The following is a 72089-nucleotide window of genomic DNA, read 5'->3' as shown; positions in this document are numbered from 1 at the left end:
GATTGCGTTGAGTTTTAAAGTCTAAGAGTGTTCAAAGATCCTAAATCCATCTCCAAGGTGCTTAAAAGAAAGAAATAGAGGATTTGATAAATATTGAAAGCAGTGATTAGAGAAACACAAAAAATTTCATGTTTATATTCCACACAGTTGAGATCCACTTATTTAAAGACACAGCTTATTTGGATTTACCCAAAACAGAAACTCAAACAAAACTTGCTTCTTTTCTTCTCTCCTCCCAGTTCCCTGTCAGTGCTCCCTCAGGGAAGTCTAATGTGACATGGCTCCCTATGGGTTGATGCTGGCTTATGCTGCTCTTCTAGCTAATCCTGACAGTCTGTTGATGGTGACATCTCCTGTGAAAGGCACTGCAAGAGGTAATCTCTGTGCCAAGGGTACCTGTGAGTGCTTCACCCTAGCCTGGGGCTCAGCTCTCTGGCATGGCAGATCAAGCCAGTACTTCCAGATCCTTTCATTGGCATGTCTTTGTATAATGGTCATTGCGGTATCTTAGTTCATGTGTGCTGCTGTAACAAAATACCTGAGACTGGGTAATTTATAAAAAGATAGAAATGTGCTTCTCAGAGTTTTGGAGGATGTAAGTTCAAGATCAAAGCACTGACATTTGGAATCTGGGGAAGTCCTCCTTGTTGGTCCTCACATGGCCAAAAGCAAAAGGGTAAAAAGTGCCAAACTCACCCCCTTTTATAAGAGCACCTAATCACATTCACTAGGGCAGAGACCTTATGACTTAATCACCAACCCACAGGTTCCACCTCTTAATACTACCATGGGAATTAAGTTTTAACATGAATTTGGGGAAGGACGCCATCATTCAAACCGTAGCATATGATAAGTGGTTTGGTGCCTTAGGCTAGCTTTCATCTGTCACTTATGCAATCATTCCTTGATGATAAATCCAATGTTAGTTGATTTACTTCCAAGTCTGTGCAAAAGATATTATATACTGCTACAGTAATGCAAAGAACCAAACATTTGTTTTCTACAGTAAACACAAGTTGGTACTAACTGGTTTATCTTTTTTGTTCATTTTCCATGTACTTACAGTCCTGTAGGGTTTTTTTTTGTTGTTGTTGTTATTATTTTAACTCAAAAATTGTTTCCCTCAAATTGCAGGCTACTTATTTTTAAAATATTATTTAAACTTAAATACATATTATTGCAAACTTTACTTTTCATCATTTTACTTCTCAACAAAGACAAGGTCTCTAATCTCTCCCTTCACTCAAATTGCCACTCTCAAACCTCACTATGTATTTGCACAGCACTAGCTCTCTACAAGTCCAAAGTTTGGATAAGATGTTTTGATAAGAAATGCCCCAACACTTTGAGTTGAACATAGAATAACTGATAGAAACTTTGAAAGTTCAGCCTTTCTTCTCTCCTCCTACACCAATCTCTTTTCCCAATAAAATGAATAACATCATTCTTGCCCTCTCTCAGAAAACTAAAGGAGTTACAATTGTTTTATTTTGTTTTAAATAACCACCTCCCCTCCAATATAAGTAGGCATATTGGAGGATCCAAATGAAGAAGTAATAGGCCAAATTCACTCAGTAAACACAGCTAAGGTTGAGGAGGTATATACCTATATATCTTTTTTTTTTTTTTTTTTTGTTTTTTTGAAGAAGGATGTCTCATTCTGTTTGTTGCCTCAGGCTGAGTGCAGTGGTGGCGATCTCTGCCACTGCATCCTCCGCTCCTGGTATCAAGGTAATTCCCTGCTCCAGTGCCTCCTAAGTACACCGGGATTACAGACACCCACAACCACATCCCCTACTTTTTGTATTTGTTAGTAAGAGACGGGGTTTCACCCATCTGTTGGTCAGACGCTGGTCTCAACTCCTGACTCGTGGGATCGCCCACCTAAGCCTCCAAAGTGCTTGAATTACAAGAATGAGCCACCATGACCAAGCTCGTATAATAATGTTTAAAAAATTTTTGAATTTGTGTTACTTAGGCAAATATTGCTCTTCGCTCTTACTTCATTGACACCTCTCTTTATGAATATATCTGGCTGTTGAGCATTTTCATGTATGTCCTGACTTCTTGAAAGTCGTTGGTTGACCTGAAACAAATATTGAATGATAGATGCAAAATATATGTGGTGTATGCATCAACAAGGATATCCTTCTTTCAAACACCCCATAAAATGTTTTAAATATTGTTTAAGAATGGCAACAAATAAAGAACAACAAGGACAAAAATGTAATGAAACCATTATATATAAGTATCTATATTATAATGAAATCATTACAAACTAATGTCATGCAGATAATTATCCAAATGTTTCCTGAGAATTATACTTTTGAGGAACAGATTAAGTTGGACTTGGCAATTTTAAAATGCCATTCACGAAAATAAATTTAATTAAAAATAAAAGCAGAAAACAATGTAAAATTGACAACCTTAACTGATCCAGAATAGAAAAAGCTCTAAACTGGAGAAAAAATGATATTCCTCATTAGTAAACTCCTAATACCTATGTTACAATTGGAAAATCCTGAAGAGCAAAAGCCATCAGCCTAAGATTTAAGACATTCAAGACTGAGAATATCCATTTATATCCACACTCGACAGATATTATATCATATTTTCTATATTAACCAAACTCACTCAAAATCATAATGGAGACACTAAAACCATTACGATGAAAAATAAAATGAAGTAGAAAATTCACAGAAGAATGGCATATAATTATTAATAGAGATAGGAGATTAAATATTCAGTAAGTAATAAATAGAAATGCCAATAAAACAAAAAGACAATACTATGTTTTCTAATTGTCCCTTTTTAAAGATAATATTTAATGCTTGCCGTGAGTGTATATGAGAAAATCGCTCAACACAGCCTGCGGGAATGATAACTGGGTATAAACTCTTTGGGAAATAATTAATCAACATAACAAAAATTAAACAAATATATTGCTATTTAACCCAAAGGAAATAGGCAGAAAATAAGGAATGAAAGTATATTGAGAAGAATTCATACTAGTTATACAGAAAAACAAATCTTGGTACAACCTAAATTTGAATAATAAAAAAAAAATAATTAAACAAATTAATTTGAAGAATTTGCATGTGATTAAATTAACATGCAGTGTTAATGTACATTAGGTTGGAAAAGTAAATGTACTCCTACTGTTTTCAACTCAGAAAATGATAAATCACACTTAAAAACCAAAGCATAAATGATCATAGGCCGGCCGGTGCTCAGGCCTTGTATCCCAGCATCTTTAGAGGCTGAGGCGGGTGATCAGGAGGTCCAGTAAGATCGAGACCATCCTGGCTAACACGTGAAACCCCGTCTCTACTAAAATACAAAACAAAAATAAAGCCGGGCGTGGGGCGGGCGCCTGGTAGTCCAGCTACTCGGAGGCTAAGCAGGAGGAATGGCATGAACCGGGAGCGACAGCCTTGCATTGAGCACAAGATCGTGCCATTGCACCCAGCCCTGGGTGACAGAGCGAGCTCTGTCTTCAAAAAGAAAGAAAGAAAGAAAGAAATGAAACAATATATTTAAAACCATACCTTAATTATATTTAGGTAGTACTGTACAAAAGTGTGAACTTTCTCCTAAAATGGCTCCAATATTTTCTAATTTTTGTATGCACAATGTATATAAAAAGGTTTAAAGTGCTCTTTGACGCTGGACTATATTTTAAATAGTTTGGAAATATCTCATGAAAACACTTAAAATATATCCACAATGAGCCCTGGACAGCTGTCACATGCACAGAGGTTCAGATCTGAAGTACTATTTGCAAGATAGAGACAGGCAGAAAGGGCATGAATTTTCCTGCACCTGGCGAAGCATACAGTCTAGCAGAGACACAGACAAAAGTACACTACTAAATAACAACTGCTAAATGACATACTGAGACATTCAGGGTGAAGTACAGTCAAACAACGTAATTCAACAGCAAAAGACATGGAATCAAACCTAAATGCACCATCAGTGGGAAGACGATGTGTACAACATACACACCATGGAATACTATGCAGCCATAAGAAAGCGTGAGATCATGTCCTTTGCAGGGACATGGATGGAGCCGGAGGCTATTATTCTCAGCAAACTAATACAGAAATAAAATCCCCAAATACCACATGTTCTTCTTATAAGTGGGACCTAAATGATGAGAACACATGGACACATAGAAGAGGGGACAACACTCACTGGGGCCTGTCAGAGAGTGGAGGGTGGGAGGAAGGAGAGGATCAGGAAAAATAACTAATGGGTACTAGGCTGAATACCTAGGTGATGAAATAATCTGAACAACAAACCCCCATGACACAAGTTTACCTATGTAACAAACTTGCACATGTACCCCTGAACTTAATAAAAGTTTTTTTTTTTTTAAGTGAATTCACCCCAGAGGAAAGAGGGTGCATGATTGGAAAAAATTTCCAAGGAGAAAGTCACCTTTGATCTGATTCATTCTTCTCTTCTCCCTCACTCTTTCTTTTCTTCTCAAAGTAGGTTAGAGACGGAGGAGTCACAGTAAAGGGATAGAGCCTTTAAAATAGGGAAACAAAGTCATGTTATGAGGGGTTGTTAAAATCAGCTGGAGAAGGGATTATTTATTTTTATTATCTCAACTCTGAGAACTCTGAAAATCTAAGGCCCCTTCCTGATACCTAGAGGGGGGAAATACCACCCTGATCCACCCTGATAGAACTAGAAATGGAAAGTGTTGAGGATTCTGCTGTGTCTCAGGCATGGAATTTGGATCCTGGTGGGGGATGTGGCAGAGAGAGATTCTTCAAGAAAAGAGAAGCTGCACAGCTGCAAGGAGTGAAATGCGAGACTGACATCCTCCAGAAGTCACTCTTTTCCAGAAGCAGGAGCCAGCCAATGACTGAACAGTGATACACAGGGCCAGCTATTTCCACCCAATGTATGCTCCTCCAGAGAGCAGTCATGGCTCCTGACCTCCCCATTGGGCTCCATCAGATGGCATCGCAATCTGATGATTTCCCCACCCATTTCTGCATTCTTCCCTCTTGCACTCCTACTCAGTCTCTATATTTGCTTCTCAGAGAACCCAATGATCACAGGCAAGGTAAGTCCAAAAAGTCCAGAGAAGTGCAGGCAAAGAAGAGAAGAGAAAAGAAAAGAAACAGAACCAGAGATAAAAAGAGAAATGTTGGCCTCTCATGGGATGAACTTGGCCAATAGTAATACAATTTTCTTTCTGAAAATGTTATGTTAGCTGTTGCAGGCTTTAATAAGAAGCACACAAGAGACATGCAGTGAGGTGCAGCATGTATAGCAATCAGGAGGAATGAGACCATTAGAGAACTGGCACCAACTGGTTGGTTTGGATGAATTTAAAAAAAAAAGTGTATATTGGGACACAAAAAAATTCAGACTGGAGACTTAGGAGCTAGACCATAGGGAATGCTGTATCCTTTGTCAAGTAAATGAGTACGTTTCCTTACAACTTTTTTAAATACCTTCTTTTGACCTCCATTATTACTATAATCCTATGCAAGGACAATGAGATTACATAAAAATCCTGAGTGAAATTTATTAATACAATACTTTCAGTGAATATTGGAAACAAAATCAAATATCAGAGAGGAAGCATGCATTTTCCTGCTAGAACATCCACTTATCCTTGTGTCTGGCAGACTATTACCTCCAGTGATCACAAAACAGGTGGCAATTTGAGCACATATAAGATTTAGTTAAGATAAGTATTTAAGGGTTTTTATCGCCAGTGTGCTCTCAGACGATAACAATTTCTCTGTGATGTGGTGTCTCCCAGATCAAAGTTTCCAGATGTCTTTACAAAACTGTAGGGAACCATTTATCCAGAGAGCTCTTCTTTCCTGTGACATAAGTTCGCCTTTCAGACATGTCACAATCACTTAACCATGACTCACAACCACTTTGTGTGGACACCTACATGAAATTGATTGTTGTTTACAAGGCTTTGGAACTAGGCTAGTTCCTCACGGCCTTTACTTCGCTGTTATCTATCACACAATGACAAGACGGTAAGTACATAAATTCATTTTGTTTCAAGTGTTACAAAGAACAAAAAAGGCCAATAGCCCATAAGGTAGTCTCCTAAATGGATATTTTCCGGTGATATCCCATGGCCCTCACTGGTTGACACTGCCCTATAAAACATTCCTACAACAGATGTCTGTGTCTATAGCAATGACCCAGATGGGCTTAGGCTGAGAATTGCTTGAAAGCAAGGGTTTTGTCTTATTCTTCTTTGTGTCTGTAGTGCCTACAGTGACCAGTAGATGGAAATTGTTTTTTCTCATTTCAGCTTTCAAATCAGGAATATGTTCTCTAAAAGCTGTGACATGGGTCCAGTGATTGAGCTAGAAATGGAACTAAAATGGGGGGGAAAATCAAGCGCTTAGTAAATTTTTTTATTAAACTTTTTTTATTAAAGTCCTTTATGAAGTAAACGGCCCATGAGAATCCATCCTCAGTGACTTTCTCTCATCCAGTTGTACATGGCTGACTTCTGCAAAGCCTGATGTGCCATTGCCTAGCAAGAACTCCACGAAGTATGGGGAGCTATCAGCTGTAAATATACTGCACTTCCCTGGAATTAATTTCTATGACACTAATGAAAGTTTTGCAATTGTGCATATTGACTACCAAACAGACTTAAAATGTCAACTTTTAATTTATGTTCTATCAAAGCAATTTTATAGCATGCTTTTTTGCCTCCATCAGGATTATCGTAAGTTCAACCAGTATGAATGATGAAAAATAAATTTTAAAAAGAAAACTGATATGAATAAGCTTAAACAAAAGTGCCAATAACAAAACAATGAAGAATGTAAATGCCAGTTGATTTGCCTTTCCTTTGTGTCCCTGCCCTCTCCTTTTCTTTTCCCCAAAGATTTCTATAAACTGTACTGAACTGACTAATGCTCTAAGGCCCTGACACTTGCTCCTCAGGAGTGTGATCATAAATTACAGTTGTACAAATTTGTAAAAGGCTTCATCTGTAAGCTTAGCTAAAACATACATGTAAAAAAGTTTTAAATAACAATAATTTCCTAGAAGGAGATATAAACAAAGGAAGAACTTAACCATCTAAGGAAATCACAAAATGAATATATTGTTCAATATTTTTCTTCATGTTTCTTAACAACATCACAGTTGACCAGAAACATGTATGTTGTCATTCACCAAAATCCAGAATGGAAATCTAGTTTAATTTGAAGCAGACAGCTTAAAAGGCAAAGTTTTATATGACAAATTTTCATGTTAAAATTAATAAGAATTGGATAAAATTGTGAAATAAACTAGCTTGCCTTTGACATCTTTCCCAATTCAAGGAAGAACCTTTTCCTCCCATTTGTATTTCCTCTTGCCCCTCTTACCTCCAGATTTATTTTTTGTTCCCTTTAAAATGAATTATTATGTTTTTATTACTAAAATAATATCTATTTTTAGGCAGCATTTAACCTCAGAAAGTGCTGTGTATCTCTATATGATATCACCTACCAAATATATTGGCATATTTATATAACTCTTTCTCCAAAATATAAATTCTTCCAGACAGACAGTTTGAGCCCTCAGCGCCTTAGTAAATGTCATAAATTAGGGACTCAATATTTATTTCTTATTAAAATAAACAAAACATACCCACAAGTTCACCACTCAGAGTTATTTTCTTTTATATTTTTCTATATTTATTCCAATGTTTTTATTCTACTGTTTCTGGATCATTTTTTAGGTTGGACAATAATACAAAAAATTTTTTTTCCTTAAGAAAACTCTAACATTCAAAAAGCCCTTCAGGATTAAACAAATAAATCTTAAGAGGTAGAAATGTAAAAAAAAAGTTCCAGAAAGCTAGAGAATGTACCATCACTGCCCACATTATGATATCTGCTACTCCACTTCCTTGTAATGTTAACCCTCTGCTGTTAAGGAACCAACATTTTTACTGTAACAGATAAAAGATATGCCACTAAAACAAATTCAGGAAGAACCATGCAATATTAAACATAAATTGGAAATTTCAGTGTGAGTTCACAATTTTGTTATATGTGTTTTCTAGCTCTAATTTCTAATGAATATAGAAATAATGGCATCTCTGTAGCAATGAGCACATTTTGTGCCCAGATCTTGTATTCTAAACACCATTTTTCACTGAAAGGAACCACAGGAACTTAAAAAAATATTTATTTCATGTTTGATTCTGGGAAAATACAAAGTGAATTTGAGAAATCTTGTTGCACTAGAAAAAAGTAGAAGTGCTCAAAGACTATTGAGGTTGTATTAATGATTTACTGCTACATAACAAATTACTCCCAAACTTAGGAGCTTAAAACAATAAACATACATTATCTCACAGTTCTGTGGATCAGAAATACGAGAGTGGCTTAACTGGGTGGGTCCTCTGACTCAGTCTCTAACAAGACTACAATGAAGTTGTCAGGCAGGCTGCAGCTCTCTGCAGGCTCAACTGAAAGAGGATCTGCTTATAAGCTCACTCATGGCTTGGACAATATTTGCTTCCTCATGGTTGTTGGACTGAAAATTTAAGCTACTTACCAGTAGCTTAAAGGCCTCTTTTGTCTTCCAGCCACATGGACTTCCTCACAGGGAAGCTTACAATATGGCATCTCACTTTCAGTATGGAGAGCAAGCAAAAGAGTAAGAGAAGGTAAGCAAGACAGAAGCCACAGACTTTTTATGACCTAACCTCAGACATTACATACTATTCACTTTTGCCCTGTCTTTTTTTGATAGAAGTGAGTCACTAGGTCCAGCCCACTCTCAAGGGAAAGAATTATATAAGATCATGAATACCAAGAAGCAGAGATTATCCAAAACCATTCTAGAGGCTGCCTATCACATGGATCATGTCAAAGGTCAAAGGAACACCTTGAATGGGCTCCAACTGAGTTGACCATTTAGGGAAATTTGACCACCCATAAGAGTAAATATAATAATTTATTATGATATAATGGATTTTAAAAATCCATGAGTCCATAGTGATTTTTTAAAAGTGGGAAGCAGAGAATTACAGTCTTATTTATAAAAGAATTCCAGCTAATAAATGTAGAAGAAATGATAGAATTAGAGAATCATCATTTTATAACCCCCAAAAGTAATAAAGGATTCAATCATTACTACAAGGAGTTAAAACCATTGGGTCAAATGTAGTTGTGTACTGCGATAGTCATATAGTGCCAAAATATCATCTAACGTTGAATATTAATTAACAATAGCAAAATGTTTGCCTTTTCAGTAGCAATTCTGACAATTAGCACTCAGCCAATAACTAATAGTTGGATAACTTTGTATTATATGCTCCCTGATATAATGCAATACAAAGTATACATCACCCACAAAATCTTTTTGTCATAAATGTTTAAATTTAATCTCATCAGGTTTCTCAACATTCAATTTGCAGGAAATTTAGGAGATGGAAGAATAAGTTAAATAATGTCATGAGGAAGTAATCAGAAAAATCTAGAATATATGAAATTCTAAGAGAAAATTGTCATAGACTCTTCAAAATGCTCTGTCATGGAAAAAAATTTTTTTTAAATGAACGACTGTTCTAAATAAGACTAAAGAGCAATAAAAAACAAATGTAATATGTGAGTCCTGGTTGGATTGTGCACAAGGAAAAAAATTGTTTAAGTTTCTGGAGGATGCAATTAAAAGGATCACAGACACACAGTACTAAGATATAAAATAAGGTTTATCGAGTGAAAGACTTGAAGCAGAGTGCATGCATTTCCAGTAACTCTTATAATCTCACAGTTTAGACTAGGCGTACAGGACCTCTGAGTGCCTGTTCCAGTAGAAAGAGTTTCTTATTGATAAAGCTCTATATATTTATAGGATGTAGTCCAGGCAGGGATAATCTATGCAACCACTCAACACCAGAAGCTCGCAGGTTGAGAAATGGTCTCACTAAAAATATGAAATCTCCAGAGTCCAGTGGCTGGTATTAGCCTCTTATTCCATGGAGCTAACTTAGACTTGCTGAGAAGTGCTCTGCAAAGCTATTGAAAAGAACCCCCAAGACCATCATGGAATTCTTATCAGGGAAAAACTGGAGAAATTTTAAAATGAACTCGATAGTAAATAAATTGCTGAATGACTGTACATTTCCTTAAGTCTAATAATGATTTTGTGGTTATGTATGAAAAAGCCCTTTGTTCTTAGAAGGTACATGATAAAGGATCCAGAAGTCAAGTGTCATGATGTCTGCAACTTATTTTCAAATAGTCGTTTTGTTTTGTTTTTTTTTTTAAGTAAATGTATGCCAAGAGAAAAAAAGGAAATTTTGAGTTTTCTTTTAAATAAAATGTTAGGAAGAAATGAGGACTGTCTTGACTCGAGTAAGGTAGAAGTAAATTTACAAACATTATGAAAATATGTTTTCTAATTCTTCTCTTATAAAAAAAAACTATAATGTAGACTGTTGGCTGCAAATAACTGACCTTTGGAAGCCAGATTAAATTATTCAAGACTATTTTGTTCCTAGAACAGTGAAACGAGGACATGGAAAATAATATGCTCATGGGAAAAATTTATCCAGGTCCTTTTGAACCTCTTCTTGTGTCTAATTTAAAATTTATCTTTATACATGGTTGGCATATTGGCTATTTCATTGAGCAGACTGTGCAAACAAAATTTGTTGCAAACAAAATTTGTTGTCATTTACAATTATTTCTCAACTATAATAATGTGTATTCCTTAATAAAATATCTCTTACTTTCTACTTACTGCTAAGCTATCATTTGTTAAAACACAGCTTTTTGTTAAGTAGGAGTAAGATGCTGACCCAAGAAACACATTAAGGGAATAAAAGAAGAATATTTCATTTGCTATGGTATTCTGGCTTCTATAAATAGTTCTCCCATACCTGAAATGAAAACAGATTTTATTGTCCTATCTGCCTTCTCCACCATGACCTTCTTCTCCCTATTGTCTGGTAAATACCTGCTTCAATGGAATATTTGAGCTCTTTAAGAAATAGAAATTAAATTTTTCTCTAATTCTTTCTCTGATATTCATGTATGATTTCCATCACCTCTAAATCATAATAGTATCCAACACTGACACTGGAAGAAGAAGCTGATTATATATTCATGTGTATTAATTATACACATGAAGCTCAGTAAGGCAGTACCACACACCCGGAAAAGACACCTGTACTTATTTCTTCACAGTGAGAATTTTAATAAATTCTGAGCTCGGAGAAAAGGAAGATAGTTAAACAGTTAATCAGCACAGCCTTTGAAGAATAGCAGGGCAAGCTTCCCTATGTAAGTTGACACAAGTAAACAATATGGATTTGTTTTACACTTTAACATATCACTCTGAATTAGTAAGAAATCACATAAATTAACTATAAAACTTTAAATTAAAAGGTACAAATTAAAAATAATTTTTCTTAAAATAATAGATGTTGGTAGAACTGAGACCTATTTTAACTTATATCTCCAACACTGCACAAGCTTGTGTATGTTATTTAACATCTGCACTTGAGTTTTCTAATCTGTAAAATGTGTGTGATTTTCATTGTGTTATTGGGAAGAATAAATAAATGCATGCATATAAAGTGCTTGGGGTGCAACAAACTTTCAACAAATGCCAGTTTTCTCCCAAACTACTTCCCCAAAATGATTCACCACCCCGTTTCTTTCTTCACAAAATAATGTGATTTTTTTCCCTAGAACTCAGGGGATTTGCAGGAAAAAAAAAATCTCTTGATAATTATGATAAACAGTTTGCCAATCACTTCTTTAATTAAAATTGACTTGCAAAATTAAATCTTGTTGCAAACATTATGGATATGACTTTTTTTATTACCAAGATTCTATTTCTTTAAATATAATGTACACAGTTTACACAAATCTAGTACAGTACAGCATTAATCTGATTAAAATTCTAGCATTTTTTATTATTATTCCCCAAAGAGATACTTGATCATAACATGACTAAATGGAAACAGGAACAAGATTATGAAACTCAGTAAAGTACATTGTGGGAAAACGAAGAGACCACTACCAGTCTCATCAAACGAGGGTTCCTTCTCAAGGCAAATCACGCAAAAGGGTCTCAGAGGCCCTCACCTTCTGTTTGCATCACACTAATCAAAATATCAAGTCACTGAGTTTACAACCTCCTTAAATCCCACATCTAATATTTCTATATATAGATTTGACCCCATTCTTCAAAAGAAGACTCTTAAAATAAGTCCCAGTTCCTGAGGTGGTATGCCGTTCTTTATCTTATCTCATCACTCTCTCTCAGTTTTTTGATCACAGTGTTGAAATAGTACACAGAATAACCAGTGTTATAAACTGATGTGAGTAGCAGCGACTGGGATATTTCTCTCCACTACTCATCTTTCTGCTTCCCACGGTATTGATATTCCATTGACTCTATGACTTAAGATTGTTTTTAGATGATGGAGCTAAAAATAAATTCAATTTGGAGACAGCCAAGAGGTGCAAAACAAAGACAATGAAATCTAAAATATGCCTTTTAATGAATGCTGTTTGTCTAATCTTGCCAGAGAATACGGGCGTTCTAATGTCTACAACATGTACTTATGACTTAAACAAAACAAATATGTTTGGAGTGTTAACTGCCTCACAGCTACTACCCTCAGAGATACACGCAAAAAAGAAAGAAATTAGAACACTGTTTTGAAAGTATGCGTTTCTCCCTAAAGACAGATGCAGTCTTATTGCATGAGTTTCCACATCCTCTGAAGAAAGAAGCAAGAAAAGTTGAATAAAAGTATTGCTTAAATTTTAAACCCATGAATTTGTCAATTTAAATTGCTGCTTTATTTCCAAGGGCATTTGGCAATTTACATTTTGTATTGGCCGCAAGCTGAATATGGTCTCACCTTTCTCATAAAAGGAAGCTGTTAAGGCTGAGAGAATATGGTTATGTGGCTCCCCTTAGTGGCCACCGAGAATATCAACATAGTTCAGAAGTAAAAGTTGGGAAAAGTGATGCTTTGAATTATCTCCAGCAAAAGCTCATTTTCTGTCTTCTTCACCACCTGGCAACAGCTGGTATATATGTAAAAATGAGACAAAAAACAGATAGAGGTCGGATCCAGGAGGACTTTCCTTGTATAGAAAATCAATTTCAAGTAACGAATGTCCCAAGGTAAGTTTCCGAGAACTTCCGAAGCTTAAAAAACATGGCTTGACTTAAGGGAGAAGATAGAAGCAAAGCTTCACTCCATATACCATTTCATAAATAGCTTCAGGTTTAGAAAAGTAGAATAAATACTACAACACCAGGGGATAGGCTAATAACAGAATATTCCCAACCTGACAAGTAATTTGATGGAAACAGACACAATGAAAAATGTTTATGTGCAGAATATATTCCAGCTGAGAGTCTTCAATACCAGCAACTCCCAAAGGTTCTAGGCAGGCACTGAGAGATTCACAGTATCAGAATTTCTGGGCCTTGGCCCAGATTTCAACCATGTCCCACATACAACATTGCCTTGGTTCCCTTAAGAGTTCAACCTTCATAGCAGCTACTAAATTCAAAGCATAACTTCTGAGAAAGGAAAATGCTTTGGAACAAAGATGGGAAGATAGATCTGCCTTCCAAATTTATAAACCTCTATATTTATCGGAACTAGCCAGGCCATAAGCACTGTGCACAATAACTCACAGACACTGGTAACTACACAAGTAAGAGGTGGGAGGGAGGCTTGGCCAATCCCACTCCTACCAACAGAGCTGACTCATCAATTCTGATACCTCATCCCACCTCTTAAATATCCCTCCCTAACTAATTCATGCATAACCCTCTTCTTACCTTTGCTCCCTTTCTGATTTTTTCCTTCCTCCATTCTTTACTTTAACCTGGACTCTCTCCCTAATACAACCACCTTGTCCAAGTCACATCAACCCCACCTCCAAATACTGTTTTTTCTAGGTTAAGAGCTTGATTCCTCTCCCTTGTCTTTTATTTCCCTTAATCATCCTCTAATGAACTCTCTTCAGCCATCTGTTACGACTAACATGTTAAGCAGGGTCTCTTAAAGGATGTTACCAAAGACACTCTGCTAAAAAGCATTCAAGTTGAAGAGCTTACAGCCCCACATGGTGTCACTATATAATGCGACATACCTCTCAGCTGGCAGACTGTTAAGATGTCTCTGAATTTTTCAGATACTGAAATTGAGGCTTAAAGCAAGTGTCTTGCCAACTGACGATTACATAGAACTTGCTGCTTCTTAAGACATAGTATTTCCTATTATTTAACAGTACCTCCAAAAGATAACAACCCAGAAAAAGTTTTGAGGAAAGGGTTAGGTTTTTGGTACACTTCAAGTATTGTCGCCCAAATAAAATCCACCTGACAACACATATTTGAATGTCAGTATTACAGCAATCTACTTTTTAATTATAACTACTTTGTCTTTTACATTCTACCTTTTTTTCTTCACTTCAATATAAATAATTACCCCTTTTTTGATGATGTCTTTTCCCTGGTTATTGTGTACGAATACAAAATACGTTCTCATTTTAAGGGTAATGTTTTCACCTGCCACCTGTCATTTAAAATTGCATCTGCAAAAACCAAGCCTTCCTTTTAGTTTTTTTATGTTTTGTTTTCCCAGTGAAGGTTAATTGCAGTCCTGCTTCCATAACTTCCTCACTGCTGCAGAGTTAACCATGGGTTTGCTTCACTGGGAAAGGTTTATCAAAGGTCTGGAATCCAAAACAATGACAGCAATAAATACCAATTAGATCTAGGCCCTTTGCTCCTATCGCCTTCACAGGTTACAGCAGCAAACCCAGCTTTTGACTTTAGTAAGACTGGACTCTCTTAAAGCCATGGAAGAGGCTGGGCCTTGTTTTCAAGATCACTTTTGGATCACAAGTTCTCCTTCCTGATTGAGATGATAACATGGAAACACTAATGAACAGTGTCCCTCCTCCCTACCTCCTCAAAACAGCTCTTAAATGTCTGCAATTATATTAGGTCTTCATCAGTGAATTAAGAGTATAAGTGACATGTGAATCTGTCACCTACAATTTATTTTGTCATAGACTAACACTTTGAGAAATTGAAATTAGAGCTTGATCTTAGGACAGAGAACATTCAAAGCAAAGTAAAAACTGTACATTCTCTCTATTAGGGAGAAATTACGTAATATGTGTTTCTTACATATCTTGTATGGTTCCCTTTTTTAAACCATTGACTTTTTAAAATAGAAAAACACAAATATAGCTATCAGAAAACATAAAGATATAGAGATATATAAACTAGTCTGTCACATCAGGAAGATCGGAGTTCCTTGAAAATATTTAGCTATTGAAGTAAACGGAAAATTGCTAGTAATTTTACTAAAGCATTGAAATAGCAACACAAATACAAGCTACAGAGACACAAATGCCAGCTACCATGACTTTAGTGTTCTATGGCCAAACAATCAGCAGTTATAAAACCAAATGCTTGTCTATTTATTGTGGTTAACAAGTATCAAATCAAATTGCAACTTCTGAAAATAAAAGGGCTGTCACTGCAAGTCTGGCTTTACAGGTTACTATCTCTATGGGAAAAATGATATAGCAATAAAATTTAAAGTTCTTTAATCATTACCATCTCACCATCTTAATGAAACATTTTTAATTTTTGCTTTAACTTTCCAGTCATTGTTCACATGAATACACATTAATGCAACCATCATTACATATTTTGCCCAAAATAGTATGCTCATAAACTTTTTGTAGTTTTATTTAAGATTTTATTTTTTGGCCAAGCATGGTGGCTCACGCCTATAATCCCAGCACTTTGGGAGGCCGAGGCGGGCAGACCACTTGAGATCAGGAGTTCCAGACTGGCCTGACCAACATGACGAAACCCTGTCTCTACTAAAAACACAAAAATTAGCAGGCGTGGTGGCAGGTGCCTGTAAACTCAGCTACTCGGGAGGCTGAGGCAGGAGAATCGCTTGAACTCGGGAGGTGGAGGTTTCAGTGAGCCGAGATCACGCCATTGCACTCCAAACTGGGGAACAAGAACGACTCAAAAATATATATATATTTTATTTTTTGACTCTCCATTTGGAAGTCACAAGCTATAAGCAGAGAAATCAACGGGTTTGTCACTATAGGACTGTTAGGTGCTGATACGTAACTGCTTTTTGTGGCATGGTTTTAGCTCTATCTCCCAAAATGTAGGTCCCATTGACCACAAAGGAGATCGTCAGACATCAAAACTAGTTAATTAGTCAGAATACAGGGGGGAAAAAAGCACCTAATGAGAAACTCTAAACTACAAGATGCCTGAAATTCTAGTGTTTGGATCCTGCCTGCTTACCTGCAGGAATGACTAATCAAGCACACTACCGCAGTTTGCTCCGAGCTGAACCTGATCAGAAAGACGAGAATTGCTTACCCATGAGATGCATTATTATTTTAGCTCTGATAAACCTGGCTAAAACAAACAAACAAGCAAAAACCTGTTGCAATCTATGTCTTTTCAGCACAGCAAATTCAATTCACTCAGGTGGTACAAATTGATAAGCAAGGAATCACACTATACAAATAAGAAATTCATGTGTCTCATCTAATGAGTCTTATCCTCCACAAAGAAACAGTAACTGGAAACAAACATCTCTAGAACGCCGTCTATGTCTTGTTTCCTCTGATTGAGAGGGCAGCTCTATCATCTCATCTACCCAGTAAAGCAGCTGGCACACTGATCTCTGGACACAACAGTTGAGTGGCAGTGATATATGGACTGGGCTCTTTCTTGGTAGTTATGGAACAGCCACACATAGCTCATCTTTTTAAGACAATGCCCAAATCATTAGCTCATATTTCATAAAATATTTCATTTTCATCGTATCCTTTCGCATTCTACTACCATTATGAATGGAGACTTATAGGCAAAAAAAAAAAAAAAAAAAAAAAAAAAAGCTAAAAAAAATAAACCTTAAACTAAAATGAGGACTGATTTTATGCATACCTATCTCAAACTATGTCTCTCATTTAGCTCTCAAGTCATTGGACCAAATTACACTTTTATTATTCAGATTACGGGAAGGTAAAAAATAAGAGAGGAAGAATCTGTATGTGGATAGGTGGGAGATCTTTTTAAGGGCACATAAACTGAAGGTGAGTTCAACACTTTCTAATAAAGAGAGAAATTGAGACTGTGAATTGTAAAGGAAATGCACATTAAAAGTTGTAGAAAGGTTAGCATTCTTCTGTCCCTGATTTGAGGTGATAAGTAAATAGCAGAGTAATGCAGGAGCTAAGCAAAAAACCAATAATTATTTTATCACGGTACAGTTTTGAGTGATTCCCCAAGGGCCTGACCGTGAGGTACATAGTCCAGAGAACACTGAACCCAAAGATTCCAAAGACTCCACATAGGAAATTGGATCAAAGACATTTCCCATATCAGCTGCCCTAAGAGTAAGGAATAGCATTCAAAATATTTCAATATTGGGGTTCTATGCAAATTTACCACCTCTGTATTACCTATTAACTTGATTCTTATTATATTAGACTTCTTTTTAAATAAACAATTCTTTGTAACAATAATTCAAGAAATAGAAAAGTTATTTTAAAAATCTGTTCAACAGTTACTGTCAAGAACACAGATAAATCGATGACGAGAAGATGACATTTCTGAGTTAAGAAATCTCAATCTTTCATGGGTCTGATAAAAAAAGTAACAATTTTATAGAATTTTACTTTTTGTCTAAGTGGTATGATATCCTTAAATTGTTTTCAATTAACTTTTGAATTACTACTGTAACCCTGAGGTTCCATTTATTGTATATTTATCCACTTTGGTTAAGATTATAAAATATAATGAATGTGCTAAATTCTCTGTAAAAAGTGTCAAACTATAATAACAGTGGTTTAAATATTTTCAATATTGTTACTCTTATAATCAGATATAAATGATATTGCTGAAGAATATAAATGGTCTGTTCCACCTGATTCGTCAATCTTTTTTTCTACTTATAGGAAAAATAAGGGAATGTACTGGTTAATATATGGACATATAATATCATATAATGGGCTGTCTATGTTCTGATTACATTCTACATTTAATAAGTCCCCCTCAAAATATCTGTTTACCTTTAAATGTACCATCTTTAAAATAAGGCTAATAATATCCACCTCACAGGAGTGTTTTGACATTAAATGAGACTATGCTCACAGAATGCCTTGAATAATTTCTAATACAAAATGACATATAATGCATCACATTGATTCCACTTTTCAAAGACAACATACTTTGGTCACAAAACAGTGGAATTGACTGCACATTTTATATGACATCTTTTGTAAGCAACCCCAAATCCCTACAAACCCTTAATTAAGGGTTTTTCTTTTCCCTTTGGCCACTGAGTTTATTTGTTTTTTTTTTTACGAGATATAAGATATTATATAACTTTATGAGACACAATTTACATGCCATAAAATATGCCCATTCAAAAATCTAAATTTGAATCAGTTTTGGTCAGCATGTGCATCCACGTAACCACCACCACAGTCAAAATATCAATATCGCCATTTCACCCCAAAAGTTTTCTGTTACCCTTGGAAGTCAATTCCCCTGCAACTGGTCCCCTCCCATCATTGCTCTACTTCCTATCACCATGGAGTAGTTTGTTCACAAATTTCATATAAATTGAATTATGCAGTATGTACATTTTTGTGTCTGGTTTATTTTGTTCAGGATAATATTTTTAAGATTCATCCATATTGTAAGTTTGTTCATTTTTTTTTCTGCCAAGTGATATTTTATTATATGGATAAACCACAGTGTATTTACTCATTCTCCTGTTAATAACGTCTGGGCTGCTTCTAGTTTTAAACTATGAATAAAGCTGAGTAAAGTTCAGCTTTTAATCTTATAATGAATAAAGTTTTAGGCTATTATAAAGATCTTTATGTGATCATATGTTTTCTTTTTGCTTTGGGTAAATAACTAGGAGCAGAATTATGGGTCTTGTAGTAATTATACATTAAACTTGATATGAAACTTTCAAACTGTTTTTCAAGTGATTGTATTGTTTTATCCTTTCACCAGCAATGTATGAAAGTTCTATTTGCTTTCATCCTCATCAACACTTGGTATTGTCTGCCCTTTTATCTGGCCATTCTATAATAGGTATAAAAGGGTTTCTCATTGTAGTTTTCATTTCATATTTTCCTATAACTAATGATTCTTTTTTGAGGTGTCTACTGACATTTGTTGTCAGCCCTTTAAACATTGAATTGAAATTTTAAAATTATCTGATTTCTTCTGAATATCTGGGACAATACCTGTGGATTATTTCCCTTGCTGGTGTTTTCACGGTCAAAAGAAGGTGCTGAGTCAAATTTAACTGGTGTTTAAATATCTTAGTTTTATTAAATGTAATGCTACCCAGTGGGACATGCACAGAAAAGCAAGAGAAATATTGAAAACTGGACCCAAAAAGAAGCTGAGGCAGAAAACAAGAAAAAAGCAACAGAATTAGTAGTCAGGAGGATCAGGAGAAAATCAGGCCTTAAAAGTTGCTAAAGGAGAGAATTTCAGAACAAAAACTATGAGCAGTAAATGTAAGGTAATGATCTTTTACGTGGTAGCAAGTGTTTTTGTAGAGTCAAGTATGGAAACTCAAAGAAGCCAAAGAAGATGAACAAATATGAAAATGTCACCTTCATAACCTTCCATCTTGTTTCGAGTTTGATACTTTAATAACACGACAAGGTCTTGCTGACTTCTCATCCTTACTGAGAAAGCAGCCTCTAGTTAATAGAACAAGAGGTGAGGTTCAGGAATTGTGGCCTTTACTCTTTGATACGTTTGTGATGAACACCTTTTAATCTTGCCAAATACTTCATCTTTCTGCATCTCAATTTCCCTAACAATTATATATAAACACCTTGAATAATAGAAGCCGTATACTTAATCTTTCACACAATTAAGAGCAAACAAACAACAAAACAATTAGTGCTAATACCATGAGCCCCAGAAATCCTCACAGACGCTCAAATGCTAAAGATTGTTCAGAGTTGTTCTGTGTAGATGTGTGGTCTAACCAGACAGACTTTATGCGAAATGCTGTCTCGACAAAAATGTAATAACATGTGTGAAGTGAAAGATTCAGTCTTGAAGAATCCCTCTGAACATGCTTCCCTTCAGCACTGCTACATCAGAAAAGCAGACATGGGATCATAGCGGGCTGGCTCCTGGTATCACTGATTTTCTTTCTTCTCCATCTTTCAATCCCATTTCTGTGAGCCTTGCTCAGTCATACATCACAATGACTTAGGAGAGGTGGAAGAGTTATCCTTAGAGCCTAATCACAGGTGCCTTTCAGCTCCCTTAGGGGAGAATATCAACTCTTCTTTCTGAACCTTTCTAGAGAAATAATTATTATACGGTCTCCGTTTCAATGAGCGCATATGGAATGCCCACTATGGACACTGCAAGAGCAGGCAAAACTTGCCTTGGTTTTCTATTACATTATTTTCCTTTTAGGACAAACATGTTAGTATTAATACCATTGATCGGCAGAGAGTAAAGAGAGCGTTAGATCTCTACAACATATCTCCACTGATATTTTCACTTATATTGCTGTGTCTACAGAGAATTTTTGTTGTACTACAGATATTTTCATTACGGACTAGGGAAAAAGGAAAGATCTGCGTTATTATCATTTATAGATAAAGAGACAATAAAAATAGGCATCTTAAAATTTAAGGCAAAAAAATTGATTTTGCAACAAAAAAATAAACTGACATAAAAATGGGCAAAATGCAGTGATAAGATCAACAATCTGAAAAAAATAAACAACATAAAGAAATTAATTTTTGCTACAGATAAGTCTTCAAATTTAATCAACTGCATCTCATAGAAAAGGGATAAAGAGCTATCAGTGCATGGGCAATTTAAAGAGGAAACCCAAAAGGCTAATAAGAAAATGAAGAGATGTTCAAGCTCATTATTAATCAGAAGTGCAAATTAAAACCACACTGAAATTTCAATCTATACTCTATAGACTAGCAAAAGTCATAAAACAATAAAAAGCCAAATGTTGATAGGAATGTGATGATATAGGGTATGCATGGTGGGCACTACTGGTGGGAGATCATCAGCCAGCCTGGAGTAGAGTGCACTGGCAGTATCCAATGGAGTTATGTATTTTCTTGGGTATGTGTCACACCAAAATTCCAACAGATATGTAGGTGGGAAAGCATGAGGATGTTTATTACAGTGTTGTTGATAATGATGGGGAGTGGATGTCTTTCTTTGGGGGAGTGAACACATACAATATGGTGACCATTATGAAGCTCTATGCAGCAGCTAAAAGAGACACACCAAATAGAGTGCTGAAAAATATCTGCAAAGAAGAATGACTATAGTACAATGCCACTTATGTAAATTTTTAAAAACATATGCATTAACCACAAAATACATTTAAAAGAATACATATGTTCAGAAGGATACACATTAAATATGGTAGAATGATTGCCCATAAAAAAGGGGGAATATAAAATGGAAATGGAAATAAGATTAAATAAGCAAACAAAACAAGAGAGTGGCTTTGGAGGAACAGTGATGGCAAGTAAGACCAAAAAGGAAGCCAGGCCAAAGACCAAAATGGAAAACCAAGGGGCAAGGGAAGAAAAACAGAAAGAGAGAAAGAATGCTCCCTTTAGACAATAACCAAAATAATTAAGTATTGCCTTCTTGTTATCTCTGGACTCTTTGTTGTGAAAGTAGCAGACTTTCAGATAAACTGGAAACATTTTTCTACAGGGAAAGAAACCAGTTTTCTTTGAAATATAAGGATAGTGACAGGGAAGGGTTTGGATCATACTCCTAGGATTCATCTTGCCACACTTGTGGCAATCAGCAGACAAGACATAGAAGCTGTTGGAATAGCTGACAAACGTAAAACAGACTTTAAAGTAAGGCCCCGTGTGCTGTTAGCAAACAAAGTTACAATGAGTAAGGCCGCAGAGCTCATAGTAAATCCAATAGTGGAAATACTAGGAAAGGATCGCACCCCCAAAATCTTAATAAAATGCCAATTCCCTAGATATAGTATTACAAATATATTTTGATCACTATAGTGCAATATTCTTACCTTTTTTAAGTATAAAAATTATCTGAAAATCTTTAAGAAAATCGTAATGATTGAACTTTACCTTAGAGAGTATACAAATAAACTTGGGCTTGGATGAGAAATTAAAATATTTCAAAAACTTCTGTTTTCTATAAAGAATAGAAAACATTTATCTTTTATTTGGGAACAGCCTGATGAATGTCAGTTGTCTAACAAACCAAGTTTGAAAGCAGCATGCCAGCTCCTCCATTTCAAGGAGGGTTAACAGCTGCTGTGGGGGGAAATGGGATTCCCTGTTCACATAGTTTTATAAACTATGGGTTAAGCAAAAGCTTGTGTTTCATAAACTACAGGACTTGTCAGAGCCTATGCTATGTTAGTATGCACTGTGAATATTCCAGATGTGTAGGAAACAACATTTCTTGATCTTGTCTCACTACAGACTCCATTCACTGCAAAGCTCTTGGGGAGACTAATGTTCTCTCATACACACTTCCAGAAATGCTCTTCTAGGTCAGGAGTTAGCATATCTGATTTATCATCAAAATCACACAGAGATATCTCCAAGTACAGATAGAGATAGAAATATACAGAGATAGACTGTAGGCTCCATCAAGACTGACTCAGAATTTCTGGTGGAGATGAGGAAGACATTATAGGAAGCCCAGAAATTTGTGTTTTTCATAAACTTTTCAGGTAATTTTGTTAATTGACCAAATTTGGGTATCATGCAAGACTTAACTGAAGCATACAACATTATTATCTGGTATGAAATTCCCAAAGGTCTCTGTATAGTTTTTCGTTTTGTTTTGTTTTTCCTTTTCTTTTTTTTTTTTTTTTTTTTTTTTTTTTTTTTTTTTTGAGATGGAGTTTCACTCTTGTTGCCCAGGCTGGAGTGCAGTGGTGCGATCTCTGCTCACTGCAACCTCCACTTCCCAGGTTCAAGTGATTCTCCTGCCTCAGCCTCCCGAGTAGCTGGGATTACAGGCACACACCACAACACCCGGCTAATTTTCGTATTTTTAGTAGAGACAAGGTTTCACCACCCTGACCAGGCTGGTCTCAAACTCATGACCTCAGGTGATCCACCTGCCTCGCCTCCCAAAGTGCTGGGATTACAGGCATGAGCCACTGTGCCCGGCCCTTTGTATGGGTTTAAACTTTAAAAACTTCAGAAGTATAATGCTACACACATTTACCAAAAAAACACTTGGAAGGTTAATTAAATTTTTAAAATATTGTCATGTTTCTTATTCCAGTTTAACAACCACTCTCTTGTGCTACATATTGCTATATTCAATATTCAAACTTTGCAGAAACAAAGGCATTGCATTTGTAATTTGAGCTTTAATATATCCAAAGAATGAGGTATTGAATCATATACAGTGGTTGTAATGTGACCCCACAAGAGTTTAATGGAGAAAGATCAGTTTAGTGAGGTGGCCAAGGAAGAGGACTTTCTGTGCCAGAAAGTGGCATGAAAAAAAATTAAATAAAAAACTTACTTTTTATTATTTACTTTATTTACAGATGTTGTTACTTCAACAATCTGCTGTTGTACCTGAAGTAAATAACATTTCATATTTAAGATGAATATTGTGAAGAATAGGAGGGCTCAAGTTGTTTTCCAAATTATCAAATTAAATTTTCATTTGCTGTAACTGTGATGTGCAAATATACCCTTAAGAAAAGTAGCAATCTGCGAATTGATTGATTGTAATTCTTACATCAATGAGATATTCAATGAACAAAAACAACTAATCCTCAGCCATTTCAGGTAAACAGGAAATGGCAATTTTAATTTAACTAACCTTGCAGAGAGAAATATATAGAAAGATACATTTAAGGCCAGTCAAGGTGGCTCACACCTGTAATCCCAGCACTTTGGGAGGCCAAGGTGGATGGATCACCTGAGGTCAGAAGTTTGACACAAGCCTGGCCAACAAGGGGAAACCCCATCTCTACTAAAAATACAAAAATTAGCTGGATGTAGTGGCGCATGCCTGTAATCCCAGCTACTGAAGAGGCTGAGGCAGGAGAATAGCTTGAACCCGGGAGGCAGAGGTTTGGGTGAGCAGAGATCGTGCCTCTGTACTCCAGCCTGGGCAACAAGAGCGAAACTCGAAAGAAAGAATGAAAGAAAGAAAGAGAGAGANTGGTTTGCTTCACCCATCAACTCGTCATTTACATTAGGTATTTCTACTAACGCTATCCCTCCCACAGACCCCCACTCCACAACAGGCCCCGGTGTGTGATGTTCCCCTTCCTGTGTCCATGTGTTCTCATTGTTAAACTCCCACTTGCGAGTGAGAACATGTGGTGTTTGGTTTTCTGTCCTTGTGATATTTTGCTGAGAATTATGGTTTCCAGCTTCATCCATGTCCCTGCGAAGGACATGAACTCATCCTTTTTTATGGCTGCATAGTATTCCATGGTGTATATGTGCCACATTTTCTTAATCCAGTATATTATTGATGGACAATTGGGTTGGTTACAAGTCTTTGCTATTGTGAATAGTCCCTCAATAAATATACGTGTGCATGTGTCTTTATAGTAGCATGATTTATAATCCTTTGGGTATATATGCAGTAATGGGATTGCTGGGTCAAATGATATTTCTAGTTCTAGATCCTTGAGGGACCACCACACTGTCTTCCACAATGGTGGAACTAATTTACACTCCCACCAACAGTGTGAAAGTGTTCCTGTTTCTCCACATTCTCTCCAGTATCTGTTGTTTCCTGACTTTTTAATGATCTCCATTCTAATTGGCGTGAGATGGTATCTCATTGTGGGTTTGATTTGTATTTCTCTGATGACCAGTGATGATGAGCATTTTTTCATATGTACAGTGGGTGCATAAATGTCTTCTTTTGAGAAGTGTCTGATCATATCCTTCACCCACTTTTTGATGGGGTTGTTTTTTCTTGTAAATTTGTTTAACTCCCTTGTAGATTCTGGATATTAGCCCTTTGTCAGATGGATAGATTGCAAAATTTTCTCCCATTCTGTAGGTTGCCTGTTCACTCTGATGATAGTTTCTTTTGCTATGCAGAAGCTCTTTAATTAGATTCCATTTGTCAATTTTGGCTTTTGTTGCCATTGCTTTCAGTGTTTTAGACATGAAGTCTTTGCCCGTGCCTATGTCCTGAATAGTATTGCCTAGGTTTTCTTCTAGGGTTTTTATGGTTTTAGGTCTTACATTTAAGTCTTTAATTCATCTTGAGTTAATTTTTGTATAAGGTCTATGGAAGGGATCCAGTTTCAGCTTTGCATGTGGCTAGCCAGTTTTCCCAGCACCATTTATTAAATAGGGAATCCTTTCCCCATTTCTCGTTTGTGTCAAGTTTGTCAAAGATCAGATGGTTGCAGATGTGTGGTATTATTTCTGAGGCCTCTGTTCTGTTCCATTGGTCTATACATCTGTTTTGGTCCCAGTATCATGATGTTTTGATTACTGTAGCGTTGTAGAATAGTTTGAAGTCAGGTAGTGTGATGCCTCCAGCTTTGTTTGGTTTTTTTTTGTTTGTTTGTTTTTTGCTTAGGATTGTCTTGGCTCTGCGGGCTCTTTTTTGGTTCCATATGAAATTTAAAGTAGTGTTTTCCAATTCTGTGAAGAAAGTCATTGGTAGCTTGATGGGGATGGCATTGAATCTAGAAACTACCTTGGGCAGTATGGCCATTTTCATGATATTGATTTTTCCTATCCATGGGCATAGAATGTTCTTCCATTCATTCCATTTGTTTGTGTCCTCTTTTATTTCATTGAGCAGTGGCTTGTAGTTCTCCTTGAAGAGGTCCTTCACTTCCCTTGTAAATTGGATTCCTAGGTATTTTATTCAGAAAGAGATATTTAAATACAACTCTTCAAATAATGGTAATAAAATAAAATGATTTTAATTTCCATAACTAAACTTTAAAATTATGGCTTTTATAAGTTTATAGCCTTTATATTTCATATCTTATTAAACTGTACTTTAATTTTAACTTAAATTATGGGATCCTGTATGAGTCAAATATATAAAACCCATATATCCATGCTAGTATGAAAACATAATTTATAGTCACTTACTACTAATTCATTCAGGGAGATGGCCATTATTCAATAAATGTTTATTGAGTGTCTACTTTATAGCTGGAACTGTTTGAGATAGAGCTTATAGTTAAAGAAGCAGATAAAGTCCCTGTCCTTATGCCACTTATATTCAACTTAGGGAAGTCACATGATAAACAAAGAATTAAAGCATAGATATGTCAGATACTGATGAGTGGAAAGGACAGTAAAACAAGAAAGGAGAATAGACAATTCCCTGGGAGGGTGGGGGAGTTGCTGTTTTGTGTAAGATAATTAAGTCCTCCTTGATAAAGTGACATTTGAACAGAGAAGTGAAGGAAAGAAAGAAGCACACCATGTTATTATCTTTTTTATTTTTTTTCTTTGAGATGGCGTCTCGCTCTGTCACCCAGGCTGGAGTGCAGTGGTGAGATCTTGACTCACCACAACCTCCGCCTCCCGGGTTCAAGCTATTCTCCTGCCTCAGCCTCCTAAGTAGCTGGGATTACAGACACGCACCACCACACCCGGCTAATTTTTGTATTTTTAGTAGAGATGGGGTTTTATCATGTTGGTCAGGCTGGTCTAGAACTCCTGACCTCGCGATCTGCCCGCCTCAGCCTCTCAAAGTGTTGAGATTACAGGCGTGAGCTACCGCACCCAGCCTACCACGTTATTATCTGAGGAAAGACAATTTCATATGGAGGAAACCATAAGTGCCCGTAGGAAGTATGCTTGACAGGCTGAAAGAACAGTAAGGGGCCAGCATTCCTGGAGCATAATGAGAGATGGAGCCAAGTGGTGGAACCTCTGGAGGGTTTGGAGCAGAAGAGTGGCATGACCTGATTTACACTTCATGAGAGACTGACCAGAACTGTGGCTCATGACTATCATCCCAACACTTTGGGAGGCTGAAGTGGGAGGATCTTTTGAGCCCAGAAAGTAGAGGGTCCAGCGAGCCATGATCGCAGCAGTGCACGCCAGTCTGGGTGACAGAGCAAGACTCTCAAAAAAATAAAATAAAATAGAAAGTAAATAAAAAGAGGGACAACCACAATCATCTTGGCACAGATGGTGGTCATGTGGACCAATGCGATAATGGTATCTGTAGCAAAAAGTGGCCCCACAGGATAAGAGGTGGACTAGATTTGGGTTATGAAAGAAAAAGAAAACCAAAAGATAATTTGAGGCTTGAGCAACTGAATATTTGGAGTTGTCATTTGCTGAAACAGGAAAGACCTCTAGAGGATTAGGGGTGGAAGAGTAGAGATGAGAAATCGGGGGTTCAGTTTAAGTTTCAAATGTTTAAGATACACCTCCAAACTTGATTTCTAGAGTAGACGGTTTGATATTGAGTTTGCATTTCAAGGAGAGGGTATAGTTAAAGAGATATAGTTGAGCTTTGTCAGAGCACAGTTAGTATTAAAAGAGCCTACCCGGGCAGTATGTGTACATAGAAAAGGGAAGAAGTAAGAGGCAACCTAACGTTTGGAGGTTGGGGAGTGAGTGGGAACCCTCAAAGACACTGTGATATATGGAAACTAAGAGACAGAGGAACTCATACTCTCCATGCGTCTGGGTTTAATGACTTCCTCAGATACCTATGAATGTACCAAGATTAATTATAAAATAATGATGTAATTCATATTTATCCGAAATTCAAAGGGATATATAAAAGGTAATTTTACTCTCCTCTCTCTCTAATGGATAAGGATGTAAATGAAAAATAAACAAGCTGACATGGGTGATTAAAAAAAAAATCCAGGCTGGATCACAAACTCAATCTTGATTCCTGTCAGCTCTATCTCCTACACCTTCTGTATATGAAGAACAATCGCATTTAATGTTCATCCTGAAAATTCTGTGATACAAGAGAACTCAATGATTCATCTGAATTATCCAAGCAAATTTACATTCACTATAATTGCAATGTGCTTTATACTTTTAAGAAAAGTAGCAATGCATGAACTGTAGAATTATAACTCCTACATTAACAAAATACTCAATTAACAAAAATGCCCATTCCTCAATCAATAGAGGTAAGTGAGAAATTGAAATTCTCATGTAAATAAATTTGCAGAGTAATATATATAGAAAGATATTTAAGTAAAACAGTTTAACAATGAAAATTAATGGTGATAATTTTTTTATAAAAACCACACTAAATCTTCACAATATAAATGCATGTTTTTTTCTTATGTTATGGTTATAATTGACTTGTAAATAAATGAAATATATCAGACAGAGATCCTTAAAGATTTAAAAAGCATTTCAAAGTCACCGATCCAAAGTGTGTGGATTAGGTATCTACCTACAAGGAGTGACTTGAGGAACATCAAGAAATGTGAAGAATGCAAAGTGTAAAAGAAAGAGGATGAACTTAGACTTTGGTTGGATTGGGTCTTATCGGCTATGCTACCATTGACAGGTAAATTGACCTATCAGAGCACTTTCTTGTAAAGTAAGGTCAGTCTCCCTATCAGAGTTGTTGCAGGATTGTAGGAGAAAATTCATTCATTTATTCATGAATTCTTACTGAGCTTTAACTATGTTTAAAGTTGGTGTTAGACCTTGGTTGTGAGAAAAAAAGATAGGATCATTTGAGAGTGATTCGTATGTGTATCTACAGTTGAGTAGACAAGGAGACCCATGATATTTGAGCTGAAGTAATACATGAGAAAGCTATAGGAACATATTAGGAATGCCAAACATATATATTTTATCTTCTCAATTTCGTCCCCAAATATTTTTCACAAATAGCTACGTGAGATAATTCTTTTAAAAATCACCCTCTAATTTTGACATGAAGACCTGGTTCCAAAAAAGCCTTTTTAAAATTCAGATTAGAAAATACTGTGAAGAAGATGATGGAAGCAACTAATTGTTTGGGAAGACACACTATTATTTTTAAACCTCAAAACAATCGAATAAGGTTAATGCTATTAATAGTCTCATTTTAGAATTGGGAAAACTGAAGCTCAAAGAACGAAATGATATTTCTAAAGTCATATAGCTAAAATGTAGTGAAGTTCAAACTTGAGCATAGAACTAACTCTAAAGACTTTTCTTTGGCAGTTACCACTAGGGATGGATTTGCCACAACTAAACAATGCTTAAGCTTCAGGACCCCTTAACCACATGAGATCCTCCCCATTACCTTAGGAGGTTCTAAGCAATGTGAATAAAGAATGACATAAGGCTGTCTCATTCCTGTAATGTCAGTCTTTGAGAGGCTGAGGTGGGCAGCTTGGGATTGCTTGAGCCCAGGAGCTCAAGACCAGCCTAGGCAACATAAGGAAATCCCATCTCAACAGAAAATCAGCTGGGCCTCATGATGCACACTTGTAGTCCCAGTTACTCTGGAGGCTGAGGTGGGAAGATCACCATGAGGTTGAGGCTGCAGCGAATCGTGATTGTCCTACTGCACTCTAGCCTGGGTAACAGAGAGAGACTCTGTCCAAAAAAAAAGTCAGTCCAAAGAGATTTAAGATTGCTCCCTACACAAGAAAATTTCAAAAGCCTACAAGTTTATCATAATAATAAACATTTACGTAAGTTTACATAAGAGCAATTACAAATAATGAAGTGAAAAAGAAACTTTTCTAAAATATCAGTAGTAGAAAATTTGATTAATTATGCAAGAGGAAAGACAAAATTATCTTTTCATTTTCTCTACAGAGATTATTATAATATTGCCATCATAATGAAGAGGCAACAAAAAATATGCTGACAAATGTATAGGGAAAAGATATTTAAAATGGGTGACAGTCAATTAAAATAATTATATTATTTTTCTAGATTTTGTAATGTTTGCCATATTTGTTAACTTTTGAAAAGTTGTGATTTAAGATTTTTTTCATTTTCAATAAATGTTTTCCTTTGTACCCAATTTTGTATTATTTTTCTAAATGAGAGCCTCTCAAATTGTATAAACTTCCAGTGCCACAAAACCCAGACACGCCTCTGATTACCACCTATCAAATCCCCAGCTTCTTGACAAAGAACAGGTCCTCAATGAAACACAGTAGCAGATGGTCAGGTATGTGGCAAAGGAGGGATGCTCTCACTCTCAGGGTTGGCCCACCTGAGAGGAGCTCGGAAATGCGCAATTCCTATGAGCCAGAGCAGAGCAGGAGAAAAGTCATTACCTTGGGGGGAGCATCTATCAGAGGATACAGGACAATGAGAAAGGAAGTGACTGAAGTGCAAAAAAACCCACCACACTCCATGGACTTTCTTTATGGTCTAGACTGTATTCTACTGTCTTTTGCTGTATGGATCATATTCTTTATTTTCTAAATACCACATCTTTAGCTAGGGAAATATTTCATTTATATACATTTTTCAGAAACTGGCTTATATTACTTCGAGTCCTTAATTGAGGGCAGATCACAGAAAATCCAATAACAAGAAAGAATCCTAGGAATTCTTTAGACTTGGCTTCATTTTACTGCAAAAGAAACTTGACTTACTCAAGGCCACACAGCTCACTGGAGACAAAAGCTCAATCAATCAATCAAATATAACTGAAAGTCTCTTCTGTGTTTAAGGCACTGAGAAAGGGAGAAAAAGTGACTAATATAAAGAATCTGCCTTACATATTTAATATTTAGGATTGAAAAATATGTATAGTCATCAATAATATATATAAACATATACACATATATATTTAGTTCTATGTATTAAATATATGATATACAGTGCATAGTCACTGAAGAGCAACCAAAAATGCTATAAAAACAAAAAATAGGAAAACTCCATTAGATATAAGTATAAATAGCAATATAAGAATATTTTAACATGCATCAGAAAATTCTAGGGTATTGACATATTTAATAATTGTTAACAGTATTAATAGGAAAAATAAATATTTGTATCACTGCCTATACAAACAAAATTTAGATATGATAGAATTGAACAATTATTCTTTGTTTTATTTTCTATTTTAAAATTTGTAATGAATGTTATAATTCTTTTTTTAAAAGCAAATAACTTTCAAATAAATGTCAACTGAACTTTATATATAAACTGTGTGTGTATATACAAAATAATGTCTGAGTCCTCAGAATATAAGATTCTAGATAAAATATGAAATTTGAGAAGAAGTCAAAGGCAACAAGATGTTCATTACTTTGAATTACCTCTAACTTTACAGAAATCCAAGTTAGTTTTGTCTTTAGCTGGACTCATGAGAGAAATGTTCCATCAAGATAATCCACCAAAAATCAAACTTCAAAAGTGAAGTTTGAAAAAAAGAGATTTGTCTTTCCTAAAATAAAACACTGAAAGGAACAGATTAAAACATGAAAGAGAGTATGGAGATTTCAAAATTATTTCATTCTGGCCGGGCACGGTGGCCCACACCTGTAACCCCAGCACTTTGGGAGGCTGAGGCAGGCAGATCACGAGGTCAGCAGTTCGAGACAGCCTGGCCAACATGAGAAATCCCATCTCTACTAAAAATACAAAAAATTAGCTGGGCATGGTGGCAGGTTCCTGCAATTCCAGCTACTCAGGAGACTGAGGCAGGAGAATCGCTTTAACCTGGGAGGCAGAGGTTGCAGTGAGCTGAGATCGTGCCATTGCACCCCAGCCTAGGTGACAGAATGATACTTACAAAAAAAAAAAAAAATTACTCCATTCCATATTACCTCCTGTCTCTCACTCTATCCCACCCCACCTCATCCCCCTGGAAAAAAAACCTTAAAAATTAGTGTTTCACAACTGAACCAGAGTACATTAGCTTTCTCTTAATGCCATAGCTGTCTGAAAGTTGGGAGGAAAACGCTCAACAAGATTATGGTTCTTCCTTTTTCATTGTTGTTGTGTTTCTGGCCACTCATTTTGGGTTTTGAAAACCAAAGAAAGAATAAGCCACTGGATGGACAGACAGACAATCGCTTGAAGCCAGATTATCAGTAGCTTAAGTAGTAATCCTTTAAGTGTATTGCCAAACATACCGCAAAGAGATCTGAAACAGCTCTTGACTGAAAAAAGCTGAGGTGATGTGGTGACAGCACACCTCAAACTCTTCTTCTGACTGCCTGAGACTTTAAGATGTTACTTTCATCTCCTTAAAAGGTACATAAAGGACAGCGAGGTTTGGAGTCTTCCTTCCTTGTAGCTTGAATTATTAGAAGTTTTTTTATTGTAATAGATAAAATTACCTCCACGATGCAAGCTGTGACAACATAAAAACTACAGTAATCTCCTGAAATTATAAATGAATCCATTTTAGCTGCATTTTCCTTTGCTTTACCAGAAGACAGAAAACTGTGAGACTGTGCATGCTATTCCAGTTAGACATACTGGCCTATGTCATTAAGATTTCAAGGCAAGAAACCTCAACAGAATAATAAATTTCAGTTCAAAATGGGACTGAATTTTTTTTAACTTTTAGTTTATGTTTGAGAGCATATGTGCAGGTTTGTTACATGGGTAAATGGAGTGTCACTGAGGCTTGGTATATTAATGATCCCATCACCAAGGCAGTGAGCACAGTACCCAATAGGTAGCCTTTCAAATACCCACCCCTTCCCAACCTCCCACCTCAAGCGGTCCCCACTGTCTATTGTTCCCATATTTGTGTCCATGTGTATTCAATATTTAGCTCCCACTTACAAGTGAGAACACGTGGTTTTTGGTTTTCTGAGAACTGAACTAATAAAAATTACCTTGCAAATGTCAAAACATCAGCAGAGCAGTAAACAAACACCTTTGCCAAAATTCCATTTGGGAAATAGATGTAATGATGATTTTCTTGGTATAAAAATAGAAACAGCCATAGAAAATAGATAATTTAGATTTTATTTTTTCAGTTTATAAAACTTTTGTTTTAATTTTTATGGATGCATAATAGTTATACTTATTTTCAGAGTATGTGTGATATTTTGGTAAGAGCGTACAATGTGTAGTAATCCAATTGGGGTAATTCAGGTATCCATCACCTGAACCATTTATCATTTCTTTGTGTTAGGAATATTTCAATTCCACTCTTTTAGTTATTTTTAAATATACAATAAATCATCCTTAATTATAGACACCTATTGTGGCTGTACACTGGTTTTTTAGAAGCATGACAAATCTTATGTATGTTTCTTTTGAAGATAAAGGCAAAAACCACAGAGCCTTTTATATACTGTAATCTCTTCTCATCTTCCTTTTATTTCACCTTTTTCTGCAGTTAGGGAGTAAGGGAAGCATTGTAAACATGAAACTGGCAAGCTTTTGGGTTTTTTTATTTTGTTTGTTTGTAAGTTGTTTGTTTTTTGTTTTGCTTGTTTGGGGGTTTTGAATGGGGGGTGGTGGTGTTTGCTTGTTTTGAGACAGAGTCTCTCTCTGTCACCCAGGCTGGAGTGCAGTGGCATGATCTTGGCTCACTGCAGCCTCAACCTCCCTGGGCTCAGGTGATCCTCCTGCCTCAGTCTCCCAAGTAGCTGGGACTACAGGCATGCACCACCACGCTCAGCCTTTTTGTAATTTTAGTAGAGATGGTGTTTCACCGTGTTGACCAGGCTGGTCTTGGTCTCCTGGCCTCAAGTGATTCACCTGCCTCGGCCTCCCAAAGTGGTGTTTTGTTTTTTTTTTTGTTTTTTTGTTTTTAAGACAGAGTCTTACTCTGTCAACTAGGCTGGAGTGCAGTGGCACAATCACAGCTTACCGAAACCTCCATTTCTCAGACTCAAGCAATCCTCCCACCTCAGCCTCCCAAGTAGCTGGGATTACAGGTGTGCACCACCATGCCCAGCTTTTTTGTATTTTTTGTAGAGATGGTTTTTTCCATGTTGCTAAGGCTTGTCTTGAACTCCTGGACTCAAGCCATCTGAAGCTGCCTGCCTCAGCTTCCCAAAGTGCTAGGATTACAGGTGTGAACCATTGTGCCCAGCCTGCAAGTATTATTTTTAATTAAAATATATTTATTGAAGCAAATTCAGACAACACATATATATACATCAGAAAATAAAGGCCCCATTCTTCCTCTATCCCATTTCCTTAATGTTAATATATATCCTTTGTGTTTTCTATGCATATACAGTATATGTAACTATAGAATGCATATATAATTAAATATTCATTTACCCTAACTTTCAAGTATTTTTCAATGTAATCAAAATACTGTAAGAAAGTCACAGCACCAAAGAGATGAAATATTTTTTGGTCTAAAATGAATAACTGTTCAGTAACTCCGATCCAAGATGAATAGAAGCCAAGTACAATTCTGCATTCTTCCAGGCAATTTTTGTGGAAACAAGATTAGCATAACTTGCCAGGTAAAAACAATCATAGTAAGAACCATGGAAACTACTAAGCCAGACAACCTTTAAAAAAAAAAAAAAAAGGCAAGGAAGAAAGAGTATACAATATCTCTATTCAGTAAGGACTCAAATAAGCTTAAAAGGTAAAATTTTCAGAAACATTGCCAGAAATACCCATATTTGCAGCTTATACCAAGAGCATTACCAATTCCAGCATACATTCTACTGACTTTTTTTCTTTTGCTTCTGGTTTTAAAAATGTCCTTTAACTTCTTAACACTTTAATTAAGAAAGAGTTCCTTTAATGTCAGTGCTCTTATGTACAATAAAGTGCATCGTTTAATGCTACTAAGTTCTAAAGTATTTGTGATTTTTCTTTCATTTATACCAATAACCTGAGTGTGATGAAAATTAACAATTCCCATATTAGTTGTCTGTGTGTCATTGATACAGCAACTGCAGTCACTGGGTTTCCCAGTGACTGTGAGTGATTTAGATTGGATTTATATTGTGTCAGCATCCAAGTGCTAATTTCTGAAACTGGTCACAGTGTGGTTGGATGTGGTAGGATGATTCACTGAGATCCTAAATCCTTACAGCCAGTGGTATGCTGGTAAATGGTTAACAATCAGTTCTCTGGGATGGGGAGAAGGCCAGCCCTGATTTGCAGCATTTTCCAGTTCCTATGGAATAAATATCCCTACCATTGCCAATTTGAAGATATCAACATGAGGTCGTTGACTTCAGAGTTGGGAAGAGAGGTGCACCTTCAGCTCTTGAGAGCCTCTACAAGTTGCCTCCAGTATATTGCTTCATAGAGATGTTAAAAATGTAACTTAGAAATGCAGTGACATCCAAACCTTTCATTCCCAATAGCAACACTCATGATTACCTGAAAAACCAAAAGAACCCCAGTCAATATCCTCCCTTTCCCTCTTCCCATTACATCTCTCTCTCTCTTTTGGAATACTGAGTCTAATGAGTCTAAGGGCTCAGCTAAACTTTTGATCTTAAGCCTCTTCCCTTGAACCTATGAATTAAAGTCTCCTCTTCACTTGGCACATTTGACAATATCATGGTTTTTTAAAAAATAAGGGGAAATAAAGGAAATGTAAAGGCATCTTCCATGCTTGTTTTTTAAGCATAGAGCAGTAGATGTTTATTTCCTATCAGCAGGACTAGAGTCAAGAGGGAGGCTAAGTAACTATAATTACTCCCTAAGGAATATTTTCAACATGCAAAGTTGTGGCATTAGGAACCTCCTCAAAAATTCTTTCCCACCTCTTCATTTTTACAATCACCTCCAATGGCTTCACATAGCAAGTGCACAGAAAAGTGCCTGGCACAGAGAGATGATGGACACATGTCTGTGGAATAAATATGTGAATATTCATCTCCTCTCTCAATCCTCTGTCACTCTTGTGGTACCCTTTTATGGACAGCTCTTAGAAGGAAGTATGTATTAATATAAGATAGCTGTACCACCATAATGTATTCTCAGCTATTTTACTGTATAGGTAATACAAAGATCAGTGATGGAAGGGAATATGGTTGAAATACTTCTGAATTCAGCAGTGGAAGAATTAACTTGCTAAATTGCAGTTACAAGAAAATACTGCATTTCTAAAATTGTCCAAAATTGTTGGTACCTGTGCTGTAGCTATTCCTCCAAACTTCAAAGGCTACATTCACTGGGGAGAGCCTGCTTATACCCCAGGAGGCCAAGTGAACAACTGAACAACTAGAAAATGGTAATAAATGAAAGCACTTGGCTCAGAATTGCATTCAACAAATACTGGTGTGTGTGTGTGTGTGTGTGTGTGTGTGTGTGTGTGTGTGTTAGCTTTCTGCTTTTCCAATGCTTTCCCTGCTGTTTTTCCTTCACTAGCACTACAATCACAAGTGAGCACTGTCATAATCTCTATCAGGAACCTGGCTTCAACCGGGGAGCAGTAGCAACCAGTCCCATATTTTCATGCGTGTAGATAAATGTAGATCTGTCCTTCCTTGAGCTGATGTGAAAACAAGGATTTTGAGGAAGACTCAATTCAATAATTTCATGTTTCATTACAAATACACAAAACTATCCCAAGTTGTATCCTTTTATTTTGTAAGCTGCATTACAATAATTATTTCCCACTATTATCTTTGGAAATATACTGATTGAAACTATATTATCACTTTATAGTCTCTGATTGGCTAATCTGACTTTTAATTCAGAGATTTATATGGTACCTAAATACATGTTGCAAGAATGTTTGCTGTCTTAATGAATAAATGAGTGAATGAATTAATGATCTAAGGTCAAAATCACTATTGTGGAATCTAAATGCATATTGATGTCCAATCTAATTGAAAAGCGCTCACTTAGAACACATCTCATTGCTAGCTTGGAAATTGACCACACTTTATATATTTCATTCAACTCTGCATTCTTGTTAGAGACCTGAAAATAAGTTATTTTTCAACTGCCAAGCCAAATCTTTATAAACTTTATGGCTATAGTTGTTATAGTAGAATCAAATATTGTTCTCTCTGATGAGTTTCCCAAGAAAATTTTAAAATTTTGGTATTAAATCTGTTTTTATTACTGTGCCTTCTTAAAATTCAGTCATTTCCATTTGAATTAAAATTTCAAACATACTTCTAGAGAAGACAGTTCCTCAATTGTTGGTATGACTACTTTGTTTGCCAAAAACCAAAAGGCCTGCAGAGGTCCTTCCAATCCTGTAGCTACAAACCTAAGCAGGGAAGATCTCATCTTAAGTAAAGGAATCTAACAATTTACATAGAAAGAGAAAAACTACTGCCCTCCTAGATAGTAAGAGCTGTATTTCAAACATTTGCCTTCCTATTGGTCCCAGAAATTAATTTCCCAATATAAGAAGACAAATCCAACTAAAGTCAACTACTTTTCCAGTGTTTGGTCATACACTAACCTGTAACTTACAGTACGTTCAAGATTCCTTCCTTCCTTTGCTTCTTCAGTAGACACAACTGAACAACTGTTATATCCAGTGATTAAAAATTAATGTTTAGAATAGAAAATAAAATTCTACTTATCAATTAAAATAATGCTTTGTTGTGTTTTAAAAAAATACTAAACAAAGAAACTCATGTTTTTAATAGTGAACACTTATTCAGTATCTACTATTGGCTTTTTTTGTTGTTGTTTTTCTTTTTAACTTTAGATTTAGTACTATTGTTGCTCTAGAAAACTGGTTCGCTAGCAAGGGCTGTCTGCAAAAACCCCCATGTGGCAATAGTAGAACTGAAATCACTTTACCCAACTTGTGTCAGCTATTCCTGATAAGAGTGCCAGCAGGGTGGGGCATGCTTATAGTCAGATTAAGAACAGGTTTAATCCTCTACTTCCCCAATATTAATATAATGCAGCAGTTTCTGTTTCCACAAGGTGCAATTAATAATCATTTCTCATTCAAACAGCTGAGACACAACACTGCCATTAGGCAGTGTTGCTACAACAGCTGAGTCATCCCTTTCAATTTGGTGTCAATTAGGCTAATTAGTGGTTAGCAGCTCAGACTGCCCTTCAATCATTTGGAAATGGCTCTCCAAAAAGTCAGGCACTTGCTCTAAAATTTTCTCACATACTGATGATATATGTCTTGACTGCTAAGACAGAAGCTTTAGGCTGGAAAGATAATATTTGGCCACAACATTTATCTGCCCATTGTCACAAAATAGAGTTTTTCTTGGCCACCCACTAGTTCTATGGCCTCTTGTCAGCCATAGCAGTTGAGGCACAATTTGTTGGCCACTGATATAACTGAATCCTATTATCTTTTCATCTCACCAGCTAGGTGGTCGGGGTGTGCTTTCCCCTAAGGGCATATGTACCTGTTAAAACACTATTTCTTCTGGCTCTGATTCTAAACCCAGGCAGAAGGGATTAGAAACCTGGCTTTTAATTGTGCTTGCCTTTTTCTTTTGCGAACAGCAGTCATTCTGTAATCCCTTTTTGTGATATGAGAATGAACACTGGATTAAAGCATATTTTTGATTCCTCACCAACCATTCTAGCCTGTCAGGCACCTTGTTTAAGCCGGTGGGTGTGCTTATCAGCAGTTCAGCTTTGGCAGGAGGCAAACATTGAGCAATTTCAAAGCAAATCTGGTTCCTACTCCTAGAAAAGATCACTAGGAACAAGTTTGTGGAGACAATTCAAAGAACTATTTAGCGTTGTTCATTTAGTTACCAAATTCAAATCTTTAAAGTTTTGACAGAGGAATGATTTCCTTCATAAGATTTAAATATTCATAATGCCTAAACAAAGAGCCTGCATAAATTATAGAAAAACATAAAGTAGGTTGTTCTGTAAATAAGATCTTCATTTGAAATATATCTTTTCAAAATTAAGGTGGTGTTACTACCACTTTTTAAAATTGTAATGTATGCTGACATGACTCATCATATATGAAAATTTCAATTTAAATAATCCTCCAATATGCCCTATCCTAATAGTTTAGATTTTTAAGAAAAGTTTTCTTGTTCTATTGTGTTATTTATGTTATCAACTTTTTGAGTCTAAGAAATTGAATCTCATGTAATAAGACTACATATCAATATATTTTGGAAATGCAAAAGAAATTTCAAGGAGTTGATATAAAATTAGAGAATCTACTAATTGAATATTAATGACGACCTAGTAAAATATCTAAGTAGTGAATCTCACACCAAATTTTATGTAAATAATATTCAAAATACATCACTGACACAACAAGTTTACATATAGAAGCTTATCTGTCATGCAAGTTAAATATAATCTATACTTTCACATTATAAATAGCATTTTTATTTTATCTACATACCTAAGGTGTTTATAGTCTACATAATTTGTATAAGATATATTTATATATCCTCTGGTGTTCAGTTACATATGAAATTTTTAAATATACATTTGAATTTACGTAGTATAACCAAATTAAAAGAATTTTAAACACTCAGATATTTTTAAAGGTGACATCTCTTATAGCTATAGAAAAATGTGACCAGTGAGAAGCTGATAAATAAAAAGACCCATTTTGACTAAACAGTGGCTCAGCAAACTAAATCATTTAATGCATTGAAAGATTCTATAATTTCTTAATATTCATTTAATAGCATTTTCTGACAATTTTTATTTTAAATTGATCATTAGAAGACTTATGTTTTTTATGTTAGCAATATAAATACTTGAAAATATCCAAATATTTGTGCTTTTTAAGCTGAACTCATATAGATATAGAACTGAATAGCTACAGCAAGATGGGAATATCTTTGTAAATACAGCAAATTATGAATGAGAAACTCATACATTTTTCTTTTATTCTTTGTTTTTAGTTTCTTTTCTTTGTTTTAGTTCCTTTCTTTGTTTCTTTTATTTTTTAGTTTTTCTTTTTATTTGCCTTACCATCAGTAAGGCTCAATCTTAGGTATTTTCCCCTAAATAAAAAATAAAAATGTTGAAGAATTTTTTCTTAATAATTACATAAACACTATATAGCCCACATTACATGGACAAATTTTTAAGATATTTTCTGTGTAGAAGTTAAATTAACTTCTAAAACATGAAAATTGAAAAAGAATAGTGCTCTGCTACTATTTACTTAGCTAACACTTAGAAATTTTAAAGCTTCAACATTTTTCCTTTCACAATATTTCAATAGTAGGCAGTACATGCTCCCAATTAAAACAATGCAAAAATAATATACTATAGCTTGGAAAATATAACCAGTCTCTTTTCTATACTTGAAAGATAATATTTTCTACACAACTCTTTCTCATTGCTCATTAATAAGTTTCACACCATTAACATTGCAATTTTCTTTCATTGACATCAACATGAAAAATTATACATTGAAATATATCTTAACTAGACATATGAGCCAAGTAATTTTCAAAATATAAAACAGTGAAAGCAAACTATGAAATGACATCAGAGTCACAAGGAAGAGGGTAAAATAAAATTACAACTTACAAATCAGACCAGAGATTCCAGAAAGAGTAATGCTTAAGGACATTTATATGTAACAGGGAATAAGGATTTTGTGGATTTTTTTTTTAAGTTTCAACATAGTTCTTTTTAAAACCATCCATTTATTTAATCTGTATGAAAAGGTGTAATATTACTCTCCAACATGGTAGACACTGGCCACATGTGGCTATGAGCATTTCAAGTGTGGCTAGTCCAAATTGAGATGTTCTTTAAGTGTAAAATACACTGAGATTTCAAAATTTGGGGAACGGGGAGTGATAGCATTAGGAGATATACCTATTGTAAATGATGAGTTAATGGGTGCAGCACACCAACGTGGCACATGTATACATATGTAACAAACCTGCATGTTGTGCACATATATCCTAGAACTTAAAGTATAATAAAAAAAAGTACTATAAAAAATATCAAATATTTCCTTAGTAACTTTTTATATTGCTTACATGTTGAGGTGATAATATTTTGGATATGTTAATTGAAATAATATATATTAGTAAAATTTATTTCACCTGTTTCTTTTACTTTTCATATATTCACCAGAAAATGTAAAAGTATACTTCTTGCATTCTATTTCTAATGAACAGCACTAGTGTAAACTACATATTCATTGCACTATAAATAATTAGTTACTCCAATCAAAATTTTGATGGGACTTATTTTTTCTGAAAAGCCTAAAAGATATCTTAAGCAGGTAAGTTTGTTTATTTTGATCAACCTAACTGACAAAATTAGCTAAAAGAAAAATAAAAGTGAGGTAATATCTTACATTCTTGTTATTGTCCCAAATATATCGGTCGGATATTATTCCAAACAATCGCTAGAATATTACATTCAAAAGCATAAGAGTGATAATGGGCATTAGGCTTATATATACAAAGGATCTTTACAAAACCTAGAGTTTTAACTACCAATTATTTTATAGTAATTCCTTAGATATAAGACATTAATCCTATCAACAATCAGTAGCATGATTATTTCATTGGCAAGTATGTCTGGGTATAATGGTATCAAAACAGATACTGAAAACTGAAAATTTTAGCTAACCAGCTAGCTGTTTTATACAGTGTTGAATGAACAATCATAGTCAATAAAGTGGGTGTATCCGAAGAGCAGGTTGGAACCACTTTCATATTAAATAACATGACAAAAGAAATGGCAAATAGAACGGAAAAATCTCACAGCTATGTAAGAAATAAAACAAATTATACTGCCTATACTAAGCTTCCATTTAACAGAAAGTCTTTCCTTTCTCATACTCTGTTTCCAGTAGATTTGTTACTTAAAGTTCTGTTCACATGGAATTTGATGAAATCCCCAGCAGACCACAAGATTGGTAAACCTGTTCTAACTGCTCTTACAATATCATGGAACAGAGCTTGAATTACCAATCCACCAGAGAATGCTAATGCAATTATGAGTGTTTACTTACACCATGTGTTTCTCACTGAGCCTCCCCCGCTGTGTCAGGATAAACCAAAGGGAGCTAATGTTTTATAGATGGTAAGACTCTGTTTGTTTTCAGTATGGCTAAGTCTCCCAAAGCACTCAGACACACTAATTAAAGTAAACTGCAGAGGCCCATAATAAAATATATGTGTTTGGAGACTGTGAGATGAACCCTACTGGCTTATTAAAAGTCAAAAGAAAAATATACATTATTTATGACTTCAAAGGGACACATTGTGAGCTCCAGTTTATTTAAAGGATTAACTAAGCAGTGGTTATTGGTGACCATCTGAACAGTTCTTCTTTCACAGTTCATTAGTTCTGTCATATATGTGAGAAGCCATCATTTGGGTTCAAATCAAATATTATTAATCAAATAAATTACAGAAGGTACACCAACATTATCAAATGGAATCTTTGTGAAAATAGCTGCTAATAAATCTGGTACTTACTTTTCAACAGTTGCCTAGTTGCAACAATGTGATTTAGGTTTTCAAAATCTTGTATAAGTATTAAATAATACATTCTTCATTAATTTGGCCCTCCCAGAAATAGCAAGTTGGGGAATATAATTACAAAACAAATTGCTTCATGACTATCTATTTTCACAGAAGTTACTCCTTTAATCTAGAAACCTGGAAATTTCACAGGGAGCCCACTTTCCCATTTTCAACATAAGACTACAAGAGAAGAAAAAGTAATAGCTCATGAAAATTGAAGCCTTTCTATCTATATCTTAAATATTTTTTTTGAGACGGAGTCTCTCTCTGTGGTTTATTAATTGGCCTAAATCAAGTCACATAATTAAAAGTGCACTATTTCTACTTTGCTTAAATATGTTTGAACTAAGGATGATCAAAGCAAATCAATATTGCGGCATTTGTTCCCTGGCATTTATTTGAATAACTGCAAACTAGCCATGTTATTGTTTCTATCAGTAAAAACTTTATATCATTTAACTGAATATTAACTTGCATCTGAAGAGTTCTTATAAATAAAACTGCACGTATTTAATGGTACAATCACTGAGAGAGTTTGTTTCTCATGTATTTCTAGGTTACCTTGAGATTTACCTGAGTTTATATGTTAAAAAAAAAAATGTACCCCAAATAAGAAACTGGATTTAAGATATCCCTTCTGAACTAGCTGGTAAACTGAGGCTTTTTCGAGATAGCAGAAATGCTACTGTAGATCTGATATTGCCTTCTGATGGAATTATTAGAGCTTTAATTTCATTTTTTCTTTATTCTCTCTCTTCTTCCTTCCCTTCTTCCTTCTCTCTTCTCTTTCTCACTCACTCTCTCACTCTCTTTTTCTCTCTCCCTGCCAATCCCGTCTGTATCTCTCTCTGTTTGGCATTTGTTTCCATCTGAAATTTGCCCACAGTCTTTGTCAGCATACCCTTAGGAGAATACAATAAAACCTAGAGTTACAAGATGACATTTTGAACATTACGGGTTACATGCCCAGGAGGTGAATTAAAGTTGCTGTCAGTTATGAAGTAATGATAGAATATTTATTTTTATTTTCTTTATACATTCGTTTTAATACCACTATCTTATACCATCATAAAGCAGAAAAAGACAAACTAAATAAAATAAAATAAAATAAACATTACCAAAATAATACTTATTGAACATTTACTTCATTTCGATAATTTGTATAACTTTACCTCAACAATGAGATTTATATAAGTTTAATTTTCTGATTTCATTAATCTATTAGCAGCCAAACGTATAATTTTAATATTTTCCAAGGTATTTATGATGAAAAGAGTATATTACTTCTACTTGATTGTGAGTTGTTTCCCTAAATGCATATTACAATGAGAAAATAATAAAATTTATTGGATGAAGGGCTACTTGTCTTCTTTCTCCCATTTTCTTTTGTCTACCTCTATTCTTTTACCTCTTGTCCAGTGGGCTTCTTAAGTCTATTTCTCTGAAATGTTAAATTTAAGAGTTTATTTTATCTTCAAAATTTTGGAACTATCTCTAATTTCTGGAACTGTAATGGTTTACGCTTTTGTTGTCATTTAATAGATGCTCTATAGACCTTTTCAAAAAGCATCACATGATTATTCTGTAAACAAAATTAAGCACATGAACACAAAACTACCATTAAGGAACACACATCTTTAAAATCCATGCTCCCTTGAGCGATAAAAAGCAATTTGGCACATACTGTGAACATGTATGTGTGAACCCAGTAAACTCCAGACAAGTGCCTTTAATTTTGTTTCTTTGGTCCAAATAGTATGCTCTACTCATAGCTCCATTTTCACTATCTCTACCAGAATCAGGGTGTCCTTATTTCTGCATTCAATTGAAAGTGTTTAACAAATATAATAAAGATTTTCCATTTTCAAATTAAACTTTGGTTTGAAATAAGATAAAGAATAGCTACATTTCTTTGGCATTTGCTGTGAGATAGATCTATTATTACCTTCATTTTATAGATAAGAACAGTAAGATTTAGATAGACACAGCTTTTTTTTAGTGTCATACTGCTGGTAAGCAATGAAGCCTTGATCTTGATACTAGCACAGACCTGTCTGAATCTAGAGTTGAAAGTTCAACTATGATCATGAATTGCCTTTCCAGTAATAGAAAAACAGTTGTCAAGCTACAAGACCAGATTTTAAGGCTTGTAATTAGAGTGATCAATGGATTTTGCACAAAAAAAAAATTAAATTGAAAATATTGCCGGGCGCGGTGTCGCCCGGCTCTTTTGGGAGGCCGGAGACGGCGGATCACGAGGTCAGGGAGATCGGAGGACCATCCGGGCTAGACACGGCTGCAAACCCGTCTCTTACTAAAAATATCCAAAAAACTAGCCGGCGCGAGATGGCTGGGCGGCTGTAGTCCCAGCTACTCCGGGAGGCTGAGGGCGGGGAGAATGGCGCGTAACACCGGGAGGCAGAGCTTGCCAGTGAGCTTTAGATCCCGGCCACTGTACGTCCAGCCTGGCGACAGAGCGAGACTCCGTCCTCAAAAAAAAAAAAAAAAAAAAAAAAAAGAAAATATTTATGATTGCTCAAAGTATTTTCATTAAAGTGTCTCTACCTCCTCTACAATAATAATGTAGATTATCAGTATTATTATCTTAGAAACAAGAGGCTGGACAATGGAATGAAAAAAACTTCCCTGACCACAGCATTCCTTCGAATGTTCATTAAGTTCACATTGTGAGGCCTTATTTTATCTTCTTAAGAGCATTGTTGTTGGAATTTATACAAACTTACTTCCTCTGGATAAAGATCTATGTTTGGATCTACAATTTTCATATTATCAATACGACAATATTGATATAATGTTGTTTTGCCTCCTCCACAAGACTGCATCTTCCAAATAGCATGAATTGTGTCTCATTCATGCTGAAAGCCCACTACACTGCGAGATTCCAGTATGCATTCAACAAATGCTTATTGAACAAACTCATACTACTTTGTAGCATCCATAACCAGTTCCACAGTCCTGTGTATATGGATGGTATTCAGTGAATACATATTGGAAAAGTTATAACCTCTTTATTAAATAAAGATGAACATCTTACTCAAAATATAACAATAAAAGCATTTATTTAATGTAAAACCTAAAATATGGGTGGTCAAAAAAAATCATGGTAAGGTGACTTCCCTAAAATAAGACCCACCAAATCTCTTAGATCCAAAATAAAAATGAGAGATTTTATCTATATACGATCCCATCTAACTTCTTTCCCACTCAACTTTGAAAACAACAGGAAGTAGAAGAAAATGCCAAGTTATTCTTTGGTCTAGGACAGTCTTAGAAACCATTTTAAATTTATAACTCCTACCTGAAGACTCAAATATTTTTTCTAAGAATATTTATTTAGAAATAATTAAATACTATAAAGATTTATAAAACCTTTTTTTCAGGTTTATTATTTAGTGTAGGGTCTCAGATTCAAATGGTTACAAAAAGGAAAGAAAAAAAATGAAGTAGGATTTTTTCTTTCATATATTTATTCTAATAGATATAATTTTATTAGCATCTGTCTCATCCATGAGACTGTAAGGCCTATTGGACAAAGGTTATGTCTATTTTTCTTCTTGATTTATTCCCAGTACCAAAGGCAGTATCTAGAAAACATGCACATTAAACCATCATTTGTTAACTGTTTATTATTGAGTTGTATATATCAAGTCCTGTAGGATTTTAGAAACTGATTGCTTCCAGTTGGAGCAATTATAGAAGGCAGTGGAAACAAAATAGCTTTTGAGTTGACCTTGAAGAATGAGTTAGAATTTCAGTAGATGGGGTTAAAAGTGTGTATTTCCATGTTGAGGAGCAAGGGAGTGGAGTTGAGGAAGGAAGGCTATCAGGTAGATAGGATAACACAAATAAAGATAAAATACAAACATATTCGACTATAGCAAGAAAGTTAACTGAAATGTGGGATTTCATAATAATAATAATAGAACAGAAAGCTAAAAAGACAGATAAGATCAAAATTCAGAAATCCTTGAAATCTAGGTTAAATGTGGAAGGTTTTTGAACACAGAATGAATAGCATTTTGTTAAAATCTAAATCTTCTAATGGACTGCAGCAGTTGGTGCACCAAAACAATCGAAGCAGAAAACACTAGTTAGGAGACAATTGCAAAAATCCAAGTGGGATTATTTTGAAACTTATTTTGAAATAAAGTTATGAAAATGTTTCTACTAATTAATTTTGCAAGATTTTCCTTTAAATCAGCAAATTGTTTATTTTAGTGATAAGGTGATTTTAGAAATTATCTTGTCCAAATCCCATATATTTTATGATTTAGGAAATTGAGGACTAAAGAGATTCAGTGACCTGCCCAAGATTCCAAAACCAAGACTGGAAATGGATCTTCTAGTTTCCAGTTCTATTGTTCTTTCTATTTTAAATGTATGCCTCCCTCAAGGTGACCCTTTAAATTAAAAGGAATTAACAAAGTAACAAATACAGAAATAGGACCTTTATTGCTACTTCACTAACCAAACAGTAACCTTATTTAACAGATCTTCCCTGCCACACAGACATCCCACTGAAACATTGTAATAAATGTAATAAAAGGGGAGATTAGGGCAAACATCAGTGGGAAGACATTAATTAGAGAAGGACCTCACCAATTCTCAGTTGACTAATCCTCAAACCCGGTAATTCTCATAAGAAAACTGGCAATCTTGCTTCACTTCTTATCAAAGAGATTTTCCAGCCAAAGAGAGCAGCAAGCTCAAGTAATCAGAATCTCATTAATTTTATTAAATATGCTATAAAGTCCTATAATAAATAATTAAGCCTTATTAAACAGATATCTGATAGTCTTATCCCTTTATTTATAGACATAAATAAAATGACAGTGCTTACAATGAAAATCATAAAAGATAATTGTAATTATTGATGATAATAATACCTTATGTTTGTTTTAAGAGATTTTAAAGCTTTTCAAAGCTTGACTGTTGTGTCATAATTGGCATACAAAGCATTTATGTCCTAATCTATATAAATAAAGTTTCTATCAACTACCTGTTACACCATCACTTGAAATGGCTGGACAGATTTTCACCAAATTTGGCTTGTGATGACCTGACTTGAGATATAAAATAATAATTGCTCAACAAGTCCAGTGGAGAGGGCCGTCACAGGGGGATCTCCAAGGGAGAAGCCTTTATCATCCAGAAACTGCCAACAGTGTTTGAAGCTACACTGGCCAGAATAAACTGAAAAACATAGATACAGTCTATACTTATCTATTAGGTATTAGAATATGATCCAAGGCTTCTTTTTCACTATTAAAAAATGTTAAAGACTCTCAAGTTTGTTTTTTAAAAATATATCATTCACTTGTACCTATGTACGTAAATATTTCTGGCTATTAGTAAAATTCAAAGTGCTGTAATTTTGTTTCTTTGTTTTTTACTGTACCCGGATTACAAATGCAATATAGAATTTATCATTTCAGTTGATTCTTTTTCATATAGCCATTAAATCAATTGCTTGATGTGGTAGGCAGAATGTCCCCCCTAAATATGTCCATGCCCTAATTCTTGAAACCTGTGAATATGCTAATTTGCATGGCCAAAAGGATTGTGAGGATGTAATCAAAATTACAATCCTTAAAATGGGGTAATTATCATGGATCATCCTGGTAGGCCCAGTGTAATCACATGAGCCATGACTCTGGCTGTAGTCAGAGATGTTGCAGAAGGAGAAATCAGAGAGATTTGAAACACAGTAGGGAATTTGTTCACCATGATTAGAGGTGACCTGTGGAAAGCATGAGAGAGAAGTCAGCCAGTCTCTAGAAGCAAAGACTAGCCCTGGGTGACAATCAACAAGGAACAAGGACTTCAGTCCTACAACCATAAGGAACTAAATTTGGCCAAGAAACTGAATAACCTTGGAAGCAGATTCTTCCCCCTAGAACTTCCAGTGAGGAATGCAGCCCAGCCGGAACCTGGATTTTAGTCTCGTGAGACCATAAGCAGAGGACCCAGCTAAGTCCACAAGGAATTATAACCTATAAAAACTGGGGGATAATACATTTGTGTTGCTTGGAGCTGCTAAGGGTTTGGTAATATGTTACAGCAGCAACAAAAAGAAAGAATATGCCTGAGTATTCTGATCAATGTCGTTAATTCAGGACATGCCATATGTAAAGTTCTATGCTAGAATAAATGTTTCCTTACCTTGGATGACATACAATCTAGTAAGGAAGGTAAGATTAAACATATAAAAATGTAATTAGTAAATCCAGGGAGTAGCAGGAATGCCTAGCAATGTCATTTAGGGAAGTCTAGATAAAAGGTAGGGTTTTTTTCTATGTATAGGGCAATATTTCTCAAACTATAGCATATATCAGGATCACCAGGAATCTTCTGAAGATCTTATTAAAGATATCTCACCCGGGGCTGGACATGGTGGCTCAGGCCTGTAATCCCAGCACTTTAGGAAGCCGAGGTGGAAGAATCACTTGAAGCCAGGCGTTCAAGACCAGTCTAGGCAACAAGGGGAGACCCTGTCTCCACAAATTTGTTTTTTTAAATTAGTCAGACATGGTGTCGTGCAACTCTAGTCCCAACGACTCCAAAGGCTGAGGCAAGAGGATCACTTGAGCCTAGGAGTTTGAGGCTGCAGTGAGCTATGATGACACCATTGCACTCCAGCCCAGGTGACAGAGTGTGAGCCATCTCTAAAAAATAATAAAACAAAATAAAAATAAATAAATAAAGATAAAGATGTCTCTCATTCAGTAAGTTTGGGTGGGACTTGAGAAGTTGCATTAGCCAATTTCTAAGTGATACTGATGCTGCTGATCTTAGGACCATACATTGAGAATAATCATATAGAAGTAGAAAAGGGAAATAGTTTAAGCAAATATTTAAGGCTAATTAGAAGTTCAAGAATTGTTTAGAGACCATGAGTTGCCTTGCATGAAAATGGTGCTTTGCAAAGATTATTGAGGCCATAAATATTCAGAAAATATTTGTAGTTGAGAAGAGATCTAAAATAGGAAGGGAAAAAAAACAGTAAGAAAGTCATTACAATCGTTCACACATGAGAAGTTAACCCAATGAAGAATAAGCAGAAATAGAAAAAGGGGTGGGGGGATCCTTGAGAGATAGCAAAATACTATGAGATAAGAAAATATTTGTTAATAATAAAAACATGGCATGTTATACTGAAAGTAATTGACTCTTTAAGATTTGGAGCATTTTATATTTTTTTTCTTCTGTCAATTTTGGTGGTGTTTTTGGAAAACTTTATTCATTTCCTCCAAGCTGTCAAAGTTATTAGTGTAAATTTATTTGTAACATCCTTTATTCTCATTTGAATATCTTTAGTATCTGCAACACTGTTGCCTTTTTCATTATTAATATTGATAATTTGTGTTCTCTCTTTTGCTCCATCACTCTTAAAAAAGGTTTTCAATCATACTGACTTTTTCAAAGAAGAAAATTTGACTCTCAAAACTTTCTTTACATTTATTTTCTCCTTTATTTATTTTGCTTCTTATCTTTATAATTTCCTTTCAATATTTCTGTTTAGTTTGATTTGTTGTAGCTGTTTCTAACTTATTAAGGTGAAAGCATTAGAACACTGATTTTAAGCCTTTCCTCTCTTCTAATGTATGCATTTAATGCTACAAATTTACACTCCAATACAGCTTTAGCTTCATTCCATAGGTTTTGCTATGCCACATTTTATTGTCATTTAATTTGAAATAATTTTTAAAAGCTTATTATTGTTTCTTCCTTGTCCCACAGACTTTTATAAGTATTTTGTTTAACTTAAAGACAATTTTGGAACTTTTGATACATTTTGATTATTATTTTATTACCTTTAGGAAAGCATATTTTGAATTATTTCAATCCTTGCAAATGTAGTGAGATTTTTTTATGGTCCCAATTGTAGTAAGTCTGATCAGCATTCCATGTGCATTTGAAAGGAATGTGCATTCTGTCATTGTTGGGCATATTGTTCTATATAAGTCGGCTAGGTCAAATTTGATAATTGTACTGTTGAGATTTTCTATACTCCCACTAAGATTTTTATCTGCTTGTTCTCTCAGTTCTTAGGATAGGTCTGTTTAAGTCCCTAACTCTGATTATGGATTTGTATATTTTCCTTTTCTTTCAGCTAATTTTCCTTTGTATTTTTTAATGTAATAAAATCATGTTATATACACAAATATTTTTAAGATTGTGACATTGTCCTAGTAGTTTGGCTATCATTTGGAGTCCCTATTTATCACCAATAATGACACAAACTTGACTTCTTAAATTAAAGTAGAATTTCTCTGACATTATTTGTTTTGGGCTAGTACACACATGACATGTCTTTTTTAATCCTTTTACTTTCAATCATTATCTTACATTCGAGATATGTATCTTGTAAGCATTACATAATTTATTTTCCCCATCATTTACAACTTTAGTCTTTTTCTTTGTATATTTATTCCAATTGCATTAATTTAAGTGCATTTGTTTTTTATCCTTCCTTACCATCCTTGTCTAATCAAACTTTTTTAAAATTATTGTTCCATTTCTTGACTGGTTAAATTGTTAAATATGCCTTCTTTTAGCTATTAACCTGCAACATGCATCTATTATATTCTCAGATAAATTATTACTACTTTCCTAAAAAATGCTAAAATCTTGAAGTGCCTTAACTTTACCTTTTTTCTTCTGCCTTTTAAATTAATTTTGTATTTTAATTCTACAAATATTTCACAAGTGCTTTATACTCCATAAGACATGATTTTATCATCAATATTAATCTACATAGTTACTTTTTCTAGTACCCTACATTTCTTTTTATATTTTCATTATCTTATCTAGAATCATTTCCCTGTTCATTAAGAATTTTCTTGAGTATTTATTTCAAGACAGGCATGTTTATGAAAATTCAGTTTTATTTGCTTAAAATATTTTATATACCACTTCATTTTGTAGGATATGTACCGTGGTCATAGGATTCTAGGCTGGTATTTCTTTTCTTTTAACCCTTTCAATATTGTCTTCTGGCTTATATTATTTGTTAAGAAGACAGATGCAAGTCTTAAAATTATTTATTTAAAGTTAATAATTTTTCTCCAACTTAAAAAAAAGTTTCTCTCTGTCCTGGATTTTCAGCAGTTTGACTATGATGTGCTCATCTGTGTGTGTACACATGTGTGTATATGTGTGTGTACGTGTGTGTGTATATGTGTCTGTGTGTGTGTGTGTGTGTGTATTGATTTTTTGGTTTTTATATCCTTTTTGGGGTTTGCTGAGGTTTTTGAATCTGTGTGTTTGTGCTTTCATCAGTTTGGGGACACACCAAGCCATTATGAAATATGCTTCTTCCCAATTTTCTCTCTCCTGTTTCTGTTACTCACATTAAATATATATTAGATTTCTTTACTATGTGCCACATCTTTTAGGCTATGTTTTATATTTCCTATGTTTTTGGTGTGTTTTAATTTTAATACTGTGTGTTGACCTGTATTATGGTTCATCAATCCTATCTTCTGCTGTGCCCCATATGCTGTTAAACTCATACTCTGTGTTCTGAATTTTGGATGTTATGTTTTCAGATCTGCTGTGATGAGAAAACAGTCTGCCTGAAAATGCAGCCAATAGAAAGAAATAATAAAATGTGGAGATGTAGAAATACTGGAAATCATGACATTACTTGAGTCTCTGGACCCAGTGCTGCTTGAAGCAAGTACTGTCTGTGATCTTTCCAATTACATAAGTCAATAAATCTCGTTTTTGTTAGTTGGAATTCAGCTTCCAATTGCTTGAAACTCAAATAATCCTTACAAGTATAAGTCACCAAGTTGGCATTCACTATATGCCAGTTTGTCATCCAGAGGTCCAGAACAGTCCCCAGCACAAGAGCCTCTGCCCCGAGGAGTTGAATGTGCCACTTTTCTGGCATGTGGATATGCTCACCAATTCGAAAGCCCCCCATACGCCACCATTTAAAGATTTCTGTGGGAGTTTTATTACTAAGCATGATAAATGAAATCATGGGCCATTGATGACTGAACTCAATCTCCAGGCACTCTCACCTCCCTGGAGTTAGGGAGACAAAGCTGAAAGTTCTAACTATAATCATGTGGTTAATTTTTCTTGTGACCAGCCCTCATCCTTACCATTGGTCATCTCATACAAAAGAGAATAAATTCCAAGGGTTTTTAGAATGCCGTACAAGGAACCAATAATAGAAAACAATTATTTATTTTTATTATATACAATAAGAAATGAAAATTTTGATATGTAGATTCAATGAAATCCCAATCAAAATCCCAATAAGTTATTTTGCAGATATCAACCGATTCTAAAGTTTATGTGCAGAGGCACCCAGAGTAGACAAAATAATACTGAAGAAGAACAAAGTTGTATGACTGATATTACCTGACTTCAGGACTTACTATAAAATAGTTACAAGTAGTCAAGACACTGTGGTGTTGGTAAAAGAATAGACAAATAGGTCAGTGGAACAGAATAGAAAACCCAGACACAGAACCACATATATACAGTCAACTGATCTTTGGCAAAGAAGCAAAGGCAGTACAACAAAGCAAAGACAGTTTTTTCAACAAATGGTCCTGGATACTCACATGCAAAACACTGAATCTAGACACAGGTATTATTTCCTTCACAAAAATAAACTTAAAATGATTAATAGAGCTATATGTAAAACACAAGACTATAAAATTCCTAAAAAATGAAGTAGGTGAAAATCAAATGACCTTGGGTATGATGATGACATTTTAGATATAATACCAAGGGTATGATCCATGAAAAAAAAAATTGATAAGCTGAACTTCATTAAAATTAAAAAAAAAAAAAAACTTCTGCTCTGTGAAAGATAATGTCAAGAAGATAAGACAAACCAAAGACTGGGAGAAAATATTTTCAAAAGACACATTAGCTAAAGGACTGTTATCCAAAATACACAAATAACCCTTAAAACTCAACAATAAGAAAGCACACAACCTGATTTTTTAAATGTGCCAAAGGCCTTAATTGATGCCTCTCCAAAGAAGGTATTCAGATAGCAAATAAGCATACAAAAATATGCTCTACCTCGTATGTCATTTGGGAAATGCAAGTTAAAATAACAATGTGATACCACTGTACACCCATTAGAATGGCCAAAATCCGGAAAGCTGACAACATCAAATGTTGGTGTGGATATGGAGCAACAGGAACTCTCATTCATTGTTAGTGGGAATGCAAAATGGTACAGCAAATTTGGAAGACAGTTTAACAGCTTCTTACAAAAGAAAGAAATTCATACATTTCTACTCATATAGGACATGAGTAGAAAACTAAATCCTGCTCTTTGACATCTACTTAAAGGAGTGGAAAACGTATGTTCACATAAAAATTTAAATCCAGATGTTTAGAGCAGTTTTATTCATAATTATCAAAACATGGAAGCTACCAAGATGTCCTCTGTTAGGTGAATGAATTATAAGCTGTGGTATATCTAGACAATATTAGGCGCTAAAAATCTATGAAAAGACATGAAGGAAAGTTAAATGCATACTACTAAGTGAATAAAGCCAATTTGAAAAGTTTGCATGCTGTATGATTTCAACTGTAAGACATTCTGGAAAAGGCAAAACTTTAGAGAAAGTAAAACAAAATCACTGGTTGCCGGTGATTGGGAAGGAGTGGTTAGAGGGAAGGATGAATAGGGACAGCACGGAGGGTTTTTATGGCAGTAAAAATTGTGTGATAATTTAATGGTTCATATATGTCATTATACCTTTGTACTAACTCATAGAATTTATAACACCAAGAGTGAACCCTAATGTAAACTATGGACTTTTGGGTGATCAGGATGTGTCAATGTAGGTTCATCAATTGTAACAAATATAGGAATTTCCACTCTGATAGGAAATGCTGATAATGAGGATGGCTTTACATGTGTGGGAACTGGGTTGATATGGGAAATCTCTGTACCTGCCTCTCAATTTGGCTGTGAACCTAAAATAAAGTCAAGAAAGGAGACAGACAGATACATCATTTCAGATGTGCACTCTACAGTTAACCCTTACTTAACCACAATTCATTTAACAGAGAAATTATAATACATCTTAAAAAGAAAATCTCAACATCTTAAATCACTTTGTCCTTACTACTGATATAGCTAAAATTTTAGCACCTGAACCTATGGCTAACCTGTATTCATCAGCTACCATCTGAAGTAGATTTGTACTGAAAGACTTCATAAAATAATCCATGGCCAATTTTAAAATGTATTGATTGAAAACCAGGTTAAGAACAATATAGTCAACATAAGTACATGTGTGATTATTTGCTGATCATCTCTCAATGTTCACCAAACATTCAACAACTAAACTTGTATGGATATATAATTTTTATCCAATCATATTGATAAAAGTTATATTAAGTATTATCAGTGAGAGTGTGGGAAAGCAAATACTCTCATATGCTTCAATATGGTAGAGCAAAAGAGTAAAGAATTTTGGAGATTCAATTTAGCAGTATTTATCAAAATTTTAAATGTGAATATACTTTAATTAAAGAATTCCATCAAGGCATATCTTCTACAGAAATATTTACACGTGTGCAAAAAAGGTTTTAGTAATAATATTCTTTTTGTTCATTGCAGTGGTGAAAATATGAAACAATCTAAACACCCACCAATAAGGGAATGATTCCATCCAGTATACGCTTAGCAGTTAAAAAGAGCTTGGTAGATATTTCCTTGTATTATATTTCCTTGCATCACTAGTACAAGAACATATTTCAAAGACATGCTAACAAATAAAAAATTAAGCTTTAAACAGTTTATATGAAACCACAATGTTAAAAAAGAAGTAGATATACATAATATGAGCAGAAATCTATTTTTGAATTTATATATATGCATGCATAAAAATATTTGAAATGATTACCTTTGCTAGGTGTGGAGGCTCATGCCTGTAATTCTAGCAGTTTGGGAGGCCAAGGCAGGAGGGTCACTGAGCCCAGGAGTTCGAGGCTTCAGTGATCTGTGATCACAGCATTGCACTCCAGCCTGGGTGACACAGCAAGACTCTGTCTCTAAAAAATAAAATAAAATGAAACAATTAAATAATAATTTTTAAAATAATTACCTTTTAGAGAGAGTATTACTGTGAGGGAGCAAATAAGAGCAACCCATTTTTTATTCTATTAAGTCTTTTAAAAATATGCATAATGAACCTATATTTTACTTGTGTGATATATATAATACATACATATATATCTACCTTATGTAACTATACCACTCAGTTTGAAACCACTAAAAATGTGTTTCCATATTACTGACAAATGATATTTTAAATTGCGTACATATATATATATATCACAAGTAAAATATAGTTTTTATATATCTCTAAAAAACAAAGGAACCCTGAGATCCAGTCAACTGATTTACATATAGGCAGTGCCCTGAAGTCCTGTGAGCATGTCACTCCCTGTGGCAGTATATCCCTTCTGTACTCTGCTTATGTAAATGCATCAGCAAATCCTAGAGCACCAACACATTTGAGAAGTCTTATTTCCTGACATTAGCCTTTGAGCTCACAACACTCCAACTACACAGCCAAATTGTTTATTTGGATTTGGCACTCACACCTCACAGAATCTCTTCTCCTGCTCCCTTCTTTGTCCTTTCTCATTCTATCTGGACGTTCTTCCTTCTCTGCTTGTCCCATGGAGTCAGATAGACTCATATTTGAGTCTTAGCTCTGTCACTATGTATGTGGCATTGGGCGAGTTACTTAAATTATCTGAAGTCCAATTTCAACTGTGCAGTGATGAATATAATACCGTCCTCTCGGAATTATTGTTAGAGTACTGCGTGTGAAGTATAGCACTGGGCTCTATTTAAGGCTCAGTAAATAAAACCTACTGTTATTATTTTTATTTATTTAGTTAAGCCATCTCCTTCAAAAGTTCAGAGACCCTGTGACCTGTCAATTCCCAAATTCCTAAGCACTTTATAACTACCATTTAGAAGCTGACTCCAACTTCAATCCATGGGGAATAATGATAGATACTTTATACAGGGTCTGCATTTCTCAGAGTTGACCACTCAGCTTTAACCAACTTCTGTGGCAACAGTATCATTACACGCAGTGTATTCCAGACTCCGAAAGATGGAAAATATTGCCTTATAATCAAAATAACCTTGGGTCATGAGTGTGTCTTGTTTTTATTCAAAGTACCAGGAGAGAGACATGCAGAAGAGTGAGCAGAAAGGTAAACAAAGCCTCTTTCTTATGAATGTAAAGAAATGAGAGTAGGATAAAGAGTATAAAAGTATTGAGAAAAGAATTACTAAAAGAAATCAAGCTTTCCCTGGATCACTTCCTATGAAGACATATGCAATTCTTCTTTTTAAAAGAAAATTTACCTAAAATCACACTGCATGTATAGTTACCACTTTCCATGGCAGTTCTGATGACATACAAAAATACATTTGAATTGGATTCTGTAAAGCATGTAATTTAAACATTGGTACAATGCTCTAAGTGGGTTTAAAAAATCCATGGGTCTAACATATAGGTGAAATCATGTTATGATGGAATTCTTTCAATTATTCAGGTAATTTTATCCCAAACCATGCTCTGCTTATTATAATACTAAGGTGCTGTTAGTCAGTGAAATGCTGTTTCTCACTGCTTTTTGTTATTTTCATTGTAAATAAATTCAAGAGCACTACAACTATATATGAATCAGTACATTTTAATGCTTTATTTAAAAATCCACGCTTAAAGTAATGTTGACTTTGTTGCTGCCACTGTAAAATTTTTTAAAACTATGTAAGTGGTCACATCTTCTAACAAGAAAGGCATGGTTCACAAATACTTTAAAAACATGCCTAACAGCATTAAACCAATCATGATTCCTGTGGGTTAAGTGTATGGGTTCCCAGTCAAAACAGATACAGTTTCTCATAATATCTGGCCTCTATGCTGATGTTCTTTATAATGCTATTATAAGAGGTTTCATTAGTCAAAGACATCTTCATCTAAAGCTTCCTTCTGGAAATCATATCCTATTTAATAAATTAGATGTAAAGCTCTTTATTCAGTTAACCACTTTGGATTTTATTTATCTTAGATACATTTGGCATAAAAACCTAAATCAGAAGTGTTTCACCCTGGTAAGGACATATAAAAATAAAATGGTCTTTCTCTCATTTTATTCCTTCCTATTTCCCCTTACCCCACCTAGATATAATAACCTATTTCTGAAGTAATACGGATAATTCTGTGACAAATCCACTTCAGCCTTGGTAATGCCCTTCGTTTTGACTTCAAAACATTCACTGGCTCTCATGGATTTGTACTATTTAACACCCAGATAAAGGTAAGCTGCCTTTTTTAATAACGATGGATTACATTTTCTCGTTACATGCTCTTATTCAATTGGATTTTTTCAATCTAAGCACATCTATTCTAGGGAAAAGTGTAATGTCAGTCTGAGAACAATTGTGGTTATTAGAAAAGTAAACATGATGAAACACAAAGTAACATAAACTGAAATTATCTGATTAAATTACTATAAAAAAGACGTGTGTTTCCACGGAAAAATGATGCATCTAGGTGCTCTGTATTTTCTCTCTCCATTTTTTGTTATAGGACTATGTTATTACTTGTGCTTTCTTATAAACAAACATACGTGGAGGATGGGGGATATTTCAAGTAGAAATAAAAGTTTGGGCCACGTGCAATCAAAGAAATATGACGGCATTTTATGTGTGGAGACTGATCTAATAGTTTCTAGGCTAACCAATGTGTTAATGTTTTCACAGAAGTTCTTCTTGAATATCAATTTCAGACATCCAGAGCATAAGGGTTTCAAACATGCTAATCCTAATATTCTGATAATATGGCTAAATCTATTAAATTTATTTTGTTCAATAAACTCAATTCAAATAAAACTGCCTTATTTTGATTGCTCAATAACTCAAATAAAACTGCCTTACAAAACTATACCATTCAATTTGAAACCACTAAAAGTGTTCCTATATTAATGACAAATGAATATTTTAAAATTGTTAAAATTACTTTTTAAAGTATTAAATTATTAATTGAGTTAGAGCAGGAATAAATCAGTACCATTTCTAATAATAAAATTAGTTATGATATTTCCAGCATCAGTATACTAAATGTAGCTATTATTTTACCTATATTTTCCCTAAACCTCACAAGCATTCTGCAAGAGAGATATGCTGACCTCTTTTCTAGATGGGGATGCTGAGGCTGAGAGATGTGAAGTGTCTTACCCTAAACAGCTCAGCTAACTAGTTTCTTAAGTAGTATTTGAGCCCTGGTTGACCCAAATCCAAAGTGAATGATCAGTCTAGCACACTACTTAGCCACTCACATTCCTGGTATCCAATGCGAGACTTGCACCCAAGCGTTATCCCCTGCTCAGCACCTTGCACAGTGTCCAACATCTAGTAGGTGCTTAGTAAATGTTGAACGGATGAATGAAGGAATGCATAAATACATAAAATGTTAGGCTTCGTAGGGTACAGAACATGACCCACAAATGAAATGTACCATCACAGTTTCTTAAAGCCAAAATACAAAATCCATGAAAGTCTATGTCATTGGTATAAATGTAATTAAAATAACATTCACAGCAGTATATTTCTATTTGAAGAATTGATATAAGTTACTCACCTTTTTAAGTACCAGGACATGTGGTTGTATATATATATGTGTGTGTGTGTGTGTGTGTCTATAGATATATATAATAATCTGAGAAATTAGGCTTATTGATGTCTTCCACTGTTTTTCCTCCAATTCAAGCTTTATTATGATTAATGGAACATTCCCTTTTTCTGCATCAGAATTAAAACAGTGTATTTCGTATACATTCCTTCTTTTAGAGATGCCAATGTTTAAACCTGACATTTGGGTTTTGAATCAAATTTTGCAGACAAAACATCTTTAGAGAACGGAATGCAATATTCATTATTTCCAGGCATGTTATTGTTGGATGTATCCCGCAGCAGTGAACCTGAAAGAGTGGCAGGGTGAAAAAGTAAGCATTCAAGAGAAACAAAAGCCAAGACAGAAAGAGAGGAGAGCAAAAGATGAAGTGAAAGAGAGGAAGAGGGAGGAGAGGAGGGAAGAGAAAAAGATCTGTATTTGTTTTAGTACCTAGTGACAGCCATATAGAATGACATAATCCTGTTTTTGTAGGACTATTTTGTTAAAGTAAGAATATTGTGTTTGTCTTATTTAAAACATTTCATAACAGTGCGCCAAAAGAAAGATATGAAGACCCTCCTGTTTCATTTCCTGCCTCCATAGAATGTTGTGTTACTAAAATATTTTTATTACAGCAGAACCTGAAGCAATATAAAATGTTTGCTTGAGGATTATTTTTAGTCCCTTTAAGCTGAACTTCTGTAATGAAATCTATTTACAGACATTCCATAGTGCCCTATGGTTACTAGCTTATGCAAATGAAGTGTGACCCTGGGAATAAACCTCTTGCCCCCTCATCATCCTCCCTGGCTTCAAAGGTCTCTAGGCAATCACTTTTTTAAGGGAAGAGATTTTAAAGCTGAATTGAAATAGAAAGAGAGGGAATATAACTTGATGTATAATACTCATACAGCCCAACCATTTACTATCTACTGTTTTCCCATAAATATTTAGACACTAATTTATAAATCCATTTGGGATAAAGGTATTAGTACGTAATGATTTTTTTCTTTCAACCTCTACCTTTACTTTGGATTCTACAAACTAGAGACCAATATCAATCAATAGTCATTTACTCTAACTTCATTTCTTCTTACTTAAACTAAGGGTCACTAGATTGGGACAGAATTGGTTTAGTGATAACAAAATCTCTGCTGATTATATTCTCACTGAAAATATATTTGTGCTGAACATCAGAATAATCAAAAGTGATCAGGAAGATTTATATAATTCTAAGAGGATAATAACTAGGTATATGCCTAATATATTACTTGAATATATTAGTATTAGAAAATATTGGTGTTTATAAACAATTACAGAGAAAATTATGGATCTAATTTTAAGAGAAGGTTAAAGAAATTGGATAACATTGCATTTTCAGAAGTACTAGTGAATGGGAAAGAGCTGTCTAAAATGCTTGGATAATAGCCATCATAATAAACTTTATAAATTTTAGGGGGTCCCTTCCTACTGGATGATACTATGAACACAAAGTTTACTTTTTGTGTGACAAATTGTTTAAATGCAAGCCAGTTACAGATGGCGAGTGGATTCAAATCAGCTTTTGGAGGCCCCAGGGATCTCCAGGTCAAAATTTCACCTCAGGATATTGCTAAAATTAGGAACTAATCCAGGATGACTCTGGGACTTGTAGGCCAAAAGGTCTGCTATACAATATTTCAAGGGATGGCAAACCACAGATAACTAACTTTTTAACCTGGTCAAACAGCACAATGAAGTTAAAGTGCACTGGAAATTCCCTGTAAACACTTTTCCTTTTTCAATACTGTGGCAAAGTGTGCTGAATCTACCATTTTTCATAAAATATAGAGCTTTATTAAAATTAAAGTAAATGTTACCATTTAAGCTCTGTTATTTGTGTTCTGCTTTTTTGTATATGATCATCAAATTTATGTCATGAGGTTTTATCTTAGGTGGTTGATGTTGAATAGTCAGTACTTGGTATAGGTTAATGCTTAGGCCTTGAAATGCATAAGGCTTTACCAACTCTTCCTTTCGAAGGGGTAGGATCTCAATACTACAGCTATCTTCCTGGAAAAATCTGATTAGGCTCCAGAATAGGGTAAACAGTCCTGAATCCCTGGCCAGTAACAAGTGATTGAAAGGCAGAAAATTAATCAACGATGTACTCAAAATAGGTGCCAGAAGCTAGTGCTAAAACTCAGCTGGTCACCCCAAAGTAATGACTCAAAATAAGATTGCTGCACTTGTTAATGCTACCAAGTTACACAGCAAATATGTGTGGACCCAGAAAAAAAAAAAAGAGAATGATGCAACAGAGGTAAGAATTAGAATTCAGAAGAAATTGGAGCATAGCAAACCAAAATCACAGCTAAAATACACCAGCAAATTATAAAGTCACAGAAACTAACAGCCCAGTAGGAAAAAGTCAATGAGCCTCAACTGCAAAAAGCAGTAAATCTCATGGAAAACACTGGATAATTAACAAAACTCTCCTGAAAAACAATATATAATTCCAGATTAGTATCTATGCAGACCAAAGTGGATTCAGAAGCATTTCTCCAAACACATATGTCAAGTTTTTAAACCTCAAGGACTAATAAATATTTGAGAAGAATTTCAACTGTAGACATTGCTCCTCCAGACTGAGAAGGGAATGAGAGGGTGGCCCATGATAAAGAGCCACTCCTACAAGTGTAGCATGCTTACAAGTTGACCTTCAACGGACTAATCCAATGGTTCATTTGTTCATTCATTCTCTCAACAAATATTAACTGACATTTGTTATATGACAATCATTCTGCTTATATGCTGCATATAAGACAGTGAAGAATACAATCCCTTCTCAGCTCTTAAGCATGCAACCAAGCAAGGGAGACAGATTACCAAAAATAAACACACAAAGAATCTATTACAGATGGGCACATCATGAGGTCAAGAGATCAAGACCATCCTGGCCAACATAGTGAAATCCCATCTCTACTAAAAATACAAAAATTAGCTGGGCATGGTGGTGTGCACCTGTAGTCCCAGCTACTTGGCAGGCTGAGGCAGGAGAATTGCTTGATCTGAGTTTATGTTCTGGATCCTCAACCTATTACATCATATGAATAAGTTACTTAACATCCCAGCATTCACATTTTCTCCATAGGGCCATAGTGTATATTAAAGGTGATGTTTTTATTGTTTTTGAAAATGTCAGTTAAGACAGTCAATAATATATACTACCTGCTTAGTAAAGCATGTAAGCAGAGAGCTCTGTAACTGAGTTTTCTTCCTTCTTTTCTTCTATATTTTATTCTCTCTTGCATTGACTTTGCTATCCCTCTCTTGAACCATCACTCCCAACACACAATGCTTAGCCTTTAGGATAAATGTTTGTCAGATAGATCTTAAAGCAGAGAATGGAATAAAAAATGACAATAACCTTTGGAAAAAAATGATAGAAAGCCCAAGCTCCAGTTCCACAGAATGGTCATGGTCTCTTTTACTGTCATAAAAGAAACATCGTATTTCTTGCACAGTTTCAGAAGTGCCTGCTCTGAACCACACTTAGAAGTCAAGTAGCAAAACAGGATCCTTAGCAGCAAAGTGCTCGAATGCGTCAGTCTTACCAGTTTTTCTTTGTTTTGTTTTGTCTTTTGTAGAGACAGGGTCTGGCTATGTTGCCCAGGCTGGTCTCAACCTCCTGGCCTCAAGTGATCCTCCTGCCTCAGCCTCCCAAAATACAGAGATTGCAGTGGTGAGACACTGTGTCCAGCCTAGTCTTATCAGATTTGTACACTACTCATCACCATATCTTTCATCAAAGAATCATAACCCAGGCTACATTTCCTTAGTGGATTAAAAATCTCAAAGAGTAAAGGCAGAGAAAAAGGTCTAAAAGTTTACAGAAATGTATCATCAATGCAAATGGTCAGAAAATAATTGCAGAAAACCAAGGAACGTACCTGAGAAAAGGATGTACCTCTTTAGGCCAAGCCATATATAGACAGGACAGTATACCTGGGGTCCAGGCATTTCAGCCCATAACCCATTCAGCAAGCCAAGCACATTCTGATAGTGTTATGTCAATGTCAACAGGTACAACATTATCCCTGCAAGGGCCACAAGAGCCTAATACTTTCTCCTCTACCATTAAATAGATTTAAAATCCAGTTGCCTTCTGGGTAGTCAAACCATGGCTAGTTTGGGTACGATATAGGATGTGAATACAGGATGAGGAGGCACCTGAAGTCCTATATAGGACTGATATAAAAATAGAGTGTGCATTTTGAGTGTACATGGGCCAAAGATGCCCCACTCGTTTACAAGTAGTTTGTCACTAAGGAAAGAGATGGTAGATCATTTTTGTAGGAAGTACAGAACCAATGATATCTTAAACTAGCTTATGAGAGTAAAGAACAATGAGTCCTTAAGAAAAAGGAAAGTTTAGGCTGTTACAAGCTCAGGGTTGAACACCAACTGAAGGCATTCTTGGGGTCAGGTTGTTGGGCACAATGTGTTATTGACATTGGAAGCCTTTCAGACTCAGCCACTTTTGCAAGGCTGCTGTGCTGTAGTGACTAGCAACTTTCACACTCAGATACTCTGTCAAGGCTGTGCTGTAGTGACTGGTAACCAAGCATACAAGCAAAGGGCCCAGTCTTACAGAGTGGGTGGGCATCCAGCTGAAAAATGCAGGACAGATCTCTGACATTGACACCATGTGGCAGAAGAAGGCAAAGGCATTCATGAGTTGAATAAACTTTCTTGTGCCTCTTGTGCCCTAGTCTTGAAACAAGACTAGCCTCTCCTTTAATATTAAGGATTTTCTGGGCTTCTTGGGCAATTAAGGAGGAGGTATGCTAATAGGACAGGTAGGTAATGGATGAGGCAATAACTCTCAAGGCTTCGGCATGGAAGTGGCACATATCACTTTTGCCATACTTACTTCACTTCGTCAAAATATTTGGCTAAGCTTGATATTTAAGAGACCCAGTAGAAAAGGATGAAGTAAACAAGGGTCCAATAAAAAGAAGTCCCAAATATTTTGACAATCATACCATCTATCACAAATTTTTTCTTTGTCCACATAGTCAATGATCAGTATCTAAACAAGGACGTGATAAAGAAAAACAAACTTTGCAGACTCTAATAACAAGTGTGAAGATTTTATTTCTGCAATTGAGATGCTTTCTAATTCTAAGCTTCTTTAATTTTACAGTAAATACTACAGAATTTTTTTTTTTTTTTTTTTTTTGTCATCCAGGCTGGAGTGCAGTGGCATGATCTCAGTTCACCACAGCTTCCACCTCTCAGGTTCAAGCGATTCTCATGCCTCAGCCTCATGAGTAGCTGGGATTATAGGTGTCCACCACCACGCCTGGCTAATTTTTTTTTTTTTTTTTGTATTTTTAGTAGAGATGGGGATTCGCCATGTTGGCCAGGCTGGTCTCAACCTCCTGACCGCGAGTGATCCACCTGCCTCTGCCTCCCAAAGTGCTGAGATTATAGGCATGAGCCACCTCACCCAGCAGATGCCTATTTTTTACATTAAAAATTTGAAGCTGTGTCTGTTAAATGCATTGAGTTCTTTTGGAAAATACTATCAATGTCATGGTTATTATATTTATAAAATGTAATTGTCTCTAAATAAAATTTTTTGTTTAACAATTTTTTTCCTTTAAAAAATAAAAAATTATATAATCTGCACTACTTTTCATCTTCAGATTTTACTATTTTCTTTCTGTTTTTATCTTTATTTCTTCCTACTCACTTGACATTTTGACACAAAAATGTATAACAAGAGTAAATAGAGAGAGATCATTTTAACTTATGTATGACTTCCAGAAAAGACTATCTGAAACAGTCATACCTATAGCATTCTATATCATACCTATAGATCCTAGAGAAACTCCAAGATTAGGTATAGCATAGTATCTCTAACATGGTTAGAAAATCACCACATTACAAACACACCAACCAAAAAGATAATTTCTCAAAGACTATGACCTAGCTATAACACAAATGTATCAAGCCTGTACAAGTCTAAATGACCTATTGTGGAAGCTATCTTGGTTGTTCTAAAAACAACTGACTATGTAATTATTAGATATTGCAGCTAAATGTTGCATATTTAAGTTTATGCAAACACACACCATTATAAACAGATTGCTTTTTGACATGAAATTATTTACATGGAAAAAAAGGAATGTAGAAAAGAAAACCAATAGCTACGTAAGGAACATAATTTGCTTAAAGCAGGTCTCCTCAGATATAAAATAAAGGACATTAACCGTATTACATAAAAAAAAAAAAAAAAAATATTTTAAGGATATTTTATTTCTCTTCTGGTTCCATGAGAATTGTAATGATTATCCTCAAAGCATTTTCCATTAAGTACATATGTTTATAAATACATAAATTGCAATTAATCTACAAACATTTACTGGTTCTAAGTAACAGGGTATGTTTTAGACACTTAATAAAGTAGTATCCTCAGTCCTTCTGCTTTTCTCTGTAAATTTCAACATCTCAATCAATCAATAAAAGACCTTCAAGGGTCAAAGTTTCTCAGTGCCCAAATGCTAGGATTACCTCAGGATTTAACACCAGGCTTGGTTAAATACAGGTTATATAGATCTCTTCTTTCTTTGGGCACAACCAGAAAGGAATCTTTTAATTATGATAGAAGAGCAACAAGTAGAAAAAAGACAGCTTCTGCCCCTCTCAATCAACAGACAAATCAACGAACCAGACAGAATTATATGTCATCTGATAGTGTGTATTTTGTGACATCACCGTCATTCTTATCCAACAATTGTTGAGCATTTCCACGCACTAGGTATTGTGGGAGGTGTTAATAATACAAGGATAAGCAGAATTCAGGGGAAACTTCCTAAAAAAGTCTGAATTTCAAAGAAGGAATGAAGAATGAATATGATTTTGTCACATGGGCAATGGGGACTGAGGAGAGAGAAGGAAGAGGGGAAGAGAGAGAGAAGGCATTTCAGACAGAATGAATATCACCAACAAAGTTATAGAAGCATGAAACAACATACTAAATTCTTGAACCTGCTATTAACAATTCAGATTGATGCCTACTACCAGGGCACAGGCTGAGAGTGATTAGGTCTTGGAAGGGCATGGACAGAGACTACTTCATGGAGGGCCACGTGTGTCTTAAGAAAGGTTATAGATTATCATGAGAGCAATGAAGCATCGGGGGGGTCTTAATGAAAGAAGTTACGTTATAGATAAGAATTTTGAGAAAATAATTTTGGCTGGGGCATGAGGTATACCTTAGAGGAGATTGACATGGAGGGAAAATATCAATTAGGAGATGATTTTCAGAAATCAGAGAAGTGATAATTTTAAAGGTTCTGAGCCCAGTTTTAGATTTGCTACTCATAAGGGGACTGTTGTACACCCAACATCTACTAGAGAGATGATGGCATTTTTCAGGATTTCAAACTTTTCTGTTTAAAAATTTCTTTTCCTCTAACAGACAATTTGAAAGGAATCATCAATATTCCCTATATTCTTGCAAAGTATCTTTTTACAAATGTTACATTGAAGATATTTGAATCCCTACTTACAGGATTCGTTTGCTCCTTCACTGAAGAAAAGTGCCACAAATCTCTAATTCATTGGACGGGATAGGATTCACATTGCAGATCATGAGATTCACTCTTTTAAGCGACAAATGACTATATTTCCCCCTTGTTTGGTAACTGACTCCTTCCTCCAACCGAGAGCTTGTATCTCTGTACTTAGGCTTCCCACCAAGATTACATTTGTCCATGACCTATGAAGTAATCCAAACTGTTTTGTATTTTTAAACACCAGTAGAGGAGACAACAATGATTGGGTGTCCTCAAAATTTTGCTCAGTGGTCTGACATCATAGATATTTCCCCGGGCCTATTTCCATATTTGACCAATTCTTCTTTCCATTGAGTCATGCTGAACAAAATACATTATCTCAATAATTGCTATCTTCAACAACCTAAAATTAAATGTATTATCCCAACACTGTGGTATGATGAGAAAGAAATTTTCTCTTTTAAGAAAGTTGAAGAGATACTGATGTTAGGGAAGTTACACCATACAACTAGAAGAAATTTTTTTTACGTTTTTTTAAATAATTGCAGAAAAAAGGTTTGTCATAACTCATGAAACAATAAAGCCTACTTTAACAACAAAGCCTACTTTATACCTTTTGTAAAGAAAGAAAAGCAAAAGTAAATATAGTTCCAAATACTATCATTAAAATTTGTGTCTATATTTTCATTTCTGCTTATTTAGCATTGCCTTTATACTTAAAATGTATAAAGTATCACTACTAAAATATAGCATCTCCCTAGAAAGTGACTTTAAGAATAAATAGCTTGTTATAATTAGCTAATACTGCTTCATAAACCCAAAACCTTTTAGTAAGTTTACATTAAAACTTAGATAAGGTCTTCAAAAACATCAGTGATGAAGATCACACAATGCAGTAATACCAAGGAGAGTTGTTGACAGTAGCTTCTCACTAGCTGACAAAGTCCATGACTGTTTTTTAAGATTATGGAAGGCCATTCATTTTGTTTGCATGAATTTAAAGATAATTTAACCAAATCCCCTAACAGTAGTTAATGGTTCTTAATTATATGATGTGATAAAATAGAAGAAAGCCTTGTTCATTGAAAGGTAGTATTATTATTAAAATTATCTAATTTTATATGACAGTAAAATTAAAAGATGACACAGCAAAGAAGGAAAAATACCCCATGGAGTGGTTAAACAACACCTAAGTTTTCACTTTTCTGTGCCAAGTTTTATTTCAGAGAATAAGGCTCAGTTGCACAACATTTCAGGAAAACATAAAATTAAGCTTTGGAAGTAGATTTTATGGCTCAGCTCTCCTTTATTGACTTACGAATAAGTACATTTTGCATCATTGTTTGAATCTGCTAGCATTTCCATGATCAAACTTTTGACTTCAAAATTGAATGGCAGTATAGTTTATTTTGAGCACTTCTAAGTGTTATACCAGTATATCCTATCAACTTTGAACAGGAATTGAGAACACACACCTGGCTTGCAAGGATGCTATAGGATTTAGAACGTGAACATGATAAGCATATCTGAGATTGCCCTCACTATTTCTTTTGGAGGCAAGAACTCTATTTCTTTCAAACTCATGTAAATACAATAACTAGTCAAGAGTTTCCAGTCCTCTTCTGTTTGGGGACTGGAATAATTACTAGTTATTGAGTGCCAAGTACCTGTTTTACCTGAGTTTTTTCATTTGGTGATCCAGAGTCCCTGTAAGACAAATGTTATGGTTATAACATCCCCATACTACAGATTAAAATTTCAAGGCTTAGAGAGCCTTGTATGCTCAAAACACATGGACTGTGAAGAACAGACACAGGGTTCGAATCCCAGTTTTGTTCAACAGGGATTCAAACGCAGGTCTAACTCCAAGTCTTAGGCATATAAAGTTGAATTCATATATTTTCTGCTAACTCCCCAAATCTGTCTCTATAGTGACATTTCCTACTACTATGGATGGTACCCTACTTCCACTTATCTGCAAAAGCCAGAAAACAGGGATAATTCTTAATTCCTTTTTCCTCATTTTCAGTAACCAATAAGTCATCATGTCCTCTCTTCTACCTTATATCTTTCAAATCCAGGTTTACCCCAGCTACATTTTCTCTACCTTAGTTCTGCTCTCATAATTTCTTTCCTGGATGGTTGTAAAAGTTCTCAACTGATATTCGTGCCTCCAGTCTTACCTGTCTCTAATCTACTCTCCACACCACAATCAGAATGAGCTTTCGAAAGGACACCCCTTGTCATATAGCAATCCCAATGTAAAAGCCTTAAATAGTTCCTTAGTGCCTTAAGAATAAAGCTCAAAGCCTTCTTACCTCTTTTAGGGTCCTTTGTTAATTGTCCCTTGCTTAACTCTCCATCCTAATCTCTCTCTACTCTTTCTATCACAGACTACATCCCACCCCCCTTAATGTTCAATAGTTGTAGAAGCATTCCGGGTGATTTCTTGCCTTTACGCTTTGGTACAGATTTCCTTCCTGCTTCTTTGGAAATTTCTCCCTACTTTTTCCTAATTTTTACTTGGGTAACAGTTCTTCCTTCAGGAAGCAGTTTCAGTATCCTCTCCTTAAACTATCTGTCTAAACTCTTACTTGCCACAGCACTGAGCTCAAAGCACTCAAAGAAAATGTTGCCATTATCCAGTTGGGCTTTAAGATTTTTCCAATCCTGCCCATTTCTTTCTTTTTTTTTTTATTTTCTTTATTATACTTTAAGTTCTGGGATACATGTGCAGAACATGAAGGTTTGTTCCATAGGTATAAACGTGCCACGGTGGTTTGCTGCACCCATCAACTTGTCATCTACATTAGGTATTTCTCCTAATGCTATCCCTCCCCTAGGCCCGCATCCCTCAACAGGCCCTGGTGTGTGATGTTCCCCTCCCTGTGTCCATGTGTTCTCATTGTTCAACTCCCACTTATGAGTGAGAACATGTAGTGTTTGGTTTTCTGTTCTTCTGTTAGTTTGCTGAGAATGATGGTTTCCAGTTTCATCTATGTCCCTGCAAAGAACAAAGAACATCCTTTTTTACAGCTACATAGTATTCCATGGTGTATAGAGGTCACATTTTCTTTATCTAGTCTATCATTGACGGGCATTTGGGTTGGTTCAAAGTCTTTGCTATTGTGAACAGTGCCACAATAAACATACGTGTGCATCTTTCTTTATAGTAGAATGATTTATAATCCTTTGGGTACATACCCAGTAATGGGATTGCTGGGTCAAATGCTATTTCACAATGGTTGAACTAATTTACACTCACACCAACAGTGTAAAAGTGTTCCTATTTCTCCACATCCTCTCCAGCATCTGTTGTTTCCTGACATTTTAATGATCACCATTCTAACTGGCGTGAGATGATATCTCATTGTGGGTTTGATTTGCATTTCTCTAATGACCAGTGATGATGAGATTTTTTTCACATGTTTGTTGACTGCATAAATGTCTTCTTTTAAGAAGTGTCTGTTCATATCCTTTTCCTTCTTTTTGATGGGGCTGTTTATTTCTTGTAAATTTGCTTAAGTTACTTATAGAGTCTGGATATTGGCCCTTTGTCAGATGGATAGATTGCAAAAATTTTCTGCCATTCTGTAGGTTGTCTGCTCACTCTGATGATAGTTTCTTTTGCTGTGCCAAAGTTTTTTAGTTTAATTAGATCCCAATTGTCAATTTTGGCTTTTGTTGTCATTGCTTTTGGTGTTTTAGTCATAAGGTCTTTGCCCATGCCTGTGTCCTGAATGGTAATGCCTAGGTTTTCTTCTAGGATTTTTATGGTTTTAGGTCTTCTGTTTAATTCTTTATCCACCTTGAGTTAATTTTTGTATAAGGTGTAAGGAAGGGGTCCAGTTTTAGTTTTCTGCATATGTCTAGCCAGTTTTCCCAACATCATTTATTAAATAGGGAATCCTTTCCCCATTACTTGTTTGTGTCAGGTTTGTCAAAAATCAGATGGTTGTAGATGTATGGTGTTATTTCTAAGGCCTCTGTTCTGTTCCATTGGTCTATATATCTGTTTTGGTACCAGTACCATGCTGTTTTGGTTACTGTAGCCTTGTAATTCTAGTTTGAAGTTAGGTAGTGTGATGCTTCCAGTTTTGTTCTTTTTGCTTAGGATTGTCTTGGCTATGGGGCTCTTTTTCGGATCCAAATGAAATTTAAAGTAGTTTTTTCTAACTCTGTGAAGAAAGTCAATGGTAGCTTGATGGGGATAGCATTGAATCTATAAATTACTTTGGACAGCATGGCCATTTTCATGATATTGATTCTTCCTATCCATGAGCATGGAATGTTTTTCCATTTGTTTGTGTCCTCTCTTATTTCCTTGAGCAGTGGTTTGTAGTTCTCCTTGAAGAGGTCCTTCACATCCATTGTAAGTTGGATTCCTAGGTATTTTATTCTCTTTGTAGCAATTGTGAATGGGAGTTCACTCATGATTTGGCTCTCTGTTTGTCTATCATTAGTGTATAGGAATGCTTGTGATTTCTGCACATTGATTTTGTATCCTGAGACTTTGCTGAAGTTGCTTATCAGCTTAAGGAGATTTGGGGCGGAGACGATGGTGTTTTCTAAATATACAATCATGTCAGCTGCATACTGATACTATCTGACTTCCTCTCTTCCTACTCGAATGCCTTATTTCTTTATCTTGCCTGATTGCCCTTGCCAGAACTTCCAATACTATGTTGAATACGAGTGGTGAGAGATGGCATCCTTGTCTTCTGCCAGTTTTCAAAGGGAATGCTTCCAGTTTTTGCCCATTCAGTATGATATTGACTGTGGGTTTGTCATAAATAGATCTTATTACATGAACAAAGAACAAGGACTATTAGCTTTCTAAATATCATTTAGAAGTTGGGTGTTTTTTAAGAGACATATTCCCTCTCTCTCTCTCAAGTTTTTAGTTGTCTTCTGTCATGAAGGGAGTCAATGTCATTGCCTTCACACTAAGAGAATATGACCAGCACTGCAGCCCAACTGACCATCTTTCACCCTTCAAGAACTCAGGTAGCCATTCCTTCCCACAGGATTCCATCTTAGCAGCACAGGGATTTAGAAGTCTCCCAATTATTACATAATCGGCTCACAGTTAGAACTGGATGAGTGTAAGCAAATCATTTGATTTGGTTCAGTTCAACAAGTATGTATTTATTGAGTGCATACTATGTGCTAAGCATCAGGCAACAGAGATGAAAGAAAACTTTTAAGGAAATTACAATGGTGACAGATAAACAGATATTACATAATGTGCTAAAAAAAAAAGGGGGGGAGCTTGAGAAAGAGATAACAATCTGCACAGGGCACTACAAAACCACTTCGCTGGGTCGGATGTGGTGGCTCATGCCTGTAATCCCAGCACTTTGGGAGGCCAAGGCGGGTGGATCACGAGGTCAGGAGATCGAGACCATCGTGGCCAACTTGATGAAACCCTGTCTCTACTAAAAC

This window comes from Rhinopithecus bieti, unplaced genomic scaffold (genome assembly GCF_001698545.2).
Source record: "Rhinopithecus bieti isolate Rb0 unplaced genomic scaffold, ASM169854v2 scaffold_12077, whole genome shotgun sequence".
In the NCBI taxonomy this organism is placed as follows: domain Eukaryota; kingdom Metazoa; phylum Chordata; class Mammalia; order Primates; family Cercopithecidae; genus Rhinopithecus; species Rhinopithecus bieti.
This window is presented reverse-complemented; position numbering follows the sequence as displayed.